Genomic DNA, 70,642 nt, shown 5'->3' on the forward strand with positions numbered 1-70,642 from the left:
CCAACATTCCCCATGGGGGAACTAAGTGATTCCCCAGGAGTCCTGGTCTCATGTGCTCTATTTGCTTAAATGAGTTTAGGTCTCCAAGCAAATGTGAGCTTGACAGGGCTCATTTGCCAAAGACCTCCCTCGGAACTGACAAAGGTCATGCCAACTTCTTTGTCTGCATGCCATTCCTCAACCCTGGGGAGAAATTAGCCCAAAGTCAATTAGTCCATTAGTCACCACCCATGTGCTTAGCAGCAGGCTGAACGGTATTAGGGATATAGAAAAATAAGAGGTGGTCCCTGATCTTATTCAGTCATTAAACATTTGTTGAGTGTCTATCGTGTGCCAAGCATTGAGCTGAGCACTTAAAAATCTAGTAGGAAAATGAAAGTCATTCACTTGAAACCGTAGAGCACACATTAACAAAGTGCACAATGAAAGACAGAATAGCAGGACATGGGTGTGCTATTTCTTTTTTTTTTTTTAATTTATTGGGGTGACAATTGTTAGTAAAATTACATAGATTTCTGTATTACATCATCTATAATGGGTGTGCTATTTGATGGCACTTCAGTGGGGTGGGCCTGGGGGATCCAGGAGGGCTGGGTCAAGACTTGGGGAAGGCCTTCGAAGACACTTCCATTCTGGCTTGAAGGAGAGCAAGGGAACAGGTGTGGAAGTGGTCTTGAAGGAGGTGAGGAGGCAGAGTGGGACTGAGGAGCCGTGGATGGAAAGGAAGGGGAACAGGGAGGAGGTGGTAAGGACAGGGGCACCCTGCAGAGGTGTTTGAAAGCGAAGCAAAGAAGGTTAAACTTGATGATAGAGGCAAAAGCTACTGTTTATCTCTTGTGCTTACTGTGGTCCTGGAAGGATCTGGTTTGGTTTGGGATCTCTCGCCTTGGGTAGAGCTGATAAGAGTCAACTCTAAAGAGACAGCTGGAACAACAGAGAGAACGAAGGCTTTGGATGGACCTGTAGACCAGTCCTTTTTCCTCCATTTAGTAGTGGTGGAATTTGGAGCACATTACTTAACCACTCGGAGCTTCATTTGGAAAACAGAGATAATGATTTCTATGATTATTAAACAAGATACTACAGATAAAAATGTCCAGCCAAAAGGTGGTACCTAATAGGCAGCAATGACTATGTTTCTCCATGGCTTTCCCCTTTCTCCTCACAGACAAATATGAGATATACAGGTATGTCCCAATACCTGCTGCACCCCAACCAATCGGTCAAAGCCAACCACGACAATCTTGAGTTTGCCAGTGATTGTCAGATGCTGCTGCCACGCCTGTCTAGAGTCATCTGAACCTTTTGGGGAAAGGTTTCCTTGATTCTAAGAAAGAGGTAGAGGAACAAAGGTCCTTTATTCCTCAGCCCATTGCTGATTCTGGGTGTGACAACTATGCTGATAGATCCAACCTGTAGTCTGTAGTCATGAAGCAACCATCCTGAGGGCAGAGCCTACTCTGGGAACATCAGAACAGAGAGATGGAAAGACCTGATCTCTGATAACATTGTGAGGCCAAGATGTGAAGTAACCTGGGAGCTGATCTTCTCATTCATTAATTCGTGAGATTATTTTTCTTTTGTTTAAGCCAGTCTGAGTCAGGCTTTTTTGTTAGTTGTAGGTGGAAACATCTTCCTATTTCACAGCTTTGGACAAACTAGTCAAAACCACGGAAGAGACAGATTCCAGAACAGGTGATAGGTCAGGACCTTTCAGAACTAGGATGTTGAATTAGAAATAACCTATTGCATCCTTTTGAAAATTGTGTTTGGGGTTGGGAGAGTCAAATTAGAATACTTCCTTCTCATTTCTCCATCCTCTAGCTCAACCCTGCATTTACACTAAAGGGTTTGTTAGATGATTGTCACATGAGCCTTGTCAGCTTGTGGTTGAACAAAGTCTATTTGAACTGGAAGCTAGTTAGTGCCATTTGAACCCTGGTTTTGCATTAGCCAAGGTGGCTGGTTCACTGTTCTCTGCTCAGGGCTGCTTGCTTATGGTCTATACTGCCCAAACCAAACCACACTGAGGCATTGCATCAGTTACACAGTTTCCGAGACAGGTATAGGATACATGACTTAGAACCCTGGGGTCCCAGTTCTAGTGAACGGGGCCCATTTCTTCTCTGGCTCTTTAACTCAGTTTTCCTTTCAATGAAAGAGTGGGGTGGACATATTTCCTAAGGTAACTTGAGCATGTCAGAGGGAATGAGTCATCCTTGAATAGGAATTCTGAAGTCAGCAAATTTTCCCCAGGGCACCTAAGAGTTTGTTCCCTTACAACTTCCCTGGTCCCTTGAACCTGAATGCAGGTTAAATACTCAGCGTAAAGTTATAGGTAATCATGCTACTGATGGTGAGGCTAACGATAACAATAAACAATTCTTTGAAGTCACGTAGTACTTTCTAGGAAAGGAGAAACACTACTTGCATTTTATCTCAGTTAACACCCTGAGAAATCAAGGAAGAGATGTTCCTCCCAATGAAAAGGAGAGTTTACTGAAGTCCAGAGAAAAGAGGTACAAGGTGCCCAGGAACATACAGGTAAGAAAGGTAAATTCTGGTTATAAGAGCAACACATCCAGCGCAATTCCAGGGGAACTGCTTTCTACCTGGAGGGAGACAGGACACAGGTCGGCATCCTCTAAGATCAGAAGGCATTGGTCAGCCTGCGGGAAATGCAGCCTTTCTGTACTTTCTTGGAGTAGTTGAGAGACAGATGGAGTAGTGGCAGCCAGTTAATCCCTGGAAGTATTGCTCGATGATCTAGCATTATAATATTTTCTCATCTACTTTTGGAGATGACCCAACAACCTCAGTTCAATATTGCCAGCCAGCCTTTCTTATCTTCCAACACAAGGCCCTGGATTTTTAGACTTGAAATAATATTAAACAATTATTTAACATTTTTTCCTTTTCTTACCACATATGACTTCATTGATTCTTTTCGTCTTTGCATTATTGCCACAAGACAGATCGGGCAAATGTTACTAGGCCCATTTTACCAAAGAGCAAACAGAGTCTTGCAAAGATTGTGACAGGACCGCACGTCTGAAGATGTGGGAAGAGTAAATGTGGGTCTTCTGTATGTGAGTCCATCCTGCTCTCTGAAACATCATCTTGTCCCCTTCATAGAGTTCATTCAAGGATTCTTTGAGTGCTTGCCATATACCAACAATGTGCTGGGGATTCAATGCTGAATAAGAAAGATGTGGTCTTGAACAAGAAACCTCCAGAAGAGTTGAAGACAAACAAGAAGGCAGGGAATTATTTAAATTGTGATAGGTGAAAATCCTTGTAAAAGACAGAGATGTTTCTAATCCACACAAGCTGCTGAGTTAACTGGTCCATGGGCCTGGTCCTATATAGCCAATCTTAGGTGCTAGAGATGAAAAACAAAATGATAAGTCAGGACAGTAAGCCATTTGAATCTCAAGTGATGAGTAGATGAGGATGGCTGGACATTTATTTTTGTAAGAACATGTTTTGTGACCCAGCTTTCTAGACTCTGCTCAGACAAGGGAGATCCTGAGGGATGCAGAGGTCCAAATGGGAAACCCAGGGCTCAGGGAGGGCAGCACTCCTTCCTTAGACAAAGGAAGAGGAGCCACACTGAGAATCTTACCAGGCGTTTTAGTGGCAGACACACCCAGCCATTGCATTACCATACCCAACAGCTGAATCAGGGAGCTAATTATGGCTTTGTACTTCTGGAGACCACATTCCTCAGGCTTTTATGAACACACACACACACACACACACACACACACACACACACACACCCCACACGCTATACCATCACAGTTCTACTCCCCCATTCTGCTTCCTTACTTCCACCTCCACTGTCAACGTACCCTTTATCTCTGAAGCATCCCTTGCACAGGGTGTTTCTGTCGTTCCACACTGGATCTGGGTTCCACCCCTTGCACATACACCAACACACTGCCTACACCCTTTGCCTAACTCAGTCATTATAAGAGGGCTGCATGTCATGCCCTGTCTTCTACCCAGAACATCTGACAGAGACCACAGTATGCCTGTCAGTGCTGCAGGAGGGCCCTTAGAGAGTTTCATCCAAACTACCCACTTTGCAGATGAGAAAACTGAGGCCTAGCAGGGGACATGGCTTGTCCACAGCATTTAAATGGTCCTTGGTAGGGCCAGAACCAGGAGCGGCAGCCCTCCAGGAGCCTTTTGCCTCTTTCATGGATTTCCACATCTGAAGATACAAACATGAGTTTCTGGAGGCCACCAGATCCCTTACTCTACTTTGCAAGAGTCTACCCTTTATTTAAGGGGCTGGAATGTTTGATCTATATTAACACATTCAGCAGTATTCTTGAGAAACTTCCACCTGTGAGGCACATCTGTCTCTCGAGGTAGATGTAGAATCCAGTCCCTGACTCCAGACCACTCAAGGGAGACAAACTTGCAGTCATAGCCACTACGTATATATGGTGTGTCAATGAATGGGACACAGGAAGCAGGGGGCTTTAGAGGAAGGAGCATCCTTCTGCCTGGGATGGTCAGAGAAGACGTGAATAAGGGTTACATTTTAGGTCTCAGATTTTGACAGTGAGTGAAAGACTTTTCAAACTGAGGTACAAGTACATAAGGTAGGAAAGAACAGACAAAGTTCAGAGAAGGCCTTTGGAGTTGACACAGAGAAGTTGTAGGGTTTGTTACTTGTAAGAGCTACCATGTGTTAGTACTTACCACATGCGAGGAGTTCTTATTTAACCCTCACAACAAGTTATAAACTAGAAATTAATTTAATAATTATTTATTGAGTGCCTACTACGTGCCAGGCAAGTTCTAGATGTTAGGGATATACTTGTGAACAAAACAGACCAAGTCCCTCAGCCATGAACGCAAGAGAACAGTCTCTTCCCTCTCGGGAGTTTCCATTCTGGGAATTGTCACCCCCATTTTATAAATGAAAAAACTGAGATATAAGGAGGTTAAGGTGCCAGTCAGGGTCACACAGATAAGTAGTACAGCCTATCTGTGTTCTCAACCCTCATGCTCTGCTGCCTTACAGGAAGCCTGCAATTGCGAGTTGGAGTCTTCAGGGCCAAGATCTGAAGGTAGTGAGGATCTCCTATACGGTATTGAGCAGAGGGGTGGCAGAAACAAAATGGTATTGCTTCCCTTAGGGCAGTCTCCTGTATTCTATTACGTCGGTGCAAAAGTAATTGCGGTTTTTGTAATTATTTTTAACCTTTTAAACCGCAATTACTTTTGCACCAACCTACCACTTATAGTCAGAGGTCAGCCACCTCAGTCTTCCCCCTACACACACACACACACACACACACACACACACCTCTTTTGGCTGAGGCTGATGCTCCCTAGGCAGAGTCATGCATGGGTCTTAGAGGATTAGCCTCAGAGCACCTCCGGACCAGAAACTCATGCAACACCTGGCACCCCATTTAACTGTCCCACCAAAGCTTGTAAGCTGGGTTTTACTCATAGCTCAATTTCTAGAAGTTGAAAATGAGTGTGGTCGAGAAAATGATAGTGTTAGAAAGGTACTGGGTGAGATTAATAGCTATAAACTTGAAACAGGCCCCAGCTTTTCCCTGAAACTTAGTCCCTGGGAGAGAGGATGCTGAAAAAGTTTGCCTTTGAAATGTCTTGGGAATGGGAGTGACAGTGTTCTGGGTTCTGGTCTGTAATCCTGACATGGTGAAGTAATGCATCTTATAGGCTGTTAATCAGGTCTTTGAACCTAGAAATCCATCCTTTTTGCGGGGTTTGGGACTCGGAGTGCAGAAACGTTACTGGGAAAAGGAAACTGGCGGATTAAAAGAGGGATGATGAAGAAGAAGGAAATACGGAGAAAAGGAGAAAAAGAAGGAATGGATAAAGGAAACCTGAAGGAGTGCGAATGGAATGCAGGTAATAAAAGAGGGAAAAAGAGGGGATAAGAGCAAGATGGGAACAGTCGGAGAAAGGGAGAGAGGAAGGAGAGAAAGACAGCAGGTAGGGTCGCCCGGCGGGGTTTGCTGGAAGTGAGAGCAGAGAGATGGGAGTCCCGAGACCCAGCGCCCGTAGCGGGCACAGAGGAGAGAGGAGATAGCGAGCAGCTCCAGCTGTCAGCTAGAAACAAAGGCCGCCGAGCGGCGAGGGCGAGGCTGCCGGCCGCGCCTCGGCCAATGAGCGGTGCCGGCGCCAACCACGTCCCGCCTCACCCTCCCTAGGCTCCGCCTCTCTCCGTCCCGGCCAATGAGAAGCCCCGCCCCGCCCCGCCCGCCAGCGCTCTGCCCCACCCTGACCAATGAACGGCGCCGGCTCCAGCCCCACCCCGCCCCGCCTGCGGCTCCGCCCCGCCCTGTCCCCACCAATGAGCGGCTCCGGCTCCACCCCGCCTGCCCACAGCCCCGCCCGCCCGCCCGCCCGCGGCTCTGGGACCCCGCACAGAGGCCGGCGCGCCGGGAGCGGGCGGGCGGCGGGCAGCGCGCGGGCGGAGCAGCCGAAAGTTTCTCTGCTCGCCTCATCCGGCGAGCCAGAGCCACCCGTCAGCTCTGGGAAAAGAGAGACGAGAATACATTGCAAAACACACTGAAAAATAATTCTCAAGTCAGCCCGAGGCGCAGGGGGCAGGTAAGGTGCGGTGGATGAGTGGTCTCGCTCACTCCCAAAAGGGTCTGCTGCCACGGAAGGCGTCCAGCGTCCGGGGACACCGCGCTCCCCGCGGCGTGCAGCGCGTCCGCGCGCGTCTGTAAGTCTTTGTCTGTGCCAGGTCTGTCTAGGTGTCTTTGTCTCTGCAGGTAACTGTCAGGGTCTCCCCTCTGCCAGGGTGGGTGCTGCTGGGTGGTCCCAGCTTAGAGGACCGAATGGACGTCTGTCCTTCTGTCTTTTGGTTTCCATCTCCTGCAGATGGGGTTTATGTACTCCCAGCCCCGAATCTGATCTTGCTGGACATAAGTGTTGGGTGACACTGATATCAGAGATGAGGAAGCCTGAGGTGTACATGAGGCTGGAGGGGCCCTGGCCCCAGTCAGTGGGTTTGACAGCTGGAGCCGGCCTCTGAGCTTGGCGGTCTAGAACTTTGGAGACGTGCTGTGTCCGCACTGATGGCAGGGACACTGATGCAGTTAGAGGTTTGGAATGATTCACTGAAGGAGTATGTCACATGGGCTGAGGTGAATAGAGGGGGGGTGATGAACCCTGGAATTTAAGTGGCCCCCTGAAGCTGCAGGTCACCAGAATCAGTCCTGGCCATACAATTCAGCCAAAGTAATGTGCGCGCACGTGCACACACACATACACACACACACACTCACACTCACACCTCCACACACCCCACATTCACCTCTTTCTCTCACCCACCAGAAACAACCAGCCCCCCACTACTTCCACACACACATCCTTCCACATGCTTAAGGCACAGAAACATCAAGGGCCAGGTGATCTTTCTCTGTCCTGCTCCAAGTGGAAAGGATTGAACTGTGGAGCAAAGGAGTATTCTGCTGGCCCACTCGTGTGTCAGGCCTAGGAAAGCGCCCCAGACTTGTTAGCTTCAGAGCCCTCAATTTCGCAGGAGCAAGGAGTGCCTAGGGTTCTGATCATCTGGAGTTCACGGGTCCTTCCTCTTCCATTCCGTCCACACTGTCCTGCTGCCATCAGCCCCTCTGCTCTGGCCTTGGGTCCTGGCAAACAAGTGAGGAGGCACCGAGTTCTGGAGAACTCTTGTCAGGAGCTGTGCCAGATAAGGGTCTCCTGCTCTGCGGGAAGCACGGCCTAATTATGATCGTGGGAGCCGAGGAGCCCAGCCACAGACAGATGAACTGTCTGCTTGGCAGTGCTTGAGAGACCCTTGAGAAGAGTTTGTGGGTGGGAGCAAGAGAGTGTAACCTGAGCTTCCTCGAAATTCAAAAACCAATTTTCTGTGGGCATGCTGGGGAAAATACAGGTGTTGGAAGTCTGTATGTATATGTGTGCACATGAAAATGGGTGTTAGAGACAGTGTTCCTGGGGGAAGGGTGTTTGTGCTCAGGGTGGGAAGAGCCGAGCCTGTGGGTGGAAGTCTGTGGGCTGAGGCATACATGCTCATCAGGCGTGGTGTCTACACCTTATATTTATCCAGCGCCTTTCTTCTGAGGCACTTTCTGCACATCACAGATGTTATCTCCTTTGCTATCTCCATTATCCTCGAAACATACCTACCAGGTCGGTATGAAGGACGGTTAACTCTCTGTGTTTACCAGTAAAGACACTGAGGCACTGGAGAGGCAGGGCTTTCCCTGAGGTCTACAGTCACTGGGAGCAAAGTTAGGCTTAGCAACCTGGAGTTCAAGGACAGGGTCTCAGCCGGATAGATGGGAGTGGGGGACACTCACTCTGCTTGAGGTGAGAAGAAACTCACATGGAGAAAGAAGGGTGTCTCTCAAAGGCGAGCCAGAGAGAGGGTGGGATGGTTGAAATGGTTATTATTTAACATTTATGGCAGCCTCTGCATGCTGCACGAGGTGAAACCCGTTTCAACCATTCAGCGTGTACCTGTGTGTGTCTGTAGAAGGTCTCTGGTCTGTGTTTGTGCCTCAGTAGATGTGTGGCCGGGTGGCCGCCATCAAAGGTGCGCTGCTGTGTAGTGTGTGCTGGGAGAGCCTGTGCATTAGGCATGTGCCAGGGGAAGATTTGCCAGGCAGTTTGAGAAGCCATGTGTCTGCCTGTATGGGCCAAGAGGTAGATGGGCACCAGCCATAAAAAAATGCCTTTCTAATCCCCAAAACTTATTTATATGCCTTTGCACTTCACTCAACATTCATTTAATAAATATTCATTGAGTGCCTACAAAATGCGAGGCTCTGGGCCAGGCAGCGAGGCTTCGAAGATGAATAAGGTAATGATGGCAAACCTGTCATTAAGCAGCTTAGAGACGAGCGTAATAGGTAATACCGTGTTTCCCCGAAAATAAGACCGGGTCTTATATTAATTTTTGCTCCATTAGGGCTTATTTTCAGGGGATGTCTTATTTTTTTCATGTACAACTATCTACATTTATTCAAATACAGTCATGTCATCTTCTTCTGGAAATTGTCATAACGTACTAACTGTGTCCATCTGACTGAGATCTTACCTGGGGCTTATTTTCGGGGTAGGTCTTATTTTCAGGGAAACACAGTAGTTCACGACATCTAATCCGATCTACGACGTACACTGTGTGCCCAGTACTCTTTCTTCACGATCTCATGTAATTCTCAGAGCAGCCCTGCAGGGGATGTATGATGATCGGGGAGGAGACTTAAATAACATAGCTGGGATAGCAAATGGTGGCGCAAGGATTTGAACTCAGCTCAGCCTCTGGCTCTTCCACTTTCTCCTGCTACCTCTGAGCACGGAAATACGTGATTCTTCTCTGTAAAATGTTCTTGCCCTGTCCCCGCACCTCCATCCACGTAGTCAGGTCATGGCCTTCCTCTGAGTTCCTGCCGTTATTCCATGGTATCTCGCGTTTACCCTCTGGTTCCTGAAGACCCCACAACGTTCTCCGAGTCGGAGATTGTGTTGTGAATTCCCAGGTCAGAGGACAGTGTCTGGCTACTCTGCGTAGGCCCTTCGTGAATGCTTGTTTAATAGAGGGATGAGAGAACGAGGAGCTATGAGAGACCCTTGGCAGGGAACATTTTTCCCAACAGTGGCTTCGTGCAGGGGCACACATTGCCCTGACTTTCCTGTCTCTGTTATTGGGCCAGCTCCTTCAGTGCCTCTGCCTAGACAGGGCGGGCTTCTCCATCCCAACTCTCGCCTCTCTGCCAGTTCAGATGCCTAAGGAAAACCTAGCCCCCACCCACCCTGCCAATCCACACGCTCCATCTCCAGCTCAATCAACGGACAAGTACAATTACAAAGGGGGAGATGCCAGGCGTGATCTAGACTTGGGGTTTTAAAATCGCGCACTTGGAACCCTAGGGGCATTGGTTTCAGGGCAACGATGAGGTGTTTCTGGGGCTTTGCCAACAAAGAAGTGTCCACTGCCTGGGGAATCTTTAGGCAATTTACATGGTGGGTCTTTGAGTTTGCTTTTGAATAGATCTTTGTGTTGCTGCAGTTTGAAAACCACTGATCTGAATTGGACTCTGCTGCTGGGAGAGTGAATTGCTTCCATGTTTGGGGAGGTAATCTGGCCATGATTTGGCCAAGGTCACACTGTCACAGACCCGGTGACTCTCTTCCCATGCTCTTTGCACCACCCGTTATTTCTCATATCAGGTTTGCCACATGCCTTCTCAAGAACCGTGATGATTTTAATGCACCTTTCAAAGATCAAATTTGAAAAAGTCTGCATTTCCCTATTTATTCACTATTTACCCATGCTAGATGCCAGGGAGACGGGGGATTTTTTTTTTTTAATGGCTCAATAATGTTCTGAGATTAAGCTCTGTGATGAGATTTGGGAAGAGGAACCAGCACACGTGAATCAATGTCAAGTACAGTGACAACTGGATTGTACTACTGTGGAACATCGCAGCTGCTCAGCGTGAGGGAAGTGAGCTTGAAGACACCAGGCAGGACGTGGTCGTGGACTGAACGTCAAGAAGGTGTGAGAGAGTAGATGTAGTAGCAGCGGCAAGATGCAAGCTGAAAGCTGAGGAGATGGACTTTCTCTTCCAGGGGGTACCGTGGGGAGGGAGCCTGTTATCTCCTCCTTCCCCAGCTCAGCCAGTCGCCCAGGCCAGACAGAGCCAGGAATGACGGGAGGGAGGGCTCCCTTCTTATAACTGCCTCCAGCCAAACAAGTGTGCACACTGGCCTTGTACCTCCTCCTCCGAGGGTTTAGAGCAGTGCGTGGGCATGTGTCAGTGGAGCAAGGTTGAGTTGGGCTTCACGTGAGCTGCCGCTTGGCACAGCTGCCTCTATCTGCAATGTCCATCCTGCTTCTCGCACTCTCTTGCTTCCTGTCAGACACAGACTTCCACCAGACGGCCAAACACCATCCCTAGGCTTCCTGTAATAATGATTTTAATAGCCTTTTTTATCTGTACAGGACTTTACACTTTAAAAGAGACGTTGTTGTTGTTGTTGTTGTTGTTGTTGTTACCAACTCTGTGGGAAGATCTCTTCTACAGTTTGACAGATGAGAAAACCAAGTGCTCCTGTCTGAGGTAAAGGAGTTCACCTAAGGTTTTAAGTGGAACGCGGGGATTGGAACCCAGCCACCCTGTCTCCCAATCTGGGACTGTCACTACCCAACCATCAGACTTCATTAGTTAAACAGATTTAGGTTCACTGAATTGTTGACAAGTGTTTAATGTGCAGAAAACAAAAAGAAAAAAATTTTTTTAATTATAAGAACTCAGTTGACTTTCATAGGTATTGTAATTCAAGCGTGCTGAGTCTTGGAGTTTTCTTCACTTTTTTCTGCACCCCCCCCCCCCGCCTTATCCGTAAGCATTTGTTATGCACATATGTTAAATCAATAAACTAGGAAGTATCTAGCATATTGGAATGTCTACTTGAGACTTATGTGAAGGAATGAACTTTATCTTATGTAGGTTCTTTCTTTACAACTAGTCAGTTCACAAGGTTGAAATTATAGCAAGTTTTGCCTTCACAGAATCTGAATTAACGACATTTCATTGGAATAGCAACCTTTATTTCATTGTCTATTTCAGTGTTTCCACCTTATCTCTGGGCAGCTAAGTTCCAAACTAAAACGGGCTTTGCAGTCTCTTCCCTGGTAACATGAGCAGTGTGTGGAAACCAGACTTGGGTGCTGATCACACACGGGGGCTGCCTCCCGATGAGAAAAGACTTTGATGGAGTGTGGACGGGGAAGAGAGTGCGGTGGGTGTGAGGGAGATGGAAGAGACAGAAGACAGAGTGCGCGTGTGCACGCACGCGTACACACTACCAGCTAACACTAATTGTTCTAATCAATCCAGCAGAGAGGTGATTTTTCCTACTAAGTGACAGGCCAAATTGGTGTCGGAACAGATGTGATGTGGGTTTCATCCAGTACCTGGGACAAAGGCAGTAAAGAGCTGCCCTGCCCAGATCATCCATAGATTTGCTTCCATGTCAGTTAATCACTGTGGGAGAAGATAACTGCCTTCAGGACAGCTGCCAGCAGACACACACACACACACACACCCACATTCATTCATCTCGTCTTGTCATCTCTCTCTCTCTGAGACATGCTCTCCTCACAGTCACTTCCCAGGAGAGGAATCCTCAGATTCTCCGTGGCAGGACCTGGAAGACCCACACCTGGGTCTCCCTGCGTTGGCCTCTCTTGGCATGATCTGCACTGTGCTCGGGCAGCCCCCTCCCAAGCTCCCCAGAACCTCCATATCTGCCATGCCCAGAGCAGTCTCCCTTCAGAGCTGCAAATGTCCCCAGGCCGCGGCATCCCCCAGAAGAAGAGGGAGCAGTCTAAGTGAAACTCTGAGCCCAGGGTGTATCCAAGGACACAGCCCCTCAAGGTTGTCAAAAGTGGAGCCGAGATGCGGGTGGAGTGGGCATCACTCTGAAAATCCACTGGTGTCTAAGGACAAACCCTACCTGCCCCGTGTATGACTCTAACCTCGTGCGTAGACGGCAGGGTGGCTGAGGCAGTGCCTGCCGGGCCCCAGGGTAGGGCTGTGCACGTGGCTCACTGGCCTGCTGGTTTGGGGGCACCTGCACTCTCCTCGCTGTGGCAAAGCCATTTGCGGCTCAGTCAGCCTCCTCCTGGCACCCTGGACTGCTAAATTGGTCTCAACTTGCTGTACTTCCACCCACCACCTTAGTCATTATTCACTGGCAGCATTCAGAGAGTGGGTGTAAAGCAGCCGAACATTATATTCCTGCAGAAAAGAGAGAGAGTTGAGTATAGGCAAGCGAGGAAAAGACAGAGGGAAGGAGCTAAGAGAAAGAGAAGGAGGTAGGGGAACAAAGCTTGGGTTTGCCAGTACCTTTCCCCGGTGACCCCAGTAACCCTGGATGGTGGGGCAGTGGGCGATAGATGAGTGGCTCCTGGCTCAGCAGGAAGAGAGACAGGCGGTGTAGGGTGAGAGGGGTACACTCACAACTGAGGGGCTGCACCTGCCTGGTCTGGACAGAGGAAAGGCCATCAGCTGCGGGGAGAGAAAGACCCGACCCTCCATCTGCTACTTAAATTCTGCAGTAGGTGCTGTCACGCCCAGGGTGCATCCGATCCCATGAATCAGTGTTTCATTCTCATCTCTCTCCTTCCTCCCTGCCTAGACTATAAACCCCTTGAAAGAGAAAGAACGTCATGCCTCAGGTGTGTAGCCCCAGGCCCTGGACACAGGGCTCAGCCCCAAATGCCTGAGATTGATGTTGGTGAGGCCTGCGATGGCCCTTCCTACCCAGCCACTTCAGATCTCCCTGTGCTGCCCAAGGGCCCCTGGGTCCAGGAACCCAGGCAGCCAGGAGGAGAAGGAGCTTCCAGGCTTGGCCTCCCCTCTCCGTGAGGAAGCTTCGGAGGCAAATGGGCACAGCACAGGACAGACCAGCAAGGGAAGCAGACGCTTAGAGGCCTGTCCAGGCTCAGTGGCTCCATCCACAAGCTCTCCAGCCCACGGATGGGGGTCTCCCAGATGGCTCATGCAGTGCAGACATTGCACTGGGGCTGGCAGGAGGTGGAGAATAGTGGTTCTCCTGTCAGACCACAGAGACAGTGTCAGTCAGAGCAGATTGACCTTGACAGGAGGTTCCCTGAGTCACTGATAATATTTGTTTGGTCTCCCAGGGAGAGGATGGAAGGGGAACACAGCAACCACCCAAGCTGGAACTTGCTGAGCCCCCAACCCAGTTTCTTCCCTCCCACCCTCTTCTCCAGTAAGATAATGGGAAAACCCTGAGAACAAAAGCTGCCACACAGCTAGGCAGGCAGGGACACTGGGGAACCACGCTCAGAATGTCAAGGGTCAGAAGTCTGGGGAGTGAGCCTTGGGGCTGCTCTTGACCTTCTGCCAGTCGCTAAGAGGCAGCCTGTCTGAGTGCCTCAAGGACGCTGTGCGGTTTGTCCTACCACCTCAGCAGTGAGGTCAGGGTTTGAAAAGGACACTTAAAGCCCTCACGACCCTCCCTTATTTATTGCAATCTTCAGACTCTGCAATTTCAGCTCCCTTCTGCTCTTCCCTCTCGGGAAGGGCATCTCAGCAGGGCCCCAGGAGGTGGGAAGGATTAGACTGGGCTCCTATCTTGGGGAGACAGCCTCCCCCGCCTTGCTGATCAAATTCCCCCAGCCCCAACGCCTCAGTGGCGCCAGCAGACAAACCGCACTGCAGGCAGGTGGGGAACACGAGAGCCCAGGCAGCCCCCAGCCTCCACCTGCACTGTAAAGGGAGCTCCGCTGACGGCCAGGAGGACTTCCAGCTGCCTGCCTCCTCCCTGGCTGGGCCAGCAGCTGCCCCTGCCCAAACGCTCTGCACAAGCGGGGGGAGGGGGGGGCAGCTGGGGGCAGGATGCTAGGCTTTTCCTGATGCGACATTTCCTCATGCTCCAGGACGACTGGAGCACCAGGCTTTCAGTTCCCCAGGCTTCCTACTAAGACCTCAACCATCTGTTGAATTAGAAATCTTCTCTTGCTGATGGAGTTACTTCTGTGCTACAACAGGACTGCCAAGTCCAGGGTCCCAAGATTTATCAGGAAACTAACAAGCCTGCGTTAAAGGAATGACCAGGACGCTGCATAGAAACACAAAATCACAGGGTTGAAGGGATCCTTAAATACCATTCTATCTGCGTCCCGCCCCACCCCACCCCCCAAAAAAACACCTTCTCACCCCATTGTCTTTTCTCTACTTCTACTCACCTCCAAGAACTGCTGTTCTGGAGCCCAGGAATACAGTTCTATTTTAGTTCCATGCCTTTAAAGTCAACGAAGGCTGGCTTCATGTCAAGCGCTCTGCCTGCCACCAGGTGTCACCGGCCTGGAATTGGGGGAGGTGACAGATACATCTTTTAAAAAATCACTACACAAAGCAGTTCAGGTCTAAAAAGTTTTCATGGGAGACGTAGAATTTGAAAAGGGCCCCGTGGGTTGGGTGTGATTTTAAAAGATGGAGGGAGGGGGCGGCAAAGGTCCAGGACAATAAGTGGCCGGGGAACGAAAGCGAGTCAGAGTAAGGAGGACCCCTCTTACCCAGTTCAGAGTCCGCATGTCGTTTGACAGGCGATTGAGAACGACTGCTGTAATGGGAAGGGACCAGCCCGTAGCTGACTGGCTTTTAGGAAGTTCCTCTAGCAATGGAGCATGGAATCGATGTGAGGATGGAGAGCCTTCTTTCTAGAAATGACATTATGTATTAAAATGCCTTTCTAGCTTCCTCCCTGTCTCCTAGTTGATGGCACGTGTTCCCAGAGATCTCGTGCTGGTCTGGAAATATGGGGGAGCGCAGGCTTCAAAGAGAGGGGAGTTCCTAGTCCAAGATCAAAGGTCAGGGGTTAACGTGCTGTGTCCAGGACTTATTTGTAACAGGAGACATGACTAACACCTTACTTTGGACTGCTTTGGACCTGGAAGGAATCACAGCAGACTTAAAAAAAAAAAAAAAAAAAACAGATGAGGACACAGAGGCTAGACTGGGGAGGGCCTTGCCCAGGGTCCCTTGGCTGCTTAGTGGCAGAACCAGGGACCATGCTCCCAGCTCAGAACCTTTTCCTCACCCTGCTGTTAATTGCAGGGCCAGTGGAATTCAGCAGATCCTCCAACCTGAGCGCTCAGCAGGTGTACACCAGGGGGTGGTCTCAGTCTCTCTGGATTTCTCCCCACCCAGGTCAAGGGGATGTCCTGGACAGCAATGACAGCTGATCATCATGGCCTCTGGGTCTCTCTCCTGTCTTCTTTCTTGTTTCTCTGGGGGCTTCAGGCATTTTCTTTTCCTCCTTCCTCTGCCTTTTCCTTTGCTCTGAGGGTTCAGAGAAATTCCCAGCTAATGTGACAGTGACGGTTTACATGTCAATCGCGGTTGCTACCAGTGGGCGCCTTTCAAAAATGAAAAACAAGTTCTCTGCCTCAGTCTCCTACGTGCTAGGTTTAAACCAAGTCCAAACAAAAGGCAAAGGTTGCAAATGTCAGTCAACTGTGCTAACCGCCCAGGGCATTGATGCCACTGGGAGTCGGGAAAGAGTCCCAGACAGGAGGCAGGTCTCATCAAGCAGGGACCTCCTGCACTCTCAGAAGAACAGGGTGCCCGGGAAGCCCTGCCCACAGCCATGAAGCTCTCAGAACACCATTCCCCATCTTCCTCTGGAAGGCTCCTCAGCCTGGTACCTGCTCAAGAGCTTCCCTCTTGCCTGCTGAAAAGCCAGCTAGCCAAAGGAGGGCAAGGCAGGCAGAGTGTCCTGTGAAGTCTCCAGTGAGATGACGCCTGGAGACCGGGCTTTCCTCTGGAAATACTTCTGTCCCCGTCGTGTTCCCTTACTCTCCCAGAGGAGTTGATCCTCACCTGGTTGGCAACCTACAGCCCTGGCAGAGAGAGCAGGCGAGTCCTAAAGGTGAGGCATGGGCTCTTTCATGTTTATCAATCCTGTGTGCAAGTTTGGACATGGACAGTAGAACATGGTTTTGGGAATCAGAGAAACCAGTGTTTGGATCCCAGCTATGCTACCTATTCGCTGTGTGACATTGGGCAAGCCACTTAGCCTCTCTGAGCCTCCGTTTTCTGATCTGTAAATTATATTGGGTCCCATATAGAATTTTTAAGAAAATTCCACGAGCCAATGTAAGTAAAAGTGCAAGAAACATAGTAGGAGCTCTCTGTGTTAGCCTCAGCCCCTCCCCCATCCGCTCCAATTGAAGGAGACTGGGCATAAGAGCGAGTTGTCTGTGAGGGAAGGTGAGCCTGTGGTCCAGACACACATCCAAGGAATCAGGGAGGGACAATTTTGGAGTCAGGCAGTACTGGCTGTGACAACTACCTTCTTATCCGCTTACTCTGCAAAGGGAGACAGTTGTAGCAGAAAACAAAATGGGAGGGAACCACTCCATCTTTGTCTCTGCATCTCCATCCACACTGTCAAGCTGACAAACTGAAAATTGACTTAAGAAATTCTGTAGAACAGTAAGTGTGACATCATGGAATGTCCTGAGGTCGAGACTCAGCGCTGAAAGTGGATCTCTTGCCCAGTTGGGCTTACGCCACATGTGTGAAGGAGAGGAGGAGGTGAAAGGGGCAGGCTCAGAGGCCCAGGGCCAGCGGGGTGTTCCCTCCGCCTCAGGAAGGACCCCACAACACCATCTCGAGGGCTTGTGTGGAACAGAACGAGGGGGGACGATTTCTCCCCAGGGTGAAGGGCTGGCGAGAAGGGGTGTACGCTGAGCCTCTTTCTTCCTTCCTCCTGCCTCTTGCTTCAAAGCCAATGTCTTTCCCATCTGGATCATTTTCTGGATTACGTAGCACATAAGGTCAGGAAGGGGAGAAAGAAAAACAAGTAAAATGAAACATTTCCGTGCATTCGGCTTACGGGGGATGCCCAGATGTGAGAGAGCCCAGGTCTGGCTGCATCCCACAGGAGAACGCAAACCACTGAATTCTAATTCTGCCTTGGAAAATTAGAGAACAATTATTCCAACTAACTGGCTTTAAACTAGACAGAGGCAGGAGCCTGGGTGGACCAAGGAGAAGCTGTTCTTGTTTCGACACACATTCCCCGTGTGAAACAAGCAGGCTGGCGTGGAACGCTCCTTCCACCTGCCTTCTCCTATTCCTCTGTGTTCTTTTCTTTTTTTTTTTTTTAAATGGAGGAAACTTTCCACTTTGATGGTGAGGCCCACAGTTGAGGTGATTTCCTCCACGGCGTGCAGCACACAGCGGTTAGGTCTCTGATCCCATGTCTTCAGAGTCCAGCGATTTTCAGTCCGAGCATGTTGGTACCTAAAATCTGAGAAGGCAGTACCTCCACCAGCGTGGGGCTCTCCCAGCTTTTAGGACTGTCTGGGAAAGGGAGTGCCAGCCCAGTTGCAGGGGCCTCTGTTCTAGAACTAGGAGAGCTTGGAGAGATCTCAAAGGGCTGCTCACGAGAAAAGAAGCCATGGGACTTGCCTTGGGCAGTCTCTGTACCCCCCCTCCCCTGCCCCTTTTTAAATCAGGCAGAACCTTGCCTACAGGACTGAGAGCTCAAAGGACTGCCCGAGGCACAGGCCCTGGGACAGCAGCTATGACTCTCCCTCTTGACTACGCTCCATAGATTGAGAAGCTGACAGAGATGTGGAACAAGAAGCACAAGGCAGTCTGGAATTAGGCCTTACTCTCGTGGACACACAGTGGTTTTAGTGAAGCCTGCCACGGGTCAAAATTAATGGTGTATTTTGAGGTTCTTGCTTAACATGTCTCCACCGAGCAGGTCCCTTGGGGGGTTCGTCCCAGGACAGAGAGACAGGTTGAAGAGATGGCAGCACAGACTCAGAGCCCCTCTCCCACCCCACCCCACCCACACACACACACATCTTTCTTTTACACCAGTGGCTGAGGGACAGGGACAGGGAGGCAGGTGGGGATTTCTGGGAGCAGCCAATTGTGGATCCGGTCTCCTGGAAGCGCGGTCTCCCTGCCTTGCCCAGACCTGTGCTGCCTACACAGCGCTTCTGAGGCAGCCAGGGCGCCAGTCTGCAGGGGCACAGTAGCAGGGGGACCCCAGGGATCGCTGCTTCTCCTGAGGACCAGAAAGGCCTTGTAGGGTCTGAATCTTCGCCGGCAAATATGTTTCCACATTAAGTTACAGAGAGGCACCCGCAGAAGGTAGCCTGGCTTCTGAGAATGGTTGGTGACTGTTGTGGTTTCTCTTGCCAGAAAACCCAGTGTATACCAGCCCTGGTGCTGCTTCACGGTCTCTTTTCCTGCCCAAGCCCCTGAGCTCAGATGAGACCCTGGAGCGCCCCCACCCTGTCCTCTCCTTGCCTCTCGCTGGACTCAGGTGAAAGGAGCGCCCCCCAACACACACACACAGGTGCTCCTGTTTAATTCTCCTCAAGGAGGCAGTGGTGAAAAATGTGGGCTGAACAGTGGAGGCAAGAGACAGGGGAGGCCAGGGTCAGTGCTGCAGCCACAAGGAAATCAGGGGTGCACAGAAGTGCCCTGAGGAGAGCCTGGGCTGAGCTGCTCTTCCCCACCTGCAACTCACAGCATGTGCAGGGGACAAGGACATGGCTCTGGCTAAATACACCCCAGCCTCTAACCTTTTGTGCCCTCAGGCACAGAGGCTGGGACTGCTCTCTCCTGCGTGGCCATGCTTCTGGCTGGCTGCTCCTTTCCTTGAGTGTCCCAGGTTCTTCTGCCTGGCAGGCTCCATGGGACACCAGGTGTCCTCAGGGGGATTACTATCCATTGGTCTGATCAGTGATTTCTAGGCACTTTAAGAGCAATTCTTACAAACAATTGATAGATGATTACTCATTTTTTAAAAATCGAATCTCTAGAGGCCCCCAATGGAAATGTCTCCAGTTCTTTAGCCAATGCGAGAAAAGAAACAGAGCCCAGGGACCTGCAAAGTTGGAGAAAAATATATCAGGAGTTTGAGCCTAGCCTTAGAGCCTAGCAATGTCTTGAGCCACCAAATCCAAAACAAAACAGAACAAAAAAACTAGCTGCTATTTGGTAAGCTCTTAATTATATGCTAGCGCCTTTACAGGTAAAATTTACTCAATACGTACAGAAGCCCTATAAGGTAGGTAGTTAACACCTCTCTACAGAAGGAGGTAGAAGCTTGGAGAGGCTACAGCAGGGGCCCAAGAGTGTGGGTGAGCAGAGAGCTGGGAGCATGGGGTGAAGGAGGGGCTGGGCTGTGTGGCACAGTTGAGGTGGCTTGAACAATCAACATTCATTTCTCACAGTCCTGGGGGTTGGGAAGTCTCAGATCAAGGAGCTGGCAGATCTGGTGTCTGAGGAAAGTCCACTTCCTGATTTGCAGGATGACCGCCTGCTTGCTGTGTCCTCATGGTGGAAAAAGAGGGTTCTGGTCTCTTCCGCTTCTTCGAAGGGCACTAATCCCTTCATGGGGCTCCGCCCTCATGACCTCATGGTTGGGGCTTCAACTTATGAATTGGGGGTGGGAAGGGAGGACGCCCACATCAGGGCACCTGTTGGGCTGCAGCGCCCAGCCCTGTGCTAGGAGTCAGGGCTCCTGCCTCACGGTGCAGAGCCTCACCAAGGCACTGAGCGAGAGAGAACAGCACTGTAGTCAAGTCAGGAGATGACGCGGAGGCACCCACACTGGGGGTCTGAACCCTCTGCCTCTCATCCCCAGGTGACCCCGGACCTGTTCCTTGTTCCCTCTGGGAGTAGTCTCCTCGTTGGTAAATTGGGAAGCAGGAAAGATCCACCTTGTGGGTTATTGTCAGAATTTTCTATAAGTGAAAATTTTATTGAAGTATAATATACACACAGAAATCATGGGTAAACAGACAGCCAGATGAGGTTTCAGACTTCTCGTATAACTAGAACCCAAGGCAAAAGATAGAGCATGAAAAGTACCCCCAGAATCCCGTGTGTTCCCCTCCAGGTCATGTCCATCCCTGTCCACGACACCATCACTTTTACCTCTGTGTAAACATCTTATTCATAGGCTCCTATAACGTGTGCATCTTTCTGTGAGAGGCTGGTCCAGGTGGTTGTGTGTCCGTCACAGTCGTTCCATCATTCTCATTGCCCCATAATAGGCTACTGTACGACTATTCCACTGTGGATAGGATATAGGTGTCCGGGCATTGCCCGTATGGGACTCTTACACATGATGCTGCTAGGTCTTTTAGTAAACACGTGAGCATTTCTATTGGGTGTACATCTGGAAGTGGAATTGCTGGGTCATAAGGTCTGCATATGCCAACCCTTCTCGGTGTGGTCGAGCGTGACAGCAGTCCCCACAGCGGAGTGTGACAGCCTCTGTTGCTTCACATCCTTGCCACCACTTGATATTGTCTGGCTTTTTCATTTTCCCACTCGTGGTTGCTTAGTGGTATTTTATTATGGTTTTAATTTGCATTTTCTTGATGATGGACCATGGTGAGCACCTATTTATACATTTTTCACCATTTGCATATCCTATTTTATGAAGTGGCTAATTGAAATCTTTTCTTCATTTTTAACTTGGTTTCATTTTGTTAGAGAGTCACAAGAGTTCTTTTTTGCATTCTGGTGGGAGTCCTTTGCCAGTTATGTGTACCGGAAATATCTTCTGCCATGCTCTGCTTTGCCTTTTAACTCTTAATGGAAACCTCTGAGGAAGAGAAATTTTTAATTTATCAATATTTTTCCTTTATGGTTAGTGTTTTTTTATGTCCTGGTTAAGAAATGTCTGCCTATCCAAAGGCCAAGAAGTTATTCTTCTGTGTTTTCTTCTAGAAGCTTCAGTGTTTTACCTTTCACATTTATACCTAAAATTCATCTAGAATTCCTTGTGTGTAGTATGAAGTAGGAGTCAAAATTCACTTTTTTATAAGTGGATACTGGTTAACCAGCAACAATTAATAAAAATAAGTTTATTTTCCCACTGCTCTGCACTGTCCCCATTGTCATAAATCAAGAAACCATATACCAAGGGTGCCAAAAAAATTATACACATTTTAAGAAAGCAAAAAACTGTATTAAAATTACACTGATGGTAACCACTTTGAGCACCTCTTGTAATTGCAGAAGTCAAACGTGACTTGTAGTCATCTTTTGTTATCAGTATATATTGAGTATTACAATTTTAATACAGTTTTTTCCCTTCTTAAGATGTATATACATTTTTTTTTGGCACTTGGTATGTGCAGAACTGTTTCTGGACTCTCTTCTGTTCTATCAGTCAGTTTCTTTAGCCTTATATCAATGCTACACTGTCTTAAGTACTGTTACTTCACAAGTCTTGAAATCTGGTAACATACACCCTCCACCTTTGTTCTTTTTCAGGATGATCTTGGTTATTCTTGGCCCTTTGCATTCTAATATATAAGCTGCTGGGATTTTGATTGGGATTGTATTGACTATAGAATGATTTGGAAAGAATGAACATCTTTAGAATATTAAATCTTCTGAGTTCATGAACCTGACATATGTTTGCATTTGTTTAGATTTTATTTGATTTATCTTGATAATACTTTACAGTTTTCGGTATAGGAGTCATATATAACTTCAGTTGTTTCCAGATAACGTACGTTTGCTAAATGGTATGATTTTAAAATTTCTTTTTCTGTTTATTTGTTTCTAGTATATAGAACTGCAATTTTTTTCGTTTTTGGTTTTGTTTTGTTTTGTTTTTTGTATACTGACCTTGTTTCCAGAGACTTTGCCAAATTTATTGCGAGGATTAAATGAGATAATGAGTAAACCCCAGGCATATTGCAAGGGGCTCACTAACACTTATCCCTGTACAAAAGAACTGAGGCCGGACAGGTGCAGCACCAAGGATACGGTTAGTGAAGGAGGACATCAGGGTGGGAAGATCAGTGAGCCCTCAAGGGTAGCATTTGCCAGGCCGATTAAAGGAGGGAGAATCCCTATGGAGAGAAACAATAGGAGGTCTGTCTTGAATGGACCTTGAGAGAGGTTCAAGAGATCGCAATGGATTGTAATGTTGGTACTACACGTTACAGTTTGTAAAGCCCTATCACATTGACTCTGTCATTGATTCTCACTGCACAGCTGTGAGGTCACATGGAAGATCGTTATGCCATTTTCAGAGATAAGGAAAGGACTCAGAGAGTTAAGAGGCTTGTTGGCCAGAGTCTCTCCATGAGGAAGTTAGGGGTATGATGGTTTCACCACTTAATGGAGAGGTTGTCTAACCCTATCAGATGGTAGCCTTGGTCTTGATGAGATAGGCCATGGGGACAGAAAAGGTTATCAGAAAGATAAGTGATGACAGTGTTGAAATCTGTGTTTAGAAGACCTTTGTGCAGAATCAGGGGTGGCTGTCCATCTTGAAGGTTGTCACCACAGGCTGGGCGTGATGCAGGCTGTCAGGGAGGGAGGAAGGAGCAGCACTGAGAAAGGAACCATGGGACAGGCTAGGTACTTACTGGGCTGGGTCCACAGTTCCCTTCGTGCAACATATACAAGTGAAGAATGTGCCTTTGGGCCTTTTGGATCTCAACTTCCCCTTCCAAAAAAAGTGAAACCTTGCCTGTCTTTTACCCTTTCTCAGCTAATTTCATGATTAAAACTAAAACCAAAACAAACAATAAACTTTCTCTCTCCTCTGCTCTGTTGGACCTGGGTGTGTGTGCTCCCAGCCGAGAACTGGGGGCTCCCAGCTCCTGTGACACACTGACCTCTTCATTCATCTTCAGAGGGAGACTCTCCTTGGGCCTCCCACAGCTGGCCCCCTTTGGCCTGTGTTCATCCTGTTAGCTAAGGCCTTTCATCTGGTGACTCCCTTTTAAATAGCTCTGCTGCAGCCTGAGCTCCCTCAGCATGAGGCTGAAGTTGGCAGTGGCGTACACCAACAATCCTTTCTCTCTTCTCAAAGCACGTTTGATCACTGATTGCACCAGAACCTCTCAAAGTGTCTCTATTGGAGAGAGCAGTTTCAGTGCTGCCCCAGAGAGATGACGAAGGTGAGCCAAGGAAAGAATGACTCACTCAAGACCACACAACTCATCAATGGTCCAGAGGAACAAGTTAAAGCCCCTAGTGCATTGTCATTTCTACTCCACCATTTAAAAAGAAAAACAGAAGAGAAGAAATAAACAACCAGAGGAGGTGGGCTGTCTGTAGCTTGCGCAACACTGAGATTCCCTGTATTGAGTTAGTTTTGCGTCTCACACCACCCAGGTTTGGAGTTGGAAGACTTCCATGGACTCCAGCCCTGAAGGAAGTACCACCTCTAGAGTCCTCTCTCCTTCCTCTGTCTTCCAGCCCCCAGGGAGAGGCCTGGAGCTGGGCAGGCATGTCGTGGCTGCTGCGAAGGCCAGATGCGCTGAGGGTAAGGTGGGCAGGCAGTCTGTCCTCTGGGGTCTCCAGTGACAGCCAGCATCCTCAGAGTCCTTCTTTCCTGAGCCGCAGCCAAGTTAGCATCTCTCCAGTGTCTTCCACACTATCCCCTTGCTGGTACTAACTGCTGTTCTACGTAAGTCATCGTCCCTTGTCTAGAAAGGGCCATCTATCCCTTTCTAGTGGGGAGGAGGGATTGAAGCAGAAAACTGGCTGCCTGCTTGGAAAAGACTCTTTGTGGGAACTTTCTGGGCCTCCAGCTACACTACCCCTTTCCCATGAGACATTTCTGAGACACACCTGAGCATCCATGAGACATCTCCTTTGAGACCAGGGAAGCCACTGGAGAGAACATTGGGCTCAGATACCTCCTGAGCTCTCCTCCAGAGCTGTCCCCACTCCACCCACTTCTGAGGTCCAGGGACACTCCATGGCAGGTGAGGATGAAAGGGAGACTGTGACATTCTATTGAAAATACCCAGTCAGTCTACCATTCATTGAGCCCCTAGTCTATGAGTCAGGCACTTTACACATGCTGTCACGTCATCTATAGAACAACCCTGGTGTGTACATGTTAGTGCTTTTCTACTGAGAAAGACATTGTCCCCTCTCCCAGAGAATATTTGACAATGCCAAAGACACTTCTAATTGTCACAACTGGGCAGGGAAGGGGGCTGAGGGTGAGTGTGATTGGCATCTAGTATACAGAGGCCAGGGATGCTGCTAAACTTCCTACAATATTCAGGACAGCCCCTTACAACAGAGAATAATCTAGTCCAACTTGTCAATATGCCAAGGCTGAGACACCCGATTGCAATTTATAAATGCACAAAGAAACACTGGATTTCAAAGCGAAGCAGCTTCCCTGAGGCCTCACAGCTGGGCAGTGGCCAAGCTATGTGCAGTCTGCATCTGTCTCACCCAAAAGCCTGTGCTTCTTTGGTTACAAAATGCTGTGGTCAAGAGCAACTGCCCACCAGGTCCCATCTGTCCTGGGAGAGAACAAACGTCATTGTTTCTCACTCTGCAAGCAAACAACCATCTGTACCCGCTGACCAGAAGCCAGTGAGCTCAGGGAGCAGCTGCTCAGGTGCAGACCTTTCCCACCAGGGCTCTGGTGGGTTACTGAGGTATGAGCCCTGCCTCTTCCCTCCAGAAGTTTACGGTCTCACCCAAGTGGTTACAGTATGTGCACAGGCAGGGGCCTGGTATGTGCCAGTTGAGGGTATTGCCCAGAAGACTATGGGCATCAGGACTGTGGGCCCCGGGGGAGGTCAGGGATGTCACCATCATGGGAGGACAGGACTAGAGTAGGTCTTGGGAGGCATGTAGTGGGACCTCAGTACTCGAGAGAATTGGGATCCTGACATGAGGGAGAATGTGTGTGATTCTGAGGCCAGGCTGGGGAGGGGGGTGGCCGGGCTCTAGTTTGGCAGGTGGGTGATAGACTAGACCACTGACTCTCTTCTTTTGTATCTCCTACTTCACGGTCTGGCTTCCTCTAATGACTTCCTTCATGGCCCTAACAACCATCGTGCTAACCAATATCTTAAAAAATGTTCAAAGACATCATTTCTGCTGAATTGCTGAGAGAGGACAACCGTTCTGCCATCGCACCCGCCTGGCCCCTCAGCAATGATTCAGAGAAGATGTAAGCAAAGTATGAGCTGCAGATCTGGATGGTGGGGAAGGACTCAGTGTAGGGAGGTGGCAGCAGATAAGCCTGGAAGGTCCTTGAGAGCTGGCTGCTGGAGAGAGCCCTGAATGCCAGGCTAGTGGCTGAGGGAAAGGCAGAGATTGGGTCTCCAGAACTAGCTGGTTCTGGGAGGCACGAAAAGGGAAAGCAGTGAAATGTCTGGAGTGATGTAGCTGACAGTGTTTAGAGAAGGGAGCTGGCGGGCCGCCCCCACCCCTTCCTCCCTGCTTGCTCTGCAGAGGCCCCAGTTCTCCTGGTGCTTCTTGAAATAACATTAGCACAGTAGACGCCCCAACTATGAGCAGGTGAGGGCAGATCCACCTTCAGGCAGTGCCGCCCTTTATTTCAAATGGCCTCCCTGCTAATGGGGTTTGAACACACGCACACGCGCCTCCGTGCATGTGGCACGGGAGGAATTACCCCAATGAATGTCAATGAATGGATAGGGACAATGAGATACAGTGAATGAGCGAGTTGTAAGAGGTCTTTCATGAGGTCTGAATGACAATTAGACTCCCGAGGAAGGGTGCCAGCCCAACAGGACCCACATCCAGAAAATGAGAGGGAACTTGCACATCTGACACAGCAAGGCTGCAGAGGGAGCAAAACCCCTCCAATTAGCACTGTGCCTGGGCAGATTCAGGTGGGAGGGAGGCACCCCCTCATGTGAGAAGCTCTCAGAAGATCCAAGCCAATTCTTCGGGAGAAAGAACTGAGAAAGGAGGGAAATCTGGAGAGGGGGGATACCTAAGGGAATGAGGCTCCTTCATCTCCCCTCTTTCAGTAGCAATTCTACTTCTTGGGATGGAAGCTGAATGGGAAAAGGAAATTTATGCAGAATACAGCGATTTCTGAGGCAAATGGCTAGGTGTCTGCCATTTTTTATTTTCCTAACCCCAATTCACTCACGTTTCTTCTTCCACCCTCTTTGAGCCTCTCTGGCTTCCCCACACTCCTCCTTTTAAGATGCGTTTAGCTGTGTTTGTGGAGACAAATAAAACAAGGTTAGTCTTCAAGAAGCCCGAGGACTAGTGCAGGGTGAGAGATAAAGAACAAGTGACTCAGGAGAGAAGATGAACTCAGTGCTGCGATAGCTTCAGGCCCTGTTGTAAAATGACAGATAAAGAAGCAAGGGAGACACAGGAAGCCTTCATGGAGGAAGTGGTATGGTATTTGAGTGGGACCTTGAAGAGAGTGGGTTATCGCGGGCTGAAGGCTGGGGTCACAGGGGCAAGTTGTGAAATAGATTCCAGGTTGAGCCACCAGCCTGAGCAAGGCTGTGAGAGTCGTATACGTGGAGTGGTATTGGGAGAAATGGTGAGGAACCCGTAGAGGGGGAAGGATGGAACAGAACTGGAAAGGGGGGCTGGGATCCAGGTCACATAGGTCATGAATGCTCTGGGACCGCAGGTCTCTGAGCAAGGAAATTCGTTAGGACATTTATTCCAAAGGGGAGAGGCCTAACGGACCTCAACCAAAAGTGATCAGGTCTATGTTTCAGAAACGTAATTTCTAGTGCTGCCACGTGGCAGATCTGTTTGAGCTAGGAGAGCCCAAAGGCAGGAAATTCATTGGTTCTTCATCCATTCATTTGTCACTGAATATTTTTCGAGGTCCAACTGTGTGCCAGGCACTGTGCTCCATGAGACAAGCCAAGGGACTCCCAAATGAAGGAGCTGTTTCCACACATCTTCCCTAAGGACACTGGGACACTCCTGGTTGCATGGGGGGCTCCCACACATGTTGTCCTACTGCCACCTTCCCTCCAGTCCCAGAATTCCCAGACTGCACCGAGCCAGAACTGGCAACAGACACAGATAGCCCCTCTGGGAAATTTCCAGATTGCTGAAAAATCCTGTTATTTTGAATCTTACAGGAGATTCTTGGCTCTGTGGTAGGTAGAAGCAGAGGAAAGGGTGATTTTAAGACAGTCTGCCCGCCTAAGGTTGCTGGATTTTCTGGAGTGATCTCCAGAGTGAAAATCTCCAGTTAAAAAGCCCAATTCTTAACCATGCTTTTCTTGGTTTTGTCCTGTTAGAATTAATACCAGCCTTTTATACTTCCCTTCACTTCTGATGTCCAATACTGGGGACGCCTGTAACAGCTATCCACTCTTCAAGCCATTGTGTCTTAAAATGAGTAAAACAAATGTATCCCAGGATTATCTGATCTCCTGATAACCTACAGGCCTCTCACACTTTTATTTATTTTATTTTATTTTATTTGTGGTGATGGTGGTGATGGGGGAGGGCGTAGATGGCTACTAGCTTTACAGATGTTTTTCTTTAGTAAGTTGTGTCCCAGTCCCCGAAAGCTGCCTTCATTTCTGCAGGCTACGTGATTTCCTCCACCATGCTAAAATGCACTCAGCCACACACCTCCTTGCTACTAAGCCCTGACTTCATTTAGTTAATCACGGCTCACCCAGCATGTGACATCTGCACAAAAGAAATCAGATCTCCATCACCAGCAGCTATGATATAATCTCTGCATTCATCGCCACTGCTGTTTCTGCAGGGCTCCCTCACCCTTCCTCACTTGGCTCCCGCTCTTTTCCCAGTCACTTCATTTACATCACAATGAAGGTCCTTCCCATCAGTGTCCCAGATGGAACCAACCTGCACTTTCTATCTTCTTTCCTCCTCCTCTCTTCTCCCTTCTCCTCCCCCCGCCCCCAGATTTCCCTTCACCCTTTGGGAAGGGCCCCTCCCAAATCCTCTTAGATCTGCCCCCACTCCCTGCTCTCCTTTCTCTCTGGGGTCTTCAGGAACACTTTTGGGTCAGAGAGGGGTGGGGATGGGCTAACCGATATGCTCAATTCTTCCTTTTCTTTTTACCCCCGACTTAATGAGTCACCCGTCCCTTCCACACACATTCTCTGCCCCCTACGGACACTTCCCTCCGTGAGCCCAAGATCATATCTCTGAAAGGTAACCACCCCCCCACACACACACACACACCCCTGCTCTAACTTCGTTTGCTATCACAGCACCCCAGAGAGCCACACAGTGAGGGGCTAAGGGTCAGGTCAGGATGTCACTAGGACTAATTCAATCTTCTCTTGTACTGATCCTAACTTCTGACTGGATAAGGCCACCAACTCATCCCAGTTTTCTTGAGACTTTCCCTGTTTTAGTCCTGAAGGCTCCCATCCCAGGAATTTGCACAGTCCCAGATGAATCGGGACCGCTGATTACTCTATGAGTCTCAGATTCTTTCCACAAAATGGAGCTCAGAGTGTAGATGACTTCGAAAACCCCAAGGCCAATGGGGATGTTGAATCCAGTGTACACACGTATGCCCCAGCAGGCCAAGTCATTCAGCTGTGCTCCTGTGGCACGAAGAAGTACTAACACAGGCCTACAAACCCCAACACCCCCAGCCCGGGACGAGACACTCAGACTAGGGTGCTACTGAGGCACAAACGCCACAAAGAGAAGGCTTCTCTGGAGCGTGGTGGGGCAGGGGTTGTCACAGCTGTGCTCCAGCCTACCTAGTGCAGTCCTAGGAGCCTGCTGGGGTGGAAGGTAGGGCTGACAAAGTCTATAAACACCCGCTGTGTCGTGTTTTATGGTGTTGAGCTTGGAAAGGGTGCTGCTCATGGAACCCATGCACCACAAAATGGAATATTATTTTTAAACACACACTTACCCATTCATCTCACAAACATTTAATGAGTTCTGGGCCACGTACTATACTAGAAGTTAGGGATGCCCTGTTGAATAAAACACAGTCCTATTTGTTGAGGAATCGATATAAATAAAGAGGACCTGTGCTACGGTGTGACTAATGCTGTCATAAGAACAAGCAGAGGGGGCACTGAAGACATATCAGGAGGCCTCACAGAGGAAGCCCTGTCTCGGCAGGGTCCCAGGGACATAGGCATAGGGAGCAGACTGGGCAAACTTGGGAGAGGGCCAGCGGGAGGGGACTGCAAATCTACTGAACTGGAGTCAGTGAGAACGGATGGGACGCAGTGGGCCATACAACAGGACGACGAAAAGATGAACAAATTGTAATCAGCAAGGCCTTCTCTGCCCTGTCAGGAAATGGGGACTTTATTCTTCGGGCAATTGGGAATCCTTGGGAGAGCTTGGAAAAGGGCAAATATATCAGGCCTATTAATATCCCGAGGGAAATATGACAGAAACGTAGACTAAGACAGCAGTGGTAGAAGTGGAGGGAAATGATGGTTTTGAGGAAAATCAATAATATGACAGGACTTAGTGATTGTTCAGCTTTAGGTCTGAGGGAGAGGAAGGAATCAAAAGTTCCTGGCTTGGTCAGGTTTCTTGGAGTCAGATTTCTGGCTTAGTTGTGCCATTCTCCAAGACTAGGAGCCAGGAGGGACATGTTGGGGGAAGATGGCTGATGGCAGGGAAGAAAAACTGGCAAATTCCATGTTAGACATCTAGAGTGTGAGATGTGGTGGACCATCCAAGGGAAGAGGGCCAGCAGGCAGTCGGGTGTTCAGGTCAGGAGCTCAGGAGAGAGGTTCAGGCTACAGACACAGATCCGAAACTCAATACTATGTGGATAGAGCTGAAGCCAGGAACAGAGGACAAGGCCCAGGATGGAACCCTGTAGAGAACCAACATTCCCAGATGAAAGAGGCAAAAGCGACGGGAGAACAGGCCAAGGGGATAGGAGTAAACCAAGAGATATAGTAGCATGTAAGCCAAGGAAAGAGTGTCTTAAAAAGGATGGAATGGAAAAAAAATATGGAACGACTAAGAGGTCAAGTTTGATAACTATTGGAAAGTTTTGGTCAGATTTAGCAACATCCCTGGAGAGCAAGTTCTAGTGGGTTGGTAGGGACAGACGCCAGGCTTTTGTGGACTGAGGACAAAGTGGGAAATAAACAAGTGGCAATAGTGAGTACAGCTTCTCTCTCAAGAAGTGTGGCTGTGAACAGGAGGGAAAATGGTGGTTCCTGGAGGGAAATATGGAGTCCAGGAACTAGTGCGTTCCTTTTTTTTTTTCTTTTTTTTTTAAATTTTTTTTTTGGGGGGTGGAATATTGGGGAACAGTGTGTTTCTCCAGGGCCCATCAGTGCCAAGTCATTGTCCTTCAATCTAGTTGTGGAGGGCACAGCTCAGCTCCAAGCCCCGTTGCCGTTTTCAATCTTTAGTTGCAGGGGGCGCAGCCCACCATCCCATGTGGGAATTGAACCAGCAATCTTGTTGTTCAGAGCTCACGCTCTAACCAGCTGAGCCATCCAGCCACCCCTAGTGTGTTACTTTTGAATTGGCAGACTTGTGCATGTTTAAGCGCTCATGGGAAAGAATAAGAGAAAGCAGAAGGAAGGAAGAGAACACAATTCTTGGAGCAAGACCCCTGAGAAGGTTGGAGGTGATGGAATCACAGCAAGGCTGGGAGGCTGGAAGTATCTATGCCGGATGTGAGAGCATACCGTTGTCAGAGGCACAAAGAGGCTGGAAGCACTACAACCACATTGAAGCTTTGAGGGCATTCTCGCCAGTGCTCCCAGGTATCTCTGTATTGTACAGATGAAGTTGCCTACACAGCGTCAGGTGCAGAGGCGGTGCAGGCTTACAGAGTGGAGAAGACTAAAGAGACACGAGACATACAAAAGGCAGCAGGAAGAGCCTAGGCTTCCCAGGAGATCTTGAGTCTTTGCTATGCCCATCAGAATCTGGGCTCAGAAAGAGTTTACTATCTAGGTCACAAACGCACTACTCAGCAATGAGCAGGAGAAACCGGAAAGGCTGGATCTGGGAGAGGGTGGGGGACTGTGCCTCAGATGGGAGGAGAAGGGAACGGACTTGATGGGCCCTGGAGAGTGGTCAGGGCTGCTGGCAAGGAGGTTACTCTATATGTCAGATGCAACACTGAGTGTCAACGATCCTGTGTCCTGGACCAGTTGGCAAGCACACTGAGTCGGTGCAGCTTGTGATAGTGGCAGGTGAGGTGAGAAGAGAGGTAGGGGTTAGGTTGTACAGGGCCCCGCATCAAGTTAGGTTTGTCAGTCTCTGACAGGCTGATGAGGGCAGGCTCTGTTCTGCTCACTGCTGTATCTATGGGCCCTGATAGTGAGTGCAGGTAGTAAGTGCTAAACCAGATACTTGTAAACGTTGAACAAAGGGGCAGGTGCTTCCAGATCTCTCTACCTGTGAAAGCACTGCTGACACATGTCCTGGCAGGTGACATGTAGCTGTGTCTGCCCTTCCAGTCCTGCTCTCACCTTGCTTGCTCCACGACGGGGCTGTGTGGGCAGTGGGTGAGCTCTGGCCTAGGAGCCAGGAATCCTGGGTGCTAGAATCAGAATCTTCTAGCTGTGACCCTGGAGCTCTGCTTATAACACCTGTCCAGGGTTGTGGCAAGGACAGATGAGATAAGGACCCAGTGGGAAGGGGCTTGAAGTATAAGGTGCCACAGCACCCTATGTATCACTGTAGACAGAGCACCTGGTAAGAGGCCCATGTCGCTGGCACTCACTAGCTCCTAGTTGCTTCCCTTTCCTTGTCCCTTGTAGTCACCTGAACACTAAGTGGCTGGGGGGAGGGGGCAGGAGGCCAAGAGATGCCAAGCCTCCCTCCCTGAAATCCCCCGTGGCCTGGTCCTCATGGGATGAGATACGGCTGGTACGTAAGGGGACCTCCCATCCGAGTTTATGTCTGCTGTCCTGCTGTAAGTAACACCAATGCCCTCATTCACTCGTAATCGTGTCCAAATGACATGGTCACCCTACTGACAGCCTGTGCTGTATTCAAAGCTTCCGTTCCTCGGAAAGCTTATGTTTGCAAATCAGTCATTTTGTTGGACACAGAGAGAACCGAGTCTGGCTAGCAGCTCGGCTAAATACATATTTATACTGCACATACGTCTTTGGCCACCGTCACCCCATTTTCCTGTTACACTGCCCACGGGACCTAGGGAGCGAGCCCTGTAGCCAGTACAGTGGAGCTGGGAAGATTTTAAAGGGAATCCTTGTGCCCTCAGCTCTTTTCCACCTGGCTATAATGTGATGGGTTACAATAAGCAGGCTGATTGGGAGCTCCTGGAAGGAATCTGTGAGCACGGGGGTTAGGGCCACACTCCTTAGCCCTGGTTTTTTACATTTTGAGAGGACAGCTCAGCCCCTTCAGAATTCAGCCCCTGCAGCTCAGCCCCTTCAGAATTCTTTGGAAACATTATTGTGGCACGGACAATATCGTATACCTCTGATTCAAGCTCTTCAGTATATGGAGTTTGCTGACACTCCAGAAGTGCCGTGTACCCTTTCTCCACACTCGCTGTCAATTTCGTGAGCCCTGAGTGGCTACTTGGGGAAATGGAAGGGAGGGAGACAGGGAGGAGATCTTCTCTTATGGAGGGAGGGTAAGCTTTTTTCCTAAGGCCCTGGGTGGGTTGGAAGGAGCGGATGAGGGTGGGGGACCTGCAAGGCTGGGAATTATTAAGATGAAATAGAATTAAAATGCTCATCAAACTCAAATTCACAAGGACTTACCCAGCATTTCCTCAGAATATAAGACAAGGATCTTATGATAATTCAAGTCAGGCTGTGATCAGTACAATGATAGAATACAAAGAAAACACCAGAACAATGGTTCTCAAGCTTTATCCTGCATCGGAATCCTCTGGAGGACCATTAAAACACAGATTGTGGGGCCCCAGCGATCTGGGTGGGGGTGGGTCGGAGAATGTGCATTTCTGACAAGGTCCCTGGGGACACTGCTGCTGCTGGTCTGGGGGCCATACTTTGAGAACCATTTCCAAACAGGATGTAGAGGCTGACGTGCCTGGAATTCGTGTGAGGAGCTCCACAGAGCGGGCAGTATTTGAGGTGGGTCTTAGCGGGTGAATAGGGTTTAGAGCGAACGATTATTGAGTGCTTACGATGAGCTGGGCAACTTGCCTTGTTCGTGTAACCCTCGTAGGAATCGGATAATGTAGATAGGGTGGTTGTCCACACAGGCACTGAGGGATTAGGTGCCCCGATGTGCTCGGCCAGCTCGAAACAGTGTTAAGAGGACACAGCACAGGAGCTGCTGCTGAGGGGTCTTTAAGATCCCCCAGGTGGCGGTCCCTCCTTCTGCCCAGATCTCAGCTTCTGCTCCGAGATCTCCAGCTGCCATGCCGTGTGCCCAGCCCACCTCCCCAGCAACGTGCAGAGGATGGACATCTGTGGCCTTGGATTTGATTTCCCACCAGGCCAATTTAGGACTAGCATTGCTTCCTTCAGACACCGTTGAGACAGGAGAGGTGCATGTCCACCTTTCCCTGCGGAGCAGCCAAGGTCAGGGAGGTCCTTGCTGGCAGAGGGCAGAGCATGTGGAAAAGCACTGACAGGCAATTTGGGGAACCATGAGCCATTCAGCATCACGGGAGTATGAAGTGCAAGGAGGGGCAGGAGTGAGGTTGGAGTGACCTGCGAGTCGCTGCATCTCCATGTGCTGCTTCACGGCCCCTTTATGTACCTCGGGTCCTGCCCGATGGTAACCCCTGCCAGTTAAAGTCTCACAGAGCTGAAGGGGACCACAAAGAGGGACTTCGTGGACAGCCATGGGCCGACCCTCGGGGATCCCTGGGCTTTGCAGTAATTATCTCACTGTCAGTGAGGGGCAGCGGTGGGGACAGCAGGCTCCAGCAGGGTAGCAGGGTTCTTTGATGCCCACCAGAGGCTGCTTTGCTGGAAGTGAGGCTTCTAGTTCCCTGACAGGAGCATGCCCGGAAGGAGGAAGGGGGGAGGTTGAGAAATCGGGGCAGAGGTGACATAGGAGTCAAAATTCCCCAAGCAGACACACCAAGAGAAGATTAACTCAGGACATGTAGAGACACATCAGGAACAGTCACAGGATCCCGTGTTGTGCACACAAATCTCAGCAGATCACAGACCATGCCTTTGAGCATATAAAACACACTCAAGTGTGCATGAGCTCCAGACACCAAAAGCCACCCTCCCTAAGGGGCCAGGTTAAACCTCAAGTCACTCTAGGTCATTTCCAGCGTGCAGAGTCAAGAGTCTGAGCTTTGCCCTCTGCCAGCGCTTGTCCAGCTCCGGTCCCTTCCTGAGTTCCGAAAGCTGCCAGGTACCCTCGCCCCACAACACTCACACTCACACATCCTGGATATACTCGGCCGGTATCAAAGCCAGCCTGTACTTCCCAGGTTCAGAGGAGAGGTGCGGCATGAAGGGACACTCTTTAGGACAAGCACTGTTCATGGCTGGTGATGACACGTGAAGGCTCAGATTGCTGGGATGTGAGGTGGAAACTTGATTTCATCTTTGGTCTGGCTCCTTTGATCTGGGTATTTTTAAAGCAGTACCTCTCAGCATACAGTGATATATCCACTCCAGCCCTTCCTTCTCTCTTACTGAAGAAAGACAGAAGTGGGAAGAACGCTGGCGAGGGGGACAGGCGGCCAGGCTCCTAGCTCCAGCTCTGCTCCTGCTTTGCTAGGTGCCCTTGGACAAGTCACCCAACCTCTTTGGGCCTCCGTGGCCTCTTATCATGGAGCACTGAAGCGGCATTCTGAGCTTTAAAAGCTTCTCTCCATTCCATTGTCCCACCTACGATCTAGGGTCACCTTGCTTCTCATCCTACTAATTGTCCCGGGCGCCGGCCTGTCTTAGGATGGGCCTCACACATAGGTGGGTGTCCCTGTGATGCCACCGAAGTGGCCTTAGAGCCCTGTTACTCTTCGATGTGGGCACAGCATTAGTGAGAGGCTCTCTGCTCCTGGGATGAAATGGACAGTGAGGTACCACACCTGTTGTATTTTCCTCTGACCAAGGAACCTGGTCTCTCCAGTGAAGAGGACCCCAGTGTGGAGATGGGGACAGGTGAAGGAAGGTCAGATGTTAAAGAGATGGAGCCACAAAGGCATTCCACAGAGTCAGAGACCCTGAAGGGAAGTTGAGACACCTCCCAAACCAATTCAAGATGCTGGGCTGTCATGTTACTGTGTGTCGTCACTCCCCTTCCCCAAGTCCGTGGTCCATATTGCTGATTAAACCAGATTCTTTCCTACAAAACCCGAACCTGGCTTCAGAATGCTTTAGACAGCCACAAAGATGGTAAACAGGTAAAACTTATGCTTCAATCCCTATCTAGGATTCACCCTTCGAGGAGGTGCCCACTCAGCCTATATTCTAGGGTGGTGAGGGTTTGGCAGGCAAGGGGGCCATCTGTTCCCTGCATTCTGGCCTCCAAAGTCCTAACTGGTGCTGGGCTCCTCACTCTGACCAGGTGAGATGGGAAGGAGTCCAGCCAGACCCCCTAGTGCTGCTCTGGACATCTTACCCCGCCTCCCATTGAAGACCTGAATCACCATTCTTTAGAGGGTAACGGGGTTGGGGGCGGGGGACATGGCACCCTTCACAGCTGCCCAGCTCCCGTGGACCCAGCTCCCGTGGTGCCCCATGGTGCCCAAGTCATGGACTTGGATAAGGCTCACCTTCTGCCATCTCACGTGGGAGCAGCTGCTGTACTTATAGCAGCGGGGGTTAAATTTGCATGAGCTTTACATGTAATGGTGACTTAATTTTAGAAGGGAGAAGGACAGGTTGGGGTTGGTGGGTAATCATGTTCCTGAGGAGAACTGTCAATCAGGGCTGTTAAGACATGAACTGCCCACTGAGATGAGGAAGGCGGAGCCAGCAGCTGACCGCTGAGACCTGCACACAAAAGGCTGCCAGGCAGCACGGCTTTTGACTCCTCCCAGCAGTGGGAAGCAGAATTGCTTCCGATTGTTCACCCGATGGGATGACTCAGCCTGCCAGTGATTTCCCTTTCACTTTCTGCCTTTCCACAGAACCCAAGGGCACTTAATTGAGAGCTGCGTGGGCCCCTGCTCCCAACCCACTGGCACCTGTTCCCGCTTACCCCTCTCGGGCTCTCCTGCGCTGCCCCCTTCCTGCTCCATCCACCTCTTTTTCATTCATCCATTCTCTCAGAGAATAGTATTGAGCTTTGCACATGGAACCTTCTAGGCATCAGCAAAGCAAGCATTGGGAGGTTTGCAGACTAGGCTGCGATGATTAACCAGCTCCCAGGCTCACACCCCTGCCCCAGCCCTGGCCCCTGCCCGACCCTCATCCAGAGCAGCAAATGGCAGGAGAGGTCAAGGACAGAAATACAAACACTGGAATTCCAGATAAGCTGAGCCAGACAGTGTGCTGGGGGAGGGACAGATTGTCAGGGGGAGAATCAGCTTGAAAGGGGAGTCAAGTAACCCTGGGCACGTGCCCCATTTAACCCAAGAGAGAGACCTCTGCTGGGGAGTTGGCTGGGGGCCACCCAGAGCCCCTCCAGCCCCAGCTGGCAGATACTACAGGCCTGTTCTCACACTCTGCAAGCCCCCCCCACCCCCCCGCTCCACCGCCGCCCTTCTTGAGGCAGAGAAGCAGGTCTGGCCCTAGCCCTGCTCCCCCAGGGAGATGGGGGTGGGGACTGTAATCCTTCCCTAAAGACCTGCTCCTCTAACTTCAAGACAGGACGATCTAGATTGAGCATCTTTCCACACTGCTTTATAATTTCACAAGCACTTTAGTGTAAATTTATCCAGTGTATACCATTCTTCTTACTGTGGTCAAGCATTTTCATGCATATGATTTCATTTAATCCAGTGAATGCAAGCAATGTAAGACCGGTATCAGCTGTGCTTATCTGACACGTAAGGAAATAGAGATGCGGGAAGGTTAAATCTTATGCCGGATGACAAAACAGATCCATCAATGTCAAAGACCATATAGGGGCCTGCTGAATGGTGCCTGATGGCTCCCTCCTGTGGACCCACAGCTGTGCAGGCACAGACCTTGCCCTCAGGGGGGTTGCCTGAGGGGCTAGCAAGTCTGGGAGGTGGGGAAAGAACCAGAAGAAGAGCTGAGCTTTCCTGACTCCCACTGTCATGCGGGATCTCAGCTCCCCCTCCCCACACAAGAATGCAGGATATGGTGAGGCCAAAAAGGAACACCCACGGAGCCATAGATAGGGGAGTCACACCACTATAGTCTCACTGGTGGCGGAATTGGAGACACAGGAAGCAGGAGCCATACGATCCGCAACCTGCCATCCGCTTCTCTGCCAACCAACCAATCCCACTTGCTAACTGCAATCTGCCGTGCTAACTGCAATCCACGCTTACTAGCTCAGCCACCATCGTTTGCTAGCGTAGCCACAGCAGTTATATTAGTAACTGGCTACTGCTGATGGCCAACTAGCCACAGCTGATGGCCATCCGATCACAGTTGATGGCCATTTACTACCTGAGCCAGCACCTTTCCACGTGAGGCCGAGAGCCTGGAAACTAGACTCCTGGCTGTGTCCCCGCATTCCATCCCTCCAGGGTCTCGCCTCACAATCTACGCGACAAGCATCTTCCGCAAGGGGCCCTGTGCGAGGAGCCTGGAGGTGAATGCAATATGCTGGACACAGCCAGGGTTTCTCAGGGCACCACCAGTCCTTCTAGGCACAGCCAGACTTCCTGGGCTTCTTAGGGTACCACCAGTCTCCCCGGGCACAGCCAGGGCCTCTCAGGACACCACCACTCTTTCTGGGCACAGCTAGACTTCCTGGGTACAGCCAGGGTTTCTCAGGATACCGCCAGTCTTCCTGGGCACAGCCAGTCTTTCTGGGCACAACCAGACTTCCTGGGCACAACCAGGGTTTTCAGGGCACCATGCTGGAACAATAGTGGCTCACAGCCAAGGTGCTTACATATTCTCATGGCGGCTGGTCGAGATACAGGAAGCAAACATCCACCGGTTCCACTGCATGGTGGTACGTTCCCAAGCAAACAGTCAAGCGGTCCATCAAATCAGGGATGGAAGGCAATTCCCCAAAGTCCACAGTCATTCGCCAGGGCTGTGCACCGGCCCCACAACGTGTGCCCTCTCGGCAGGGCGAGGGCTCCAAGTCCTGCCCAACATGGGGGTGAGGGACGACCTTGACCTCACCCGCATCTCCCACCGAGGACTCAGCAAGCGTTTCCTCCTGGGACTACAAGTTCCACAATCAGGCTGCCTCAGCAAGCACTTCCCAGGCCACAGGGCTGCAACGACCTTCACTTTCTCTGGTCTATGCTGGTTGGGGAACCATCCATGTCTTCTCACCCCTACACGGGGATCCAGTTCTCCAGCAGCTGCTCCTTCTGGTCTTCCTGAGACCGAGTGTTCATATGCACAAACTGCTCCACGGCCCTTCGGAGGGCTTTGGCCGGCACCGAACCCTGCTCGCTGTGCCATGTGTCACGCGGGATGTCAGGTGGGTTCTCTAGTCCCACTCCCCACATAAGAATGCAGGACATGGTGAAGCCAAAGAGGAACACCCACGGAGCCACAGATAGGGGAGTCATACCCCTATATTCTCTCTGGCGGCTGGGCTGGAGACATAGGAAACAGGATCCACACGATCTGCAACCTGCCGTCCGCTTCTCTGCCAACCTACCAACCCCACTTGCTAACTGCAATCCGCGCTTGCTAGCTCAGCCACCATCTTCTTGCTAGCCCCCATTTGCTGCTAGCGTAGCCACGGCAGTTATATTAGTGGCCAATGGCTCACTATTTACAGCTGACGGCCAACTAGCCACAGCTGACAGCCATCCAATCACAGTTGATGGCCATTTACTACCTGAGCCAGCACCTTTCCACGTGAGGCCAAGAGCCTGGAAACTGCACTCCTGGCTCTGTCCCCACACCCACCAAGCATCTTTTCATTATAAAACTGTCCCCAAAGGACGGCAGGTCTGCTCACTTTGAGGTAGTCAGCACCATGTGGACAGAGAAGCAGAAGGGAAGAATATAGGGACAGTGGCAGAAACAGGGTGACCTGACAGCCCAGGCAGCATGTTCTGCCATGGTATCGGGTAGGGGCCGGGGGGGGGGGGCAATGTCTTAGTCAGCTCGGGCTGCTAGAAAACAATGCCACAGACGGGGGCTTAAATGACACACATTTACTTCTCACAGTTCTGGAGGCTGCAAATCCAGGATCAAGGCACTGGCAGATTTGGTCCCTGATGAGACCTCTCTTCCTGGCTTATAGATGGATGGCCACCTCCTTGCTGTGTCCTCCCACGGTGGGAGGAGAGACAGAAGGAGAGGAAGGAAGAGAAAAGGAGAGAGCGATGGAGAGAGAGTGCTGGGGCTCTCTGATCTCTCCTTAGAAGGGCACTAACGCCATCCTGAGGACCCCATCCACATGCTCCTCTCCCCCAATCACTTCCCAGGCCCCCCTCCTGATACCATCCACTGGGGTTAGGGCTTCAGCACATGAATTATAGGGGTACATAGACATTCAGCCCATAAGAGGCAGACAATAGACTAAGAACTTTTACCTCATTTCTGTGGGAAAGAAAACGTTAAAAAGCTACTCATGTGCTGGAGGCAGAGAGAGCTAGAGCTGGCTGTCCTCCATGCAAACTGTTGAATAAAACAATCAAGTTTGCAGAAGATTTCTCTTATATAAAGAGAAAAACAAAGCAACGCATTGAGTATTGTGGTATGTTCAAAACATGTTTAATGATCAAAACACGTACCCACAAAATTCATGATAGGGAACCCCCCTCACACACACCCCGCTGTGGAGAGATGGGGAAGAGGAAAGGAATAGGAAAAGGGGATTTCAACTTAGAGGTGTTCTTTCTAAAACAAATATAACAACCTTTTAACAATCGTCAATTCTGCATGAGTTACGCAGGTTATTTTTAGAGCATTTCAGTATTTTAAAAATCGATTACAATTAAAATTAAGTCGAAGAAGAAAGCTCTAATAGAACATCTCAGGACCCAGGGCAAGCATTGGTCAAATGCCCACGTGGAGCCGTGTTCCTCACAGTCTAGGTGGCCGGCTGCCCCCTGACTGCCTGGCCCCTCCTTTCACCTTTAGATCCCCTTTGAAGGAGGTCTGAAGTCTGTCCCAGTCCTGGGAAGAAGGGCTGCAGGGCCCTGGAGTCTGAGGGGGAAGGGAAGGCTGCACTGAGGGGATATAATTTCTTTAGTTTCACTCCCCAGTTCCCAAAAGGAAGCCGGGAAGTCATTAGTTAAGACAATAACCTAAGACCAAATTATTTGTTTCTCCCAGGAGCCCCCGAGCTCACATTTGATCCCCCAGAGCAGGATATATTAATCTTTTTAACCTGAGTCAACCAAGGGGCGTTCGGGGTCAAAGAACCCCGGGAAATCATAGCCAAATCTTGAAGGAGGGACATTTTGGGGAGGAGGGGTCAATAGCTCCCACTCCATTCTCAAGAGGTCTCAAAGAAGAACTGAACTGGACCCAGCCCCTCATGTTACGGTTGGAAACAGCCCAGAGAGGCCAAGAGGCTCTGCATCAATGAAAGGGGGGAGGGTTACGCCTGGCACCCTGTCTCTTCTTGTTTCAGGGCGTCTTGGGGAAGTGGCAGTACTCAGACCACTGAAGCAGCACTGGTGGCCGGCCAGGCTGTTCTGGGTGTGCAGGCCTGGGGCGCTCCTGCAATAAGCCGTCTATTGTATAATTAATTGAGTATCTCAGAGAACTGGCCTGGAGAATAATGAGAAATAGTACTAACAATAACCAGCACTGGTGATTTTTTTTCAAGTACTTGCTAAGCTCTCACTTTCTTTCATGTTCATAGTGAAGTCCTATGATAGGGCGGGTGTGGTCGCCTCCACTTTACAAGTGAGGAAACTGAGGCACGGAGAGCTTAAATCACTTGCTCAAAGTCAAACTGAGTCAATGGCAGAACTGAGGTTCTTAATATAGTTTCATTGGTTCCTCTAAAAGCAAGCTTCTCAACCTCAGCGCTGTTGACAGTTTGGGTCAGACAATTCTTTGTCATCGTGGCTCTTTGTCACAGGGGTTGTCCTGTGCTCCATCTACTAGATACCAGTCATAACAGTCAAAAATGTCTGGTCTCAGATTTGCCAAGTCACCCCACTTGAGAAGCACTGCTCTAAAACACCACACTCTCCCTCAGGCCTTCGCACTTGCTGTTCTCCCTGAGGGACCATTCTATCAAACATACTGCACCAGGCTGCCTCTTCCTGAATGCCATCTTCTCAGAAGCCTTCCCTGGGCATTGCCACTAAAGTAGTAAATGCACACACGTGCACACACACGCACACACACATGCACACACAGGGACATGTGCACACCCAGACACACATGTACGCACACAGGCCATAGACACACACAGATATGTGTGCGCACAGACACACACACACCTGTTCTTCCCTATCTCTTTGACTTTTGTTTTTTATTCTATGAGCTTACTACTCTCCTTCTTCCCTCTCTCCCCCTGCACTATGCATACTTGGCCCTTGTCAGATGCTGAATAAATACAGGAGGTGACAAAAAAATGTATACACATTTTAAGAAAGGAAAAAACTGTATTAAAATTACACTGATGGTCACCACTTTGAGCACCTCTTGTAATTGCAGAAGTCAAACGTGACTTGTATGCATCTTTTGTTATTCGTATGTACTATCGAGTATTACAATTTTAATAGTTTTTTCCTTTCTTAAAATGTGTATACATTTTTGGGGCACTCTCTGTATTTGTTGAATAAATGATCAAATGAACCACACACACACACACACACACACACACATCATCAAGGCTCAGCCTGCAAGGCAACATTGCGTGACAGTTACTAAGGACACATCCCATTGGGTGGGCTCAGTTGTAGGCGGCACAGCCCACGCTGTGTGCTGGAGGAGGCTGCTGGATGGAGCAGGCATGGCTTCCCAGAGCTCTGTGAGTCCCCGCGGGCTAGCACTGGGTGGCCGCACCTCCTCGGCTGGCGGGGGCTGGGCAGAGTAGAGATAGATGCCTGCAGCACGGCTGTGGGTGCCCATTTGACCCCCCTGCCAGGACCACTCCCTGGGAGAGTGTGGAGAGGAGAGATGGGGAGGGCAAAGGAAAAAGAGAAGGCAGGAGCAGGAAGGGAAATAGCGGGGGCTGCAATGGAGGAGTGGTGGCTGGAGGCTGTGGTGACATCTCCAGACCTCGGGGGAGAGGCAGGCTGGCTATGCAGCCTCACTCTCCCGGGGCCAGAGTCTGGATTGGGGTGGACAAGGCCAGAGCTGCTCCTCCCCGTGATTTGGGATGGGAGGATAAGTGGCATTCTTTCTCACCCTCCTGAGTCTAGACACGCCCCTCTTCACCTCCATGCCTCCATCTCCATATTCCAGAAAGGCAGGATCAGAGGCCGGTGTTTCTGTGGCGTCAGCCCTGGTTTCCTTTGGGAAGGAGGGTGCAGAATGGAATGGGGGAGGGCCATTGCAGTGGGCGTAGAAGTAGCTCAAAGCTGAGGGCTTCCCAGGACCCAAGGTCATTGCCTGTCCTGGTGTAGCAGCCACAGTCGTTTGTGAGGGGAGAAAAAGGGACTGGCACTGGGTCTCGGGGAAATTCTCCTGAGTTCCCTGGAGCCACATTCTGAGAATTATAGGCTAAGGGCTCCTTTCCCCACCCCCAGCTTTTCTCTTTCCTCTCTTCTCTTAAGACCTGAAGTCTAATTCTTGCTGGATCCCTTCTGTGAATTCAGTCGGAGGTCATGCAGAGCAAGTTGACTACAACATACTCAGTGTGAGTTTCCACGGTTCCTTCCCCTTTCCCTCCCCAGTCCTTCTTCCCGCTTCCTTTCCTCTGCTTCAGTCTCCAAGATCCGTATGGTTGCTTATTTCCACCCCGAGTACATACTTCTGGCCAGTGGGAATTATTTCCCAGGAATAAAAATGTGTCCCTTCTTCCATCCTTCCTGAGGATAGGCATACAAGTCCGGCAGGGCTGGGTGAGTGAAAAAACTCGGGCTTGGGAACTAGGCTGGACCACAGCCAACTTTTCTGCGATGCTCTCTCCAAGTTGAAAATGGAACCCATCCAGACACTTAAAGGTAATTGGTTTAGTTCCAAGTGGATCTGGGGAAAATCTCAAACTTCAAAGCGCCTCTGTGTGTCAAGACCTGGGGAGTGGAGAGCAGAGGATGGGAGCTAAGAACACCCTCAGAGGACCAGAGGCCACCGTCCTTCTCCCTCTTCTCTCCTTCGCTCCCCCAGGTGAGCAAAGCAGCTCACCTGTACCTAAAACCCCCAAGGGAAATGAAGCTATGGCCAGAGGCCATGACCTTAATTTCTCCTTCAAGCGTTCTCTGTCCCCCAACCCTGGAAACTCATGTTACTATCCAAGATGGGTCCCTAGCATCTCTGAGCCTCACCCAGCAGTGTGCTTCCACGTGGATTCATGGAACTTGAGTCTAGGTTCCACGATGCCCATTGGCCAGTTGAACGACAAGGGCCAGGTCCTCTAACCTTTCGAAGTCTGTGCCTCGTTTTCCTCATTTTTGTCCCAGGAGCTATAGATGCAAAGTCTTTGCTCGCACAGAGCTTATATTCCAGTGGAGACATTCCCAATACACAATTTTAAAATGAGATTATTACAGGTTAAAAGCAAGCGTTACAAAGGGAATAAACAGGTTGGACTAACAGAGAGAAATGGGGCGATGGATTTTTCCTGGGGTAACCGGAGAAAGCCACTTTGTAGAGGTGATATTTGAGGTGACAACTGAAGGATGAGAAAGAGTGCTCTTTATGAAGAGCTAAGAGAACAAGAGGCAGAGGCAACAGCAGGTGGGGAAAAGCTGGGTGTATTCAACCAACAGAAAAGAGACGAGTGGTTACAATTGTGGTGCTCAGCAAGGAAAGAATGGGGTGCGACAAGATGGGAGCAGCAGGCCAAAACCAGGGCCTGCCGGGGGCCTACAGGACTTCGTACGTTGTCTTCTCATCAGGGAGTGTTTCCACTGTGACACTCCAGATGGTTAGGATGGACAGTTTGGGGAAAGACAAATCGGGAGGCTGTCTCAAGGTGCAGGTGAGAGGAGACGGCAGTAGGGCAGGGAAATGCCCACAGACCCAACAGCGTGTCAGCCCAAGACTCGTCATAGTCCAGCTGTGCTCTACGCTTCTCGAGGGCAACACCCACCTCTCATCCTCTGACTGCTCACACACACACACACACACACACACACACACACACACGTTTGTAGAGCATCCACGGGCCAAGCATTGCACTTGACTCGTGTGAATCTGCTTCACCCCCATACTAGCCCTATGAAATAGTTACTATGTTTATTTTGTAAGCAAAGAAACCTCAGAGAAGTTGGTTTTCAAATGTGTAATCTTCACCACCCTGTTTGTACAGATGCTCACAAATGTGTAAATGGATGGGCAAAAAGTGTGTCACCAGTTGCCCAAGGGGTGTAATGTGCAGAGTGCAGGAGAGTCTTTTGGCCAAACACAGCTTCCCTACAGATGGACAGCAGTGGGATGTTGGCCTCATAGGACCTGACGGCCTCAGCTAAGCAAGAGATGGACGACCTGGGGGAGGAAAAACACATTCTGCCATTGTCAACTGTTAAGTGAGCAGAGAACGCAACACTCCTAGGTAGCGCTGTCAGGGCGTGGGGTGCAGGAAAGTTACATTGGGAAGGTCAAGAACTCATTCTGGAAAATGAAGTCGGGCGTTGGAGATGACATAAGGATGACGAATGCTGGCGGGAACCATGGCAATACGGTAATAATAGATACAAATGAAAACGCCTACCATTAATTGAGTGCCTACTATGTACTAGGCGTTCAGTGAATGTCCCAGGCCCATTAACTTATGGTGGTACCTAACACACTCCTCGTAATGATCCTCTAGGGTAGGCATGGCTGTGGTTCCTTGATACTAAAAGGCCATCAACTTAATAAAAGCATTTCATCAGAAAACATACATTACACTTACACAACAACGTTTTATTGTGTTATGCTTTTACTGATGGAATGCAGGACATATTTATTCATAACATTACCACTTTATTCTTCAGAATAGCAATGCACGTTTGAAACCAAGCCTTCACATTCCGAGTTGAAGAGTCTTCTGGCTCCTTCCGTTGTACACACACAACTCTCCATAACCTGCCTGGGACTTTTTCTGCCTCTTCAGGATTGACAGTGTAATTTAGAGCACAATAAAGAGCACAGGGTTCCTTCCGATTTCCTACTTTATTAAACTTGTAATCGTTTTTTCTTCCTTAATTGGATCGGCTGTCTTTTGACTGACTGAGAAATACTCCTCCGTGACGCATGACAACCACACAGCCTTTCCTTGCTTTGAAAATCATGCCACCTATGCTTACAGATTTCCCTACATCTGCAAGTGTGCCGACATGGGTGTCCCAGGGTATTCCTCTATCTGGTGAGGGGCAAGGTCGTTGTCATTGTTTTCAGCCTTTATTATAACATGCATTCCGATTCCTTTTTTAAAAATCAAGTGTGTCTTAGAATTAGCTTATGAAACTGAAGGTTAAAGATATTCAAGACTTTACTTCACAAGTCACAGCTGGCAGGTGGCCTACCCAGGAATCCAAACCATTTATCACATACCTCTTCGTGTTCAAGGGCACAATTATTTCCCTCTTCATTCTCTCTTGAACCCTCTCCAGTCAGGCCTTTCTTCCCACCACTCTGCCAAAACTGCTCTGGCCAAGGCCACCGACAGCCTCCCTAGGGCCAAATCCACTGCCCAATTCTCAGTCATCACCTTACTTCAGGAGCACTGTCACCTCCTATGAGACGACTTCTTTACCTGATTTCCTGAGGTCTCCTGCATCAGTCAGAGCCTTCTCAGATTCTCTTCCTCATCCTCCTCACTTTCCTGCCCCCGCAAACCAGTCCTCAGACTTCTCTTGTCTTCCTGCCTTTGCTTCTTCAATGACCTCTTCTAGGCTCATAGCTGGCTTCTCTACCCACACAGCTTTTCCAGGGAAATCTGCAGCTCCCATAGCTCCCACAGCTCCCACCCATCCTACTGCCTTCCTACAGCACTCCTTAAGATCTTCAATCAAACTCTTCTTTGCCACCCCCATCTCATCCCAAACTGGCTTTGCATCTCAGTGAATGGTAACTTACTCCTAGTTGCTGGGATAAAAACCAGTGGCGTCATCCTTGACTCTTCTCTTTCTCCTGCTCTCTGCGTCCGATCCTTTAGCAAATCCTGTCAGCTGAACCTTAAAATTACATCCAAAATTGAATCCAAAGCTACCAGCCTGGCCCAGCCGTGGCAGTCACTCACCATGTTCACCCAGGCCTCTCAATGAGCTCCACCCAGCAGCCAGAGGAACCCTCCACAGCCTCATTCAGATCAAGGTATCTCTGCTTAAACCTATTAGAGTAACAGCCAAAGCCCTAAGGCCACCAGACTCTCTGTGGCCGGCGTCTGCTAGCCCCTGACTTCTCCTGCTCCCCTTCCCCTCTGCTAACTAGTCTCCAGACGGCTGGTCTCCTCCCTGTTCTCACGTGTGCCAAGCACACTCCACTGCAGGCACTCAGGGCTTTGCACGCGCCGCTGCTTCTCAGCTGCTTCTCTCTCCCCCAGATTTCCACGTGATTTGCTCCCTCATCTTCTTGGGGTCTCTTCAAATGATACCCCAACAGAGAGGCCTCGCTTCTGCTTGATGTGTAAACACCCCCCCACACCCCAGAATACCGTAATTCCATCCTATGCACTCTGCTTTATTTCCCTGGAGCACCTGGTCACTTGAGATAGCACACATTGTTTGTTTATGGCCCGTCCACACTACACTAAACACAAGCCCGCAGGCGCAGGGATGGCAAGTGTCTTAATCACTGTTGTATCTCCTTGCTCAGAACAGAACCCTCTGGAAGCAGGCCCTCAGTCATTGTGTGTTGAATTTGGCACAAAGGCAGGATGGAGAGCCTAGTAACAGGGACAGGACCCAGCTTCTGTTAAGAGATGTATGCCTTCCTCCGCTGCCCAGGCTCAGCGGTCAGAATGACTCTCTTCTAGTTACCACCGAGGTCTACAGCGACCGGCCCATCCCAGGCTGACCGCTGCCCTGTATCTCCTTCCAGGTCTGCGCTCTTCCAGGCTCTGCGAGGCTTTTGCTATGACCGCAGTCTCCTCAGGGAGCCAGGACTACCTCTCGCTGCCACAGCCACACCAGGTCCTCGCTCTTCCCTGCCTGTTCCCGGCCCCACGTCACCATGGGCAGCGTCAGTAGCCTCATCTCCGGCCACGGCTTCCATAGCAAGCACTGCCGGGCTTCGCAGTACAAGCTGCGCAAGTCCTCCCACCTCAAGAAACTCAACCGGTACTCAGACGGGCTGCTCAGATTTGGCTTCTCCCAGGACTCAGGTCATGGCAAGTCCAGCTCCAAAATGGGAAAAAGTGAAGACTTCTTCTACATCAAGGTCAGCCAGAAGACCCGGGGCTCCCACCACCCTGACTACACTGCACTGTCCAGTGGGGACTTAGTGGGCCAGGCCGGGGTGGACTTTGGCCCGTCCACCCCACCCAAGCTCATGCCCTTTGCCAATCAGCTAGAAATGGTAAGTGGGGGGGGGGAAGTCTCTGGTAATGGCAAGGGGGTTGGAACGGCAGGAGAAAGCAAAAGTGGGGTGGGGAGCACGGGGTCAGGGAGGGGTGGCAGTGGTGACCTAAGTGTTTAGAGCTCCAAAAGGCCAGAGCAGTGTGGTGAGGGCAGAAGTGTCAGTCACACTGCAGAGATCAAAGGGTGGTTAGGGGCAGTGAAGCATTGGTCAGTCCCCTACTCCAGGAGTCTTGGGGGAGCCCTTACACAAAGAGCAAAGGAGAAATGAAAGGCTACCTGAGCCCCCCTGGAATGTAACTGGATTATCAAGGCAGGACCAACAGCAAGCATCACTTTCAGGAAGGAGAGGGAGTTCTGTTATCGTCTGGACGAGCAGATGGAGAGTCCGCTTGGAGAGCTGGCAGCTTCTCCTGATAGCGGACCCGTGGCCAGGGGCCTTCCCCTCATTTGCTGCTCAAGCTGTGGCTGGAGGCATCTGGCTGGATGAGGGCCGTGAGTTTCTTACCCTTGTCTTTAGCAGAAGTGAGGGCAAAAGAGCCCTACATGCTCAGAAATCCAGCCCTCCTGCCAGCTCAAGCTCGTGTGGGGCCCACCAGTGGATGCTGAAAACACCATGTTCCTGTCAGCCCCTTGCCCCACCCTGGTGTTGATAGATTAGGAGGTAGCCCTGCGTACTTGCACAGAGCCTTAAGCATTTCTTACTAAAAGGCTTATAAACTGCAAAGTGGTCCCCCAATGAAAATGACAATGTGTTAAGAAAAGGGTCGTTATGTCAAGGGATCCTCCCAAGACTTTGAGGAGATCACAGTGGTGTCCTTGCTCCTGGCGTACTGGAAGGGGCAGTGGAGGTGAACAAGGGGTCGCCTTCTGCAGGGACACCATGCTCCCTCAGCCCAATGCCCCTGCCTGCACCACACAGAGACAGAGCTGGAGCTGTTCGTCATCTTGGGAGGCTGGGACAAGCTGGTGACAGGTAATTCCTGAATGATCATTAAGAACATCCCCCCAGGCCCAGAGGACTTTCTCCTCCTTGAGAGAGGTGCTGCTTCAGAGCACACAGGCGAGGACTTCCGGGCCTACGACCAAGGAGGGTGCCACGTGGCCGGGTGGGGAGGGAGACGGGGGATCAGTATGGCTCTTTTCCTCCCCAGGGCCCAGAGAAGGGTGCCATGAGGCCCACTGCCTTCAAGCCCGTGCTGCCGCGGTCAGGAGCCACCCTGCACTCCTCCCCGGGGAGCGCCAGCCACCAGCTGCACCCCGCGCCCCCAGACAAGCCCAAGGAGCAGGAGCTGAAGCCCGGTCTGTGCTCCGGGGCGCTGTCCGACTCCGGCCGCAACTCCATGTCCAGCCTGCCCACACACAGCACCAGCAGCAGCTACCAGCTGGACCCACTGGGCACCGCCGTGGGGCCGGCCAGCCGTTTTGGGGGGTCAGCCCACAACATCACCCAGGGCATCCTCCTCCAGGACAGTAACATGATGAGCCTGAAGGCGCTATCCTTCTCCGATGGGGGCAGCAAGCTGGCCCACCCAAGTAAGGCAGACAGGGGCTCCTCGTGCGTCCGCTCGCCCATCTCCACGGACGCGGGCGCCATCCAGGAGCTGGAGCAGAAGCTGCTGGAGAGGGAGGGCGAGCTACAGGAGCTGCGGCGCAGCTTTGAGGACAAGGAGCTGGCGTCCAGCCAGGCCTACGAGGGGCAGCGGCGGTGCAAAGAGGAGCTGGAGGGCCCGGAGCACAAGTGCAGCGGCAAGCTGAAGCCCGCCTCGCAGAAAAGCCAGCGCACACAGCAGGCGCTGCACCTACAGGTGCTCCAGCTCCAGCAAGAGAAGCGGCAGCTGCGGCAGGAGCTCGAGAGCCTCATGAAGGAGCAGGACGTGCTAGAGGCCAAGCTGCGGGCCTACGAGAAGGAGAAGACCAGCTTTGCCCCCGCGCTGGAGGAGACCCAGTGGGAGGTGAGGCCGTGGGGGTTTGGGGTGGTCGGTGTGGGGTGCCAGGCCTCCTCCCCGCCTCCCAGTTCTGGCCACTGCCTCAGCATGCTGGGGTAAAGGGCCAGCTTTATAAGCCAAAGAAGGGGCTCCCTGGTCACCATGTCAGGGACGCACTTACCCTGCGCCTCCCTCTCTCTCCTTGTCTCAGTGCCTGGTGGCCCCCAGAATTGAGTTTACTTACCACGAGAGGCTGGAACCATGAGAAGCAAGGCCTAGCTGGGCGTCTGAGGGCCAACTCACTTTATCTACTCACAGGAGGCTCAGGAGAAGCACAGACATACCGGAATCTGTGCTGGTCCAAGAGCCAAGAGACGGCATAGGATTTGTTACGTTTGAGGGAAGGGCCCCCACCCACTGGTGAGAGTGACACCATTTGTGGCAAGTCTCAGTGACACAAGGGGCTACTCCCCATAGAAGTGTCAGTGGGGCTTCTGGTTGGTGTCTGAAAAGGAAACAGAAAAAAAAGACAAGGGCCCACGCATGTGCACGCACGCGCACATACAGTCAGACACAAGTGAGGCCTCCACTCCTGGCCTTGCTGGAGAACCAGCTCTGCACCCATATCCTGCTGCCTGAGAGCCGCTTTCCTCCCTGGGAGGCCCAGGAGGTGTTTGGGGGCAGGTCCCCTCACTGTGAGGGGCATGTGCTTGGAAGATCTGCCGTGCACCCCAGGCAGACTCCACCCTGGGAACGGCTGAGGCGTCACTGTGTCTGGTTAGACCACCCCCAATAGCACACCCATCTGTTTGCACTGGAGCTCCCTGTGCTTATCCTGAAAATTAGAGTGACTGTGTTACCAGGAATGGAGGAAAAGGGTCCTTTCTGTGGAAGAAATGGATGGGGGACTAGACATGTGAGAAGGGAGAGTCACTTCCTGTTTGCCAGGAAGAAAGGTTTCCCAGAGCAGAAAGGACATTAGCCAGTGGGGCAGTGCCTTTCCTCCTTCCCATCCATGTTGGCATATGAGACCCTACCCCAGCCATTGTTTCTCAGCCAGGCTCAGGGACACTTTGGGGCACCTCAGAGATGTAAGCTAGTGGTGGCATTAGGCATCCATTCTTGTCCGTCCAATCTGGCACTGAGCTGGACATTGCTGTGACCTCGTTCCCAGGTTCTCTGGTCAAGCTATATAGTAAAACAATAAATAAATTAAACATTTATAATAGATATATTCAAACATATTTGTAATAATTTGTAGTGTTTTTTAAGGGCTGGGCCCTCAGTTCTCTCCTCTAATCTTTATGACAACCCTTAAGTAGCTATTGTTACTAATCCTCAATTTACAGTTAAGGAAACTTGCCCAAGGTCACCACATAATAAACACCAGGGCCAGGGCTTGACCTTGACAGTTTGGCCCCAGAGTTCACAGTTTTAATCCCTACACCATATTGCCACTGTGGTAACGGTCAGTCATCCGGGTCATAAGTTACAAAGTCACGATCCTCAGCTAGCCCCATGCCACAGCCATACTCTGTGCTGTTGCCTCCATGAAACAAATGCAGGCTTGGCCCTGGAAAGGCATTCTTGATCCCAGTCAGGCCTCGTGGTGGGAGAGGGGTTGTGCGATGCTTCCTAGGTGGTTCATCACAGCCAGGGAGGGCTCTTCTATGAGAGGAAAAGTGAGGAATATCAAGGTGGCTTCCAGACTTGTTCCCACACTTCCTCCTGTAGAGCCAGGCCCTGGCCTCATTCTGCCAGCTTTCGCAGAGCAGCAGGCAACGCTCTGACACATAGCGAGACTGGCCTTGGTCTTCCAAGCCACCCATGACCCCAAACGGCCAAGACGGGATATGCTTGGGATATGCAGAGATATGCTACACGGGTGTGCTTCAGTGCCTTTGGTCCTGTTTGTGGCTCTTGGCCACCTTTGGATGGGGAACAGAAATAGAAGTGGTGGAGGCGTGAGGCGGGGAGAACACAGTAGCCCATCGCTCGGCAGATGGTACAGGGGCCCTGTCTCTGAGCCAGGCATGGGGTGAATGCCTGGATATAGTCTTCACCCCGGTGGAGGAGAAGGTAGCTGAGAGTGTGAAGAGGTGAGGTTAGAGGGCATAAACATGGGTGACAGAAACACGGCAGACATAGAAATCGATACCATTGATGCTAAATGTGGGTAATGGAGCTGCCAGCAGTGGGCAAATGGAACCACTGACCGTCGATTTACACATGGCCACGGGTTGAGATTTTGACTCTGAATTAGGGGTGAGACAGGCATGTGGACAGACCAAGCCAGACTACAGAAAGGAGCCTCCACGAGGGCTTGGCCTTCCTGGGTCACCATGCTTGGTAACTCTCTGGAGGCTTCCTGTCAGGACAGCTTCATCCTGGGAGGCAGGGAAGATGTTACTTGCTCTGAGCGAGGACCTCTCACCTCTTGCCACTCTCTCTTCTCCCCACCCCTGACCCTCGGCAGGTGTGCCAGAAGTCAGGTGAGATCTCTCTCCTGAAGCAGCAGCTGAAGGAGTCCCAGATGGAAGTCAATGCCAAGGCCAGCGAGATCCTCAGTCTGAAGGCACAACTGAAGGACACACGGTGCAAGCTGGAGGGCATGGAGCTGAAGACGCAGGACTTGGACAGCGCTCTGCGTACCAAGGGCCTGGAGCTGGAAGTCTGTGAGAACGAGCTACAGCGCAAGAAGAACGAGTCCGAGCTCCTGCGAGAGAAGGTGAACCTGCTGGAGCAGGAGCTCCTGGAGCTGCGGGCCCAGGCTGCCCTGCAGTGGGACAGCGCGTCCCGGGGGGCAGGGCGGGGGACGGGGCCTGGGCCCACCTTCTCCGAGGACATCCCCTCCCTGCAGCGGGAGCTGGAACGGCTGCGGGCCGAGCTGAGGGAGGAGCGGCAAGGCCATGACCAGATGTCCTCAGGCTTCCAGCATGAGCGGCTGGTGTGGAAGGAAGAGAAGGAGAAGGTGATCCAGTACCAGAAGCAGCTGCAGCAGAGCTACCTAGCCATGTACCAGCGCAACCAGCGCCTGGAGAAGACCCTGCAGCAGCTGGCCCACGGGGATGGTGCAGGGGAACCTTTGGAGATTGACCTTGAAGGGGCTGACATCCCCTATGAGGACATCATAGCCACAGAGATCTGAGGGGCCTCCTGGGGGAGGGAGAGCTGGGACCTGGCATTAGGAGGCAGGGGTGCTGAGCCTGTCCAGGAGGGCTCCCCGCTCCTTCCCCCCCCCGCTCAGGAACTCAGCCTCTCTGAGAGAAGCTTCCCGGGCACCGACCTGGGATCCTCAAGGGCAGGGAAGTGGAGGGGAGAGGAGGGACTGCCTCTCCTCCCCATTCCCATGGTCCAGCGCTCACCATTCTGCAGCTTTCCCAAGAGATGGGCCCAGGGGGTCTCCATTGTTTGGTTAAGGGCTCCCTAAACCTTGGCCTCTGTACAAATACTTAGAGATCCTCTCTCCCAGGGATGGTGGTGGCTGCCATGAAGACCAGTGGCCACTTCTTTTCCTGTCTCTTTTCCCATAACCTTTCTCCCCCAGATACACTGGGGTGCCTTGGGAATAGAAAGAAGCCATTTGTAACTAGAACCTGGTCATAACCTGAGCTCTTCCTCTGTCTCCAGACAGCGTAGGGGTTGGAGTGGGGTATGGAGAACCTAGATTAGCAATGTCAGCACTGTCCCGACCCTGGCAAGCCACAGAAAGGAAGGGCGAGCTGGGGCAGCCCAGGAGAATCTACCTTGCGAGGACCGGTGGGGCAGAGAGAGAAGATTGGTAGATACGGCCAGACCCTGCTGGGCCTCCTAACTGGAGGTGAGCAGCCTTGGGCACCTGGTGGCCTTTGACCTTGACCACGCTTCTTAAAGCCATAGATACTGAGGCCCTGGGTGGGTGCTGGGAAGGGAAGATTGAAGGTACCATGACACAGGGTGGCTGTGGCTTTCCAGTGGTCCCAGGGAGAGCCTCCAAATAGTTTGCAGTGTGGGTGGGAGGCAGAGCTTCCCCACCTGGCTCAAGTTGGCCAGAGGCTACTCTGAACTTGTTTTCTTCCCAAGAATCAAGTCTTTGCTGGATCCAAAATCACGTCTATCCACTGAGATGGTGCAGGAGGATGTGGGCAGTGACAACATCTCCCCTCGCATCTCCAGTGCTGAGCTCAGACAAGAGTCCTTCTGGGTCAGGAGGGGGCCCCAGAGCCCCAGGCAGGGAGAGTGAGAGGTGTAGACACAGCCTTATGAACCGCCCCAGGGCCACCGGCTGGCCTCCCTCCACCCAGGCCCCGCAAGAGCGCTGACTGTCCAGAAGCCAGAAGCTGCAGCTGCTGGGGGCTGGGCCCTGGCCTGGGGAGGCTGGGGTTTCTCTTCTGAAGATGTGGAGAGCTGGGGGAGGACAGAAAAGGTAGACTTTCTCAGTTGCTTGTTTCAGGAAATTTTTCTTCTTTTTTTTTTTTTTTTTCCCTTTCTGTCTTTTCAGAAGCAAGCCAGATCTAGCAGGCAGCCAGGCTGTTCCATGTTCTATTTTTGACTCGAGCTACAGCTGCTGTTCTTAGGACAGCCAGCTCTTGCTGGGTTCCTGCGCCTTGCGCCTGCCTGCTGGGAGGACAAAGGGGAGGAGAGGTCTGGGTACTTAGCAGACCCTGTCTGCCTCCCCGACCTCTGACCTTTGACCTTAAGCAGCAGACCCAGGGTGGGAGTGGAGCTGCTCCTACTCCCTCCAGGGCCCACCGTGTTCCTTCCCTGAATCTCAGCTGAGGGCAGGGCCACCTCCCTGTGGTTGGCTCTGCCTTCCGGTCCCCAGGGTTAAGCCATGCCTGTCCTGCTGCCTTCACAGGACAGAGGAGCATTTCTGGAATTTGAAACCATGACTCTTAGTCATAGGCTAGAGTTCAACCTGGAATCCATAGGCCAAGAGCCCCGTCGTCCCTGGAGGGCAGTGCCCTGCCCTGGACACAGTCAGACCCTTAAGTCAAAGCTGTCCCTTTCTGTGTGCCATGGCCCTCAGGCCCACCGTCCCCACCAGTCTGTGCCTTGTTTGAGTCCTTCCCGTGAGACTCCCCATGGTACAGAGAAAGGGGCTGTTGCCCCCTCTCCCGGCTAGAGACACCCCCTGACACCCCTCTCAAAGAGCAGCCCCTCACCTCAGAAGAGGTGGGTGCTAAGGCCGGGAGGTGGGTGCCAACCACGGCATGACCAGGCCCTGCACCCCACATGCCTGCTGCCGGCCAACCCATGGATGCCCTCCCTGGGCTGCCACCAGCCCCAGGCTCCAGGATAGCCCACAGTGGCACCAGGGTGCATCTGTGTCCTGTAACATGGGGACCTCGCCACCATGTGGTTTTTCTTCCTTTCCCTGTGAAAAAATGTCCGTACTCCTCCTGGACCATGCCAGACCCAGCCTCTCCAGAAGGGGGCGCTGAACAGCAGAGGCTGAGCAGGGACTGGGGAGTTCCGCCAACACTGCCTGGGAGCCGGCCGCCTACCCCCCGGCCAGCGTGAGCTCGCTGTCCTTCCCTCTGAACATTCCTGCTGGCATGTTTCCTCGCTCAGGCAGACCCCCCTCCTCCGCTCCCTAAAGGAAGCCAGGCCTGAAAATGCTCCAGCCGTCTGCAAAGAGAGAGCAGTATCCAGCAGCACCTCACCAAGGAGGAGATTCTGCCTCTAGGACTTGGGATGACCAGACTCTCACAGCGCGTCCACTGTGGGTGTCTCCTCTGGCCTCTGTGTAGTTCAGGTGACTCCTGCTGGGCACACTCAGCCGATGTGGGCACTGAGCTCTAGGGGGTCTGGGGGCCATCTCTCCCTGAGAAGCACCCCCTGAGCCTCTGCCCCTACCCTGCTCTTGTCCCAGCCCAGCCCGGACTGCTCTTGGGTGAGAGGGCTGCCCAGGGATAAGCCAGGCTGGGCTATTGGAGCAGCAGCTTTGGGAGAGGGTGGAGTCTGAGTTCTGAGCAGGAGCCATGCCCCCTGTGCAGGTGGGCACTCCCCTCACGCCCGCCCACGGTGGTCTGTTCACTGCATCTGCAGGCAGAGCCGGAACCCCCCGCCGTAGCTGCCTTTGGACGGACTGGCATTTGGAAGAATATGTACACAGTTGTTTCTCTCTTGGTTGTTTCTTGTTGTTTGGTTCACTTTGCTTTTGACAGCTTCATTTTATTTTATTTTCGATGCCACGTGTTGGCCTTGTAAACTATTACTGGTAATTTTATGTTTTTATTTATGAATAAAGAATGCCATGTCTCATTCCCTCCCTAGTGACTCTCAACCTACCCTCCTTCCCCTGGCTGTGGCACGGCAGCTCCTTGGGGTTTCTCCATTTGGAACAAGAAAGGTGACATCCTTCGCACCGGTGAAGGAGGTAGGGATGGCCTTGTTGAGGTAGCACTGGCTGGTTGGAAAGCACGGGCTTTGACATCAGGTAGACCTCCCGTGGGCCCGTGCCACTCGCCAACCCTGTGGTCTTATCTGGGAATGGGCCCCTGGCTGACCCTGAGGAGGAGGAAAGGAGACCGAGGGACATGGTCCTCTGCAAAGGCAGCGGGGCCTCTCCAAAAGAGAACCCTCCCCAGCCCAACCTGAGGCCTCGCCTGCCTCATTCCTCCAGCTGCTCACCTCCCCAGCCAACCCCCGGCCTCTTTGGCACATGGCCTCTTTGGCAGGAAACCAGAGTGGCTATTGCTGCCACAACCCAGGGCCTCCCAGCGGGGAAGGTGCAGTCACCACAGTGACCATCTGTCCAGCCGGCTCACGGCCAGCATGCCTTATTCACCTTGACAAGTGTTCCCTACGGCCCCAGGCTCAGATTCTAGGCTCAAAGGGCTTCTACTCAGGTGGCAGGTGACAGAAGGGACATGGAAAAAGGGAATTAAGAGCATGAGATAGCCAATGGAACACATGAGGGGTAGATGACAATATCTCTGGGGTAGGAACAATCCGGGTATCCAAGGAAGGTGGCAGGTAGGAGGGACCTTGGGAACAAGGGTGGGACATGAGAGGAATAAGGAGGAAGGGACAGACAGGACACATCCCAGGGCAGGCATTCCCACCAGGGAGGGTCTCTGCCTGCCCATAGGGGTGCCAGGGGCAGCCACAGAGGCTGGAGGGGTAGGAAGGCCCGGCTGCTGGAAGCCTCCCAAGCCCAAGGATGATCAGGCAGCTGAGACGTGACTAAGCTGGGACTAGTTCCCGTATCTGTCGAATTCCAAGGCCTAGCACTGGGGCAAAGGGGTCACGTTGGGTTTTAGGTAACCCTTTCCATTCTTCCTCCTAGACCTGGCCCAAGGCTGCTAGACTGTTGTCCCCTGAAATATTGCCTCCCACCCATACACCCCTGCGTGGCCCCTCCCCTTGAGTTCCGGCAGGCCCTGGGCTTACCTTGACCAAAGTTAGCCAAAGTAACATTCCTCTGCCAGTTCCAGCCTAAGCTTAGAAGATGGGGCAGCTTCCACTTTTATACTTGAGCTGCTTTGTACAAAGCACCCCCTCATCTGCTAGAGAGACCCCATGGAGCAAGAGGGATTTTGTTGTCCCAGCGAGGATCCTGCTAAGAGCAGCTGAGCAAGTGACCAGGATCCAGCCAACCCCCGTGGAAGAGAGTTCCTCCCTGCTTTCTCCCCTTCTAGAATCCTGACCTCAGAACCATGCACCCATTAAATGGCCGTGTCTTTAAGACCTAAATTCAGAATGATTTATAATGTGGCTTAGAAGTAGACAACCAAAACACGCTGTGGCAACCCCCTTACATTCCACTCCAACAGTCCCTCTCCATCCCAAAGTCTAGGAATAGTAGGAAAGCAATGCCCCTGGAAAGGAACAGACCGTGGAAATGACTGTTCAGCTGCAAGAGGGGCAGCAAAGTGAGGGACAAAGGCTTCCCCACCCTACTTCCTCTGGAGTGCTGTCGGGGACACAAGCCTTCCTTGAGCCCCAAACCTGCTTATTATTTTAGGGAAAAAATAAGAACAAAAGGAAAAGAGTGAGAGAGAAAGAGAGGTGGAGGCAGGGTGTCATGCAGGGTGTCATGCGGGGTCTCAGCTCCCACTCCCCGCACAAGAACGCAGGACATGGTGAGGCCAAAAAGGAACACCCACGGAGCCATAGGTAGGGGAGTCATACCACTATATTCTCGCTGGCGGCTGGGTTGGAGACACAGGAAGCAGCAGCCACACTATCCGCAACCTGCCGTCCACTTCTCTCTGCCAACCAACCCCACTTGCTAACAGCAATCTGCGCTTGCTAGCTCAGCCACCATCTTCTTGCTAGCCCCCATTTTCTGCTAGCGTAGCCATGGCAGTTATATTAGTAGCCAATGGCTCACTGGTTACAGCTGACGGCCAACTAGCCACAGCTGATGGCCATCCAATCACAGTTGATAGTCATTTACTACCTGAACCAGCACCTTCCCACGTGAGGCCGAGAGCCTGGGAACTGCACTCCTGTCTCAGGGTATCCTCATGGGCCGTAATACAGACTGTTCTGCTGTGAAGAGGGAGGCAGCAGGCGAGGGTCAGCAAGCAGCGTCTGCAGCAGGTGCTTTCTGAGTTCTGTGAGGAAAGTCATGTTATCCCCAAATTTCTCCCCAATGCAGGCATCACAAAGGGAAGCATCAAACATCACTATCTCATTGACTCGTGTGTGTGTACACGTGGATTCCTTCAGCAAATATTTACTGAGCTGCGACTTGAGCTGCAAGCTCTGTTCTGGACACCAGAGATACAGAGGTGAACAAAAATGACTGCGGTCCTTTCTCTCTGAGGACCTTACACTGTGGAAAGTAACAACTAAAGCGGATTACTTTCCATTCTGATGAGTGCTAGGAAGGAAATTCACAGGTTGATAGCAGCTGCTGTGCCTAGGGAAGGGTGTGTGGGGTGGGACGATCGGAACAGGGAAAGGAAGGCTGGAGAACCAAAATGCTCCTTTATTTCAACATGTTGGGAGACGGTGCCAGTCACTGTTTTTTCCCTAACTTGGACATCCCCCTCCCCACCCCCCAAGTCCTCTTGGAAATCTCACCTTCCCTGGGGCCTCAGCAGACAGCGTCCTAATGGATAACTCACAGCTGTCCTCTAACCTCAGCTTCTCTTATTCCTGCCCCTGAATGGCTCCTACAGCCCTGAACAGCCTGGGACCTCACCTTCATGTCCCACAGACAACTGCCCATCGCTGCCAGCCAAGACCATTGACAAGCGTGAAGCATTCAACGTCACTCTTCCACATGTGGAACTGTAAAACACAATTTTGTGAAAGGGCACAATCCTTATAAGGACGCTTTAGTTAAAATAGCATCTTTCCATGTAACTTGATTGAGAGATGTTCAGCTTCAATGAATTTATCCATCTGTACATACATTTTTTGGTAACGTCTGGGTGTTTGGGTGGGAGGGGCCTGCTTTACCAGGGCCCCAGCAGAGGTTTGTTCAGCCTACTGTGTAATCCAGACCGCTTCCCCAGGAGCGCTCTGTTCCACACGTCTTGCCTTGTGAGGGTTTGGAGCTGTCATTGGCCCCCTGCCTTTACCCTCTGTCTCCAATCAGACCCTCGATCCTGTACACTCCACTTTTTAAAGCCCTAACCTCCATCCTCTTCCTATATCCACTGGCCCTCCTAAAGTAGTCAGAAAATTCTCAGAAGGCCCAAGACGTCTGTTTTTTTAATTCAAGTTTATTGGGCTGACAATTGTTAGTAAAGTTACATAGATTTCAAGTGTACAATTCTGTATGACATCATCTATCTATCACATTGTGTATTTACCACCCAATCAGTTCTCCTTCCATCACCACATATTTGATCCTCCTTACCCTCATCTCCCACCCCACACCCCCACTACCCTCTGGTAACCACTAAACTATTGTCTGTGTCTGAGTTTTTGTTTCTTCATTTCTTTGTCTTGCTCTTTTATTTTCAGTTTTATATACCACATATCAGTGAAATCATATGGTTCTCGACTTTTTCTGACTTATTTCACTCAGCGTAATAATCTCAAGTTCTGTCCATGTTGTCGCAAATGGTCCTATTTCATCTTTTCTTATGACAGAGTAGTATTCCATGGTGTGTGTATATATATACCACAACTTCTTTATCCATTCATCTATTGAAGGACACTTTGGTTGTTTCCATGTCTTGGCCACCGTAAATAAAGCTGCAATGAACATCGAAGTACATATATTTTTATGGATAAATGTTTTCAGATTTTTGGGGTAGATACCCAGGAGAGGGATTGCTGGGTCATATGGTAATTCTATTCGTAATTTTTTGGGGAACCTCCACACTGCCTTCATAGTGGCTGCACCAGTCTGCATTCCCACCAACAGTGGATGAGGGGTCCTTTTTCTCCACAGCCTCTCCAACACTTGGTACTATTTGTGTTGTTGATGAGCACCCAAGACATCTTCTAATTCCACCCACCTCAGGTTGATAGATGTGCTAAAGAGACCAGAGAGGAGAGAGGACTTCCTCAAGGTCACACAGCTAGTAAATGACAGACCCAGTCATCACCTTGACGACTCTGATAACCCTGCTGGTTTCTTTGCCCCAGTCTGGTCCATTAAACCCATCGACACACAACAGACAGGTTTATCTCCAGTGCTGCTCCCACCATGCTCTTCTTTGCTCAAACCCTTTGGGGGCTCACCACTGACCTCAGAATAAAGTTTGATGCCCTCAGCTAGCTTCAAGTCCCTCCACTTTATAGTTCCAACACCTACTTTGAAAAGCCTGAGTCTAACCACAGATCAAAGCATATTCCCTAAAACATCACGTCTGTCATTAACATGAGCTCAATAAGTGTCGAGACATTCCTCTTGTCAGTCACTATCTTCTTGAGAAAACCCCACACTGCTGCTCTGCCAGTCCTGTGTCCCACCCTGAGTCCCAGCCCCTGGTGGCTCGATGGGAGGTAGTGTGGCCAGGGGACAAGGGCTCAATCTATGGAATCAGAGCTGGCTGCACTCGCCTCCAGGCTCCACTGCTACTGCGCTGTGTGAGGTTGAATAAGTTACTTAATCCCCCTGTGCTTCAGAGAGTTGTTTTGACAAATTAATAATTTTTAATTAAAGTAAGCTAAAGTATTGTTCATTATTATTATGACTATTGATACAGGATAGTTAGCATGTCCATTGGGGACTCACAGAAAAATATTCCTCCATCACTATCATAATTTATCATTACCAGTGTTATTATTTGTTAATACAAGATCTGACAATTCAGTTCACGAACTCATCCTAGAAAAAGTGCTACAATATCTCATTGCTGAATATCACTGTGGTCACCTTCAAAGTTCTCCCTGGGAAGCTGTGCACTGATGCCAGCGCCTAGTCCACCCTTCAAAGCAATTTTGGAACTCGTTCTGGAATGGCCATCAGAGCTGTCATCGTATTACCCTTGATGTCCTGAATGTCATCAAAATGTCTACCTTTCAATATTTTCTTTATCTTTGGGTAAAGAAAGAAGTCACTAGGGGGCAGATCAGGTGAGTAGGGAGGGTGTTCCAATACAGTTGTTTGTTTCCTGGCTAAAAACTCCCTCACAGACAGTGCCGTGTGAGCTGGTGCATTGTCGTGATGCAAGAGCCATGAATTGTTGGCGAAAAGTTCAGGTCGTTTTCGTCTTTTTCACACAGCCTTTTCAGCACTTCCAAATAGTAAACTTGGTTAACTGTTTGTCCAGTTGGTACAAATGCATAATGAATAATCCCTCTGATATCCGAAAAGGTTAGCAACATCGTTGCAGCAAGTTCGCGAACTTAATCATCAGACTTCGTAAGTCACTACTTCAAGCTGTGATGAAGTGTCATGGTTCCCCAGGCTCCAGCAGCCCCAACAAAGCTCCAGCCCTTGGGGAACAGCTGACTTTATTCTGGTCATCTGTCTCCCCTTCCCCCACCAGCTTCTTCTCCCCAGCTCTCAACTCCAGAAGGTGGGCTTGTGGGGAAAGCCCCAGGGGGAGAGGGCGCAGCTGGGGGAAGAAAGGAACAAAGAGAACTTTGCTAAGGGGTGTGGTGGAGCAGGCCTGGGCCTGAGCCAGCCTATGACACTGACCAAAACCCTTGCCAGAGGGAGCAGTTCTCATCCTGTGCACCTCCCCCAAGTTCAGCCTTGCCTTGCTCATGGCCCTTCCCCACCCCTGCCTCATAGAGCCAGCCCGAGGGCACACACACTCATGTGTACACAGGCACACACTCAGGCCCGTGCACACACATGCGCACAGAGGCACAGATTTCCCCCTGCATTCTCCCTGCTGCTCCCCCGCCCCCATTGTCTCAATTAGGGCTAATTGAGTGGTAAGTAGCTGGAGACAGCATTTGTCATCAGTGACAGGTAGGCAAATGAAATTGCTCACACCAAAAGTAACAGGATGATGTGCCTGCCGTGATCCATCACGGTGGCACCCTCTTGGGCCTCAGTGATGCCATGTGCATGCAGCTTCCATCACTGTGGGTACCAGGCCAGGGCTCCCTTTGCTGGATTGGTTCTTCCCAGCAAGAAGACATGGGCACAGCGGAGCAGGCCAGGTGGGCAGCGCTGCCACCCGGAGAGAGGTTAACGTGTCCTGGGCTGGGGCTGGATGGCTTCCCAAACCTGCACTTGAACCTACCCCTCCCAGGGCCCTGCATTTTACAAGGGAAGGAGCTGTGGTTCAGGGAGTATAGGCCCCCAGTGGTGTGAGGCCCCCAGGGTGTCAGGCCTCATAACACTGACACTGGGCTGCCTCTTCCTTCCACCCAAGAGCCACAGTCCCTGATAAGCCATAAAAGGTTGTGTCTGCTCTCCTCTTCCCCACCTGCCCACAGCAGGAGAGAGGCCTGCCCTCCCCTCAATGCAGGCCCTTTCCTTCACAGAGTCCTGAAATTCCACCATTAGAAATGCATTCTTTGGGCTGAGCTTTCAGAAGTGTGACTATCTGGGAGAGATGACCCCTAAGTGAGTGAGTGGGATTTCCCAAACTACTGAAAAATGAGGTCCCATGAGATTTCTGGGCTCCAGGCGTGGGCACAGCAAGGGAGCAGGAGTGAGTACATGCATGTCAGTTAGTCCAAAGTCACCTTATTTTTCTCCTCCACTGCCCATCAGAGTGGCTCAAGTTCTCCAGGGCCACCTGTCCTCCAGTTGCTGAAAACGCCAGTCTGAGCAGCTCGGAGCTTGGCTTGCTCTGGCCCCAGCTTTGGTCACCATCAGAGTGGACAGAGAGGACCGCCCACTCAGGCCTCAGGACCATCCATCCAAGCCCATCCTGTATAGATAGGGAGCCTAGGGCACCAGGCCCACCCAGGAAAGGAGAATCGTGGATGCGGCTGAGCACTGCTGACGGCCCACCAGCCTCCTGCCCAGCTTTCCCGCCAGGCCCCTGTGAAAGCAAATGCTTTCCAGGGAAATTCTGGCTCCAGCTCCTATTTGGCTGGGCCTCAAAGCCTATACTTAGAAAGCAGGAGGGGCTACGGCAATGCCCACTGGAGCTCCAAGCCAGAGCTGGCATCACAGAAAGGCACCGCTGTGGAAAAACCAAAGGTCTCCCAGCCCAGGCCCTGTTTTCCCAGACAGTTGCCACCTCGCTCCTGCTTCCTGAGCCAGAGAAACACAACATATTCTCAGGCTCAGTTGCACACAGCCGTCTTTACATATCTTGGTTTAGTACGGTGTTTTCCGATGGACTATGGGTTCCCAAAGGGCACAACTACATCAGAAAAGACAAAAGCCTATCAAGCTACTTTACTTGTCTTGTACACACACACACACACACACACACACACACACACACTGGGAAAACCAGCAAAAAAGACAGTGCTCCTTTTCTCTAATTTCCAGATGTTTTTAAGTTGATGTTGAAAATCAGGACTTGTGAGGTGTGTGGGTGTGAGTTGTGTGGTGGTATGAGTGAATGTATACATGGGTGTGTGTGGGAAGCGGCCGGAGGGTGCTTCCATGTGGGGAAGGGCACTCACTGCGCCATTTCATCCCTACCCCTCACCAGGCAACAGGGCAACCTCCAGAAAGTGCCTCAGACGCTGGTACGTTTCCCCGGGAGGCTGGCTCTAGGACAGATGCAAGCAGCCATACCCGGGAGAACCTGCCCTGGCAGCCCCTCAGGGACAGGAAGCCAGCGAGAAGCCATAGGGACTGCGTAGAGGGAGGACCTCACCATGAGGGCTTAGCTGATCCTCATGCAGAGCAGGTGAGAGGGCTGGGCCTTCATACCCCCGTCACCTGTCCCCATACCCCAGCCACTGCCTATGGCCCTCTGGGAAGAGGTGTGGCTGTGGGCTCCTGAGCTCTCAGAGCTAACGGCAAGTCTCAGCGGAGTGAGAGGGGCAGCCACTACACTCCCACCGCTGGGGAATGCGTCTCCTCCTGGAGGAGGGTCCAGGCCCCCACCAGGGCCTCCCTCTCATATTTTTGCCCACCCCCACCTCTGAACCCTGCAAGGAAAACCAAAGCCATATGGATGGGGGCCTGTCTCTGAGCTTGCGCCACCTCACCCTCCAAGCCATCAGGAATGGTACCAAGACCAAACCAAGAGTCCTGGGCAAAGCTGAAGTACAGACGACTCACACAATAACCCTCTTCCTGACCCCCAAGGACAACCGTGCAGATGCTCAGCTATGCCCCCGACCAAGAGCCAGACTAGTAGTTGTGAATGTGGGCACGTGACAGAGAAGGAACATTTGTTGAATATCTCCAATATGCCTAGGTGACGGGCACTTTTAAAGACTCCTTGGGTGTCCCCAGCAAATCTCCAGTGGTGGGACTTCAGGCACGTGGAGGACAGCTGGTCCCATTGATACAGCTTAGCTAGCATTTCCCTAGGTAGACAGGGAGGTCCCCGGTGGAATAAACAAAAGACAGCCATATCCTAAAACTTCAGGTTTTGAAATCACTCCTTCGCTCCAAGACATAATGTAATAAGGCCTTGAGGTTAATCATGAAATTCCTTTTGGCCTGACAAACGGAGCAGATCTGATAGATAAGAGTGGGTTACTTTGCTAATTCCTTCAGGATGGGCAAGCAGAACAAACCTGGCAGACGAATGTCATTGTATGGCGTCAGTTCCCTTCTTCAAACAAGTTCCCTTCTTCAAAGAGCTCCCCTTCCCCAAGCAGGCAAGGGAAGGTATAAAAGTAAGAGCTTTTGCCTCAGTCATGGAGCACCCCCACTTGGGACCCCCTCCTGCTCAGGAGCTTTGACTCTTTGCTTTCAATAGACTATCCTCTTTTTAAAACTCTTTGCCTCTCCTAGGTCCGTGTGTCCATTCTTCGGTCTCACGAGACACAATCCCGGCCCGCACCCAGAAACTGCCGGCAGATCCAACATCATCTACATCGTCTGGAGAATCACAGGAAAAATATTCCTCCATCACCATCAGAATTGGGGCTGGCAAGGGAAGGAGGCTGGGGGCATGCTGTAGTGTTCAACCAGAGAATGAAATGTGTAGCTGTGTAGTTCTATGTAGGAGTTGCCCAAGAGCCAGTCAGCCAGTTCAGCTACCGATAACCTCAGAGCAGTGGCCCCAGAAGCCAGCGCAGCACCTCGCTGGCCACAGTGGGTACTCAGCCCTTGACAGGGGGCCCCGGATGGGGAGTCAGATTTCCCACAGGTTCCACTGCAGGTTTCCCCACCTGACCTTGAGCAAAGCCCTTAACCTCTGAGGTCCAGCTTCCCATACCTGTCTGTCCTGGTGATCCAAGGGTCCTTGCTGAAGGCTCTTCCCCTCCGGATGCTGGTAAAGCCATCTCGGGCAGTAAATGACAGAGAAAGGGGCCATTTCCAGGCTATTGTGCTCTACACAAAGGGAGGAAAGGGAACAGGCTGGAGACAAATAGCTGCGAGGAAGGGGAGGCTGAGGGCCTCCAGAGCTGCTTCAGCCTCCAGAGCTGCTTCAGCCTCCAGAGCATGAGGCTGGGGCAGGAAGGGTGGGCGGTGGGGGGTTTCCGCTTTGTGTCCTAGCAAGGGCAGGCACCATAACTGGCCTTCCTTTTCCTCAGAGGCACCAAGAGGAAGGAGGCGGAAACTCTGGATCCTTGCAGAAAAAAATCACGTTGGTTACATGGCTTCCAAATGATCAGGAACAACTGCCCATCTGCCAGGGCAACGCCCGTGGCTGATGGCCATTGGAACAACCCTTTCTCGTGATGCCCACTTGGTAATCTATCCCCCTCACCGTGCTCTAATCTGTGTCTCCTGAGGCGGGAGGACAGGCAAGAAGGGAGGGTGACATCTCCAGATGATCCCCCTTGCCTCATGCAAATGCCAGCAGCCTCCCTCTCTGCCGCTAGAGTGAGGGTGAGGTTTGCTGGATGATCCACGAATTGGCTTCCACCCCCGGGACTGCTGCCAGCCAGTGTCTCTGGAACAGATGAGGCTGTCCCATTGAGACTGGGGGCCTGGCTTGTGGGGGGCACGGATACCAGTGGCCTTCATTCTGACCCATGAGGTCGCCCGCGGCCACCACAGGTGCGGTCTTACAGTGCCCGGCCGTGCAGCAAAGCGCCTCACCAACGGGCCAGCTGTGGGGACAGAAGTGGCTCAGGGTCTGCGCTCTAGACCAGGCTAGGCCTTGATACCCACTGCTCCCAGTAGGGCAGGGAGCTGCCCTGACTCACACCTCTTCCTTCATGGTGTCCTCCAGCGAGGGTGCTCAAGTCCTTTGGAATCCCCACCCAGTACCCAGCACAGGAGGCACCCCCAATTCAATCGGCGTGTACTAAGCAGATTGGGAGGAGTGGGGAAGAGGGCTGAACCCAAACTGCCCTCAGGACGGGCTTTCTGGTCATGGAGAGGCAAACATGGGTAATTACAAAGCAGACTGTGCAAACAGCATGGGGAGCCAGGAGGGATCTTGGTGGAGGAGGGGTGCTGTCGGCTTCTAGTCCAGTCGTCTTTCCGTTTCATTATGGGGTTTAGGTCTGTGGTCACACCTTAATTGTCATGGGCTTAATTATGGGGAGGGATGAGGGGGTGGTACAGTACTAGTGCTGGTCTGCCCTCCCCCAGCCACAACAGACTGCCTGGTGTCAGAGAACGACAGGGGCCCCCCACTGTTAGCTTTCTGCCCCTGGGGAAATAGGGGGTGGCTTTCAGCCTGTCTCCTCTTTAGTTACATTGGGACAACGCCACCTACCTTTCAGAGGTCTATTAGGGTCCTAACAAGTACCTAGGACGGGGCAGCTTTAAACTGCAGAAATTCGTTGTCTCACGTTCTGGAGGCCAGAAGCCCGAAATCCAGGTGGGGGCGGGGCCGCACTCCTTCTGGGGGCTCTAAGGGCTGGTCCTTCTGCTTCCCCCAGCTCCTGGTGGCCCCAGGAGGTCCCCGGCTTGCAGCACCATCATTCCAACCTCCACCTCGGCTTGCCCTGGCTGCCTGCGCGCCTCTATGTGTTCACATACATTGTTCCCTCTGTGTCCCTCTCCTCTGTTTGTAGGGACACCCGTCACATTGGATAGGGGCCACCTCCTCTTAATGAATTACATCTGCAAGGATCCCGTTTCCAAGTAAGGTCTGGTTCTAAGATACTGGGGGTTAGGACGTCAACAAGCTCTCGGCGGACACCGTTCAGCCCATCACAAAGGGTGTTGGGAGGCCTGACACTGAAGGGCGACAGTCGGGAGTCCCCGGGCTTAGCGCAGCCCGAAGCGGGCCCCTGGGAGGAGGGCGCCAGACAGCAGGGGCCGGGGCGGGCCTGCTGGGCGGGCTTTAACTCCGCTGCTTGTTTAAAGCCGCCCTCGTGTAAAGAAGGGGTTGGGCCCGGGACAGTAACTCACTCAAAGGCGACTTGATTTTCCCCCCCGAATAGACCCAGGTCCCGAGGGTGGGGAACTGGGGCCCGACCCCTTTGAAGTGCAAATGTCAGCCCCTGGTGCAGCCCTCGCGGAATAATCCGGCCTCACATCTGCGGCTGCCACCGGAAGTGCGCCCACCAGCTGCTCCCGCTGTCTCCCCCGCCGCCCGGTGGCAGTCAGGTGGCGGGAGAATCAGGCCCCAGGCAGTCCCCGAAATCACCACTTAGCGGGAGGGGGATTAAGGGGAGTGAGTGTTCCTCGTGCCGGCAGCAGCTGCGTCCTCCCTCCCCATTTGCTGGGATACCTGCTGTTCCAGCCAGGCGGTGTGATGACAGGGAAAAGGGCACATGTGGCCTTTTGTTTAACAGGCAGCCCTGGGGCTCGGTCACAAGTGGGGGACAGGACCTTGGGTGCTTATGATAAGAATCAGAGAATGAACTTGATGAGGAGGAGGTACAGAGGTCTCCTGTGGCAGAAGGGCTCCCAGCTGGCTGCTCCAGTGACACTGGCTGGCTCCACCTCAAACCCAAGGCCAAAGCCAGTGCCCAGACAAGGGAGGTTCTGCTCCTAAAGCTGGGGTTTGAGAATCAGATGGATGTGATGTGCTGTTGCTGGTACTCCGCCTCTGTGGGCTTCGGTCAAGTTAGCTAACTTGAGCCTCAGCTTTCTCATCTGTAAAATAGGAACCATAATGCCTACTCATGGATTATTGGGGGCAGGCACGAGAAAGCAAGCGTCGGCAAAGCACGTGTCAGTAACATTTATCAGGTTTAACTCCTGAGCGTGGGCCAAGTGAGGGGAGAAGAAAACACAGGCAGTGTAGTTCTCGGGAGATCCTTGGTGCTGAGAACTTGCTCTAGAAATGGTTGTTCCTCCCTTCTTCCTTCCTCCACCCTATGTATCTCGTCCTTCTTGGCACTAGTCACGTTACCACCTCGCAGGCTCACTTACCTCTTTCAGGGCCCCATTTCCTATCTATCTGGGCCGAGGTTAACAGGGCAGGGTCCTCGAACAGCTCCCAGCCTGAGGACAGACGGGCATCAGCTGAAATGCAGGGCCCACCGACACCTGCATCATCAGGAATTCTCTCTGCCGCTACCTGCCTGTCTGCCACCTGGGGCCGCAGGGCAGGCCAGCCTCAGTTTGGGCTCCGTTAGGTGGTAATTGGGAAGCACTGAGAGTTTGCCTGTGAATGATGTAAGGACAGAGCCCCAGCCACTGGTGTGCGGCCTCCGAGGAAATCACCCAGGTAAAGTCCTGGCCCAGGCTTCTGTCCCATGTAACCGACACCAAGACACCAACATCGCGGCCCTTCACCTTTTTCTCTCGCCCCCACCACGTCCCCATCTGTCAAACAGGGAAACTAGTTGTGCCTGCATCACAGCATTGTTTTGATAATTGAATTGAATGGTTCAAATACATCTTTGTATCTTAGCCTGGCACATAGTAAATGCAAGTTCCGGCTCTTGCTACCCAATCAGAGGGGAGTGGATGTCCTGAAGAGAACAAAAGAAAGCATCTTTGGGTGTAGACAAGTTGGGACTACAGTGAGAACCAGGGGTGACAGGAGGGTCGGGAGGGGAAAGGAGGCACTTGGATGATTCCCACTCGGGGCGTCTAACAGGACTGGAAAATGAGGGCCCCTCTTCTGTCCAGCACACGGACAGATGTCGTCCATCCTGTTCCTGAGAACATCTTCTTTTCTTGTATGACACACTGACACCTTGTGGTGAATATTGGAAATGCAGTGAGAATCGCTGGGCATTTTTTTTGTTTGATTTAGAGGATTGAAAGCACTGCCACCTACAGACACATATGCCCTGCTAATAGCATAAGGCTGGTCGCTGAATGACTGACAGGGACCTCAAACTGATGAGGGGCTCAAGCCATGGCTTATGGTGGTTTTGTACCTGGGGGGGGCAATTCCCCTCATGACTGGGGGCCAGGCTGATCCCAGAGCAAGCCTCAGAAGAGTCAGTCCTCTCTGTGCCCTTAATAGTTCCCTGGTGTCGGAGCTGCCAGGCCTGCCTGACACGAGCCCTCCCCACCCACACCCTCCAGCTAGCAAAGGAAGCCCAGGCATCCCCAGGGCTGCAGCGCTGGCATTCCCTGGAGATGCCAGGGTGTTGTCTGTCAGTCACATAGCTAGGAACTGAGATCCGGGCCCTCTTTATAAGAACATGGATGGACCCCGAGGGCATGATGCTAAGTGAAGTAAGTCAGACAGAGAAAGACAAATGCTGTTTGATCTGACGTATATGTGAAATCTGAAAATACTGAGCTCATAGAAACAGATCAGATTGGTGGTTGCCGGAGGCAGGAGGCCAGGAAGGGGAGAATTGGGTGAAGGGGGTTCAAAGGTACAAACTTTCACTTACAAGATAATTAAGTCCCGGGGATGTAAGGTACAACGTGGTGATTACTGGTAATGATACTCTGTTACATATTTGAAAGTTGCCAAGAAGGTAAATATTAAAAGTTCTCATCACAAGGGAAAAAGTTTTTGTAACTATGTGAGGTAATGGATGATGACTAATCTTATTATGACAATCATTTTGCAACAAATATTATATCGAATCACTATGTTGTCTACCTTAAACTTATACACGTTATACGTCGATTATATCTAAATCAAACTGGTGGGACAAAAAAGGATCCAAGCCTTCTCCCTCCTATTTTTGGACACTGAGTTCAGAAGCACTTCTGGCTCTGAAAGGGCACATTCCCTACACGTTAGCGATGACCAAGACAAGGGCAGTAGTGGCTGGGCCTTGAGGTCTAAGGACCCCTCTACTGGGCATGCTCAACCGCTCAACCACTGCCTGGGAGTAAGGCCACGCCTGCCTTCCCTTTTCCCAGAGCTTCTCCATGGGGAAGGGCACTCTTTCTTGGAAGGGACAGGGCTGTGCCCCCAAGACTCTGGAGCCAGCAGGGTAAAGGCTTCCTGGAGCCCATACCTGCCTATGCCCTCCTGGGCACACTCAGGAACCACAGGATCGCGTCTAGCCTGGGGCTGTGAGGGCTTCCTGGTCACTACGTC

At 51.4% G+C, this 70,642-nt stretch overlaps 1 protein-coding gene and 1 pseudogene across 2 annotated transcripts; one reads left to right on the forward strand and one right to left on the reverse strand.

Moving 5' to 3' along the window:
- The first annotated feature begins 6,436 nt into the window (after window positions 1–6,436).
- On the forward strand, window positions 6,437–53,014 carry LZTS1 (leucine zipper tumor suppressor 1). 2 transcript variants are annotated; one of them, XM_033135296.1, is made up of 4 exons: window positions 6,437–6,609; window positions 47,426–47,902; window positions 49,056–49,856; window positions 52,306–53,014. In XM_033135296.1, exons 2-4 carry the CDS (start codon window positions 47,558–47,560, stop codon window positions 52,975–52,977), a joined length of 1,818 nt encoding a protein of 605 aa, XP_032991187.1. In that variant the 5' UTR covers window positions 6,437–6,609; window positions 47,426–47,557; the 3' UTR covers window positions 52,978–53,014. The 2 variants fall into 2 exon arrangements, with proteins under 2 accessions (XP_032991187.1, XP_032991188.1); XM_033135297.1 differs by lacking the exon at window positions 6,437–6,609 and adding an exon at window positions 25,450–25,521.
- A 1,759-nt stretch (window positions 53,015–54,773) lies between these two features.
- LOC117038460 (uncharacterized) lies at window positions 54,774–58,995 on the reverse strand (annotated as a pseudogene).
- Window positions 58,996–70,642: the final 11,647 nt, after the last annotated feature.

The sequence above is a fragment of the Rhinolophus ferrumequinum genome, chromosome 18 (genome assembly GCF_004115265.2).
Source record: "Rhinolophus ferrumequinum isolate MPI-CBG mRhiFer1 chromosome 18, mRhiFer1_v1.p, whole genome shotgun sequence".
Classification (NCBI taxonomy): domain Eukaryota; kingdom Metazoa; phylum Chordata; class Mammalia; order Chiroptera; family Rhinolophidae; genus Rhinolophus; species Rhinolophus ferrumequinum.

Bases quoted from the DNA above. Each gene is read 5' to 3' on its own strand.
- LZTS1 (XM_033135296.1), top strand. From the start codon at position 47,558: ATGGGCAGCGTCAGTAGCCTCATCTCCGGCCACGGCTTCCATAGCAAG. The intron at 47,903-49,055 runs GTAAGTGGGGGG...TTTCCTCCCCAG, and splicing joins TTGCCAATCAGCTAGAAATG to GGCCCAGAGAAGGGTGCCAT. The intron at 49,857-52,305 runs GTGAGGCCGTGG...GACCCTCGGCAG, and splicing joins TGGAGGAGACCCAGTGGGAG to GTGTGCCAGAAGTCAGGTGA.